The sequence below is a fragment of the Zingiber officinale genome, chromosome 10B (assembly GCF_018446385.1).
Source record: "Zingiber officinale cultivar Zhangliang chromosome 10B, Zo_v1.1, whole genome shotgun sequence".
Lineage (NCBI taxonomy): Eukaryota > Viridiplantae > Streptophyta > Magnoliopsida > Zingiberales > Zingiberaceae > Zingiber > Zingiber officinale.
In genome coordinates this window covers 66,123,510-66,195,598 of record NC_056005.1, presented here as the reverse complement: position 1 = coordinate 66,195,598, position 72,089 = coordinate 66,123,510, and the positions used below count along the sequence as shown (strand labels likewise).

The following is a 72,089-nucleotide window of genomic DNA, read 5'->3' as shown; positions in this document are numbered from 1 at the left end:
AATTAAAGAAATAAATATTAAATATATGTGCTTGTTATTATATTAGGATTAAGAGCACATACTTCCATAATAACTGAGGTCTTTGTTTCTTTATAAAGTCAGTATAAAATAAACGACCTCTAATGGTCCTACTCAATACACTCTAAGTGTACTAGTGTAATTATATAGTTAAGATAAACTAATACCTAATTACACTACGACCTTCAAATGGTTTGTTCCTTTCCATCTTGGTCGTGAGCTACTGTTTATAATTTATAAGGTACTGATAACATGATCCTCTGTGTGTGACACCACACACCATGTTATCTACAATATAAATTAATTGAACAACTACATTTATCACAAATGTAGACATTTGACCAATGTGATTCTTATTTCTAGATAAATGTTTATACCAAAAGCTAGGCTTTTAGTATACACTCTAACACTTTTATGTAACTGCTCCCCTATCATAGTATACTGAGCAGCTCTCTTCTTAAATATCCTTGCTTGTTCTGCATCACTTGGAAGAATACCCTGTTGTAAGTACAATATGATTTGCGCCCTCCAGTCACCTCGTATTTCTACGTGAGCTTATCTTTCAATACAAGATATTAACAGAGTCTGTTCTACTGGTCGATCCAAATTCCATGGTGTTATAGTTGAGGCCAATTTAGCTAACTCATCCGCTACCTGATTTTCAGACCGAGGAACTTTTTGTATATTCACTTCTTGAAACTGAGACTTCAACTTATCAAATGCCTCAGCATATAACCTGAGCCTATCATTATTAATTTCAAAGTTACCTGATAACTGTTGGGCTGCTAATTGAGAATCAGAATAGATGAGAACCCGAGTTGCTCCTATATGCCGAGCGGCCTGTTGGTGGCTCTATAATTCAACCTGACATAAAGTTGCAGTCTATCTTCCCTTGGATATATAAAAAGTACACTGATTCCGCTATCCTGTCTGGTTGAGGAGCCATCCATATAAACTTTCCAAGTATTTTCTTCCTCGGGGCCTTGAACTTCTATAATGAAATCTGCTGGGGCTTGTGCCTTGATAGCCGAGAGGGGCTGATACTGTATATCATATTCACTAAGTTCGATTGTCCATTTGATCAGACGACCTGAGGCCTCCGGGTTGAGTAGTACCCGTCCGAGAGTACTGTTGGTCAATACAACAATTACATGTGCTAAAAAATATGGGCGCAACCTCCGGGCAGTCAACACTAATGCATAAGCCAATTTTTCGAGTGTAGTATATCTACACTCAGCTCCTTGTAATAAATGGCTGGAAAAATATACATGTTGTTGTTCTTTCCCTTCTTGCCTAACTAATACAGAGCCCACAGCGTTCTCATTAGCTGACAGATACACCCAGAGAGTCTCTCCTAATATAGGCTTAGCTAATACAGGGAGGGTAGACAAGTAATCTTTTAATTCCTGGAAGGCTTTATCACATTCCTCGTTCCATTGAAATTTGTTTGCCTTTTGGAGTATTTTAAAGAAATGAAAGCTACGATCGGTCGACCTAGAAATAAACCTAGACAAGGCTGTAATCCTTCCGGTAAGTCTTTGAGCTTCCCTCATATTGCGCGGCGGCTCCATGTTCTAAAGTGCCTTGACTTTGCTCGGATTGGCCTCTATTCCTCGCTCAGACACCATATACCCCAGGAATTTTCCCCCTTTTGCTCCGAATAGACATTTGCCCGGGTTTAGCTTGAGTCCATATTGCCTCAATGTCTCGCAAGTCTCCTCTACATCCCTGCACAAATCAATAGCTTGAAGAGACTTAATTAAGATATCATCGACATATACTTCTATATTTCTTCCAATCTGCCTCTGGAAGACCTTATTCATAAGCCTTTGATAAGTCGCTCCTGCATTTTTTACTCCGAAGGGCATAACATTATAACAATAAGTACCTTCAGATGTTATAAAACTGACATTTTCTTGATCCTCCTTAGCTAGGGGGACCTGATGATAGCCCTGATAAGCATCCAGCATAGAGATGTATTCACGCCCAGCGGTAGAATCTACCAATTGATCGATCTGGGGTAGTGGATAATAATCTTTCAAGCAAGCTTTGTTGAGATCCCGGAAATCAATACATACCCGCCATTTGTTTCCTGGCTTAGAGACTAAGACCACATTAGCTAGTCAGCTAGGAAACTGTACCTCCCTGATGTAGTCAGCTTCTGTGAGTTTAGTTACTTCTTCCTTGATGATTTGGTTCTGCTCTGCACTAAAATTTCTTTTCCTTTGCATGGTTGGCCGGGCATCTGGAAAGACATGCAGAGAATGCTCCATTATTGTAGGGGAAACGCCCGTGACCTCTTTGGGTGTCCAGGCAAAGACATCATTATTCTTCTTCAAGCACTACACTAGCTCGGCTTTCAGCATAGGATCAAGATCAGTCGCGATATAAGTAGTAGCTTCAGGTCGATCAGTCTAAATATAGACTTCTTCCTTTTCTTCATAAACCAGAACAGGCGACTTTTCCTGAATGACATTGACTTTCATTCTTTGAATTTTTTGAGCAGCATTAGTTTTAGTCCGAACGATCTCTGCATAACATTTATGGGCTATCTTCTGATCACCTCTTACTTCCCCGACCTGGTCATCAACAGGAAATTTAACTTTTTGACAGAAAGTAGAAACGACCGCCCTAAACTTGTTTAGGGTCGGTCAACCCAGTATCACATTATAAGAGGACGGGACATCCACCACCATAAAATAAGATCTTCTTGTTCTCATTAGGGGCTCCTCCCCTAGAGATATGACCAACTTTATTTGACCGAGGGGTTGTACTTCATTACCCGTGAATCCATATAAAGGAGTTACGATCTGTTGAAGTTTGCTCGGGTCGATCTGTAATTGATCAAAAGCCTTCTTAAAGATAATATTGACAGAACTACCAGTGTCTATAAAGGTACGAGAAATAGTATAATTGGCTATCACAGCCTTGATTATTAATGCATCATCATGGGGTATTTCTACCCCCTCAAGATATCTAGGTCCAAAACTTATCTCGGGACCAGCTGCTCGTTCCATGCTGCACCCCACAGCATAAATCTCAAGTCTCCGTGCATGTGCTTTTCTAGCCCTATTAGAATCTCCATCAGTGGGCCCGCCCATGATCATACTGATATTGCCCCAGGCGGCATTACTCCTATTTTCTTTTTGTCGGGCTGTCATGGCTTCAGACGGAGTCTTCTTTGACACCTGACTTGTACCGGCCGGGGTAGGTAATGCATCCTGCCGAGGCTCAACCGGGCGATATTCCAATTTGAGTAGACTTTGCTGCCTAGGGTACTGCTGCCGATAATAGTTTTGTCTTTGGTAGCGATCCCTGTTTGCTCTTTTGTTTCTCAAAACAAAACAGTCTTCAGTATGATGACTGCTAGTTTTGTGATAAGTGCACGATCTTCTAGGTGCCTCTAGCTGTATCTCCACATGTTGCACTGCTTGCGGACGATATTCTGGATGACGATGAGGTGGATGAATTACCCGCGGCCCCCTTGGTGGAGGAACAGGAGCGGGAGCTTTCTCCTTAACCAGAGTAGGAGAAGAAGTAGTGCCCTCCTTTCTGCGGGCATCTTGAGCTTCTTCAACATTAATAAATTCAGTGACACGTTCAATTAAAGAATCAAAATTAGCAGGAGGGTTTCTCACCAGATCTTTAAAGAAATCATTATCATTTAAACCTTGAGAGAAAGCGCTTACTAAGATTTCAGTAGTAGCGTTGGGTACATCGATAGCTACCTGATTGAATCTTTTGATGTAGGCTCTGATGGACTCTTTGGATGCTTGTTTAATTGAAACTAGACTCCAAGGAGTCTTATGATACCTCTTGTTACTGGAAAAATGGTGTAGAAAAACCTTCTTGAAATCCTTAAATTTTCGGATAGATTTTTCTGGCAATCTCTTGAACCAACGTTGTGCAGCTCCTCCGAGTGTAGTAAGGAACATCCGACATTTCACCCCATCAGAGAATTGTTGTAATAATGCTACATTCTCAAATTTCAATAGATGATCCTCTAGATCTGTAGTCCCAGTGTATTCGCCGATCTACAAATTTTGATACTGCTTGGGAAGCGGATCATCTGACACGGTTTGAGAGAATGGAGAAATGACTTTTTCCAACGAGCTATCACTAGTTATCATTTTAACTTTATGCTTTTCTCTATTTGGCGCTTCGCCAGAAGATTCTTGAAATACAGGCCTCCGTCCTCCCTGCTCGATAGGAGTACGAAGAAAGGCTCGCGGACACCTTGCCGGAGAAACCGTGGCTGGAGGAAAATATACATGCTCTTCCTCTTCCGGCTCCTTTCCTTTTCGGTGCTCAATAGTTGAAATTGCTAGATTATGAGCTACCTGCAGAGTGGCTCCAGTATGGGCTTGTTGTTGCTGCTGTTGTTGTTGCAGAGCCTTCTGCACATGAGTGTTGATGAGGAAATCTAGATCCTCATGGCTAATGGTGAGTAGATTTGATTTTCCAGCCTCTTCCATCTTGTAGTCTCATATTCAAGTAAAGTTTCCCACAGACGGTTCCAAATTTGATCCTGTCTGAGAAGCTTGACAAAACGGAAAGCTGGGAGAAGAAACCTACTGCTGGCGAAGAATAATACCTATAGAACACCGATCCGAGAAACCCAAAGCGGATCTAAGAGAATGAAGTCCCGAAATGTCCTTCTAGTGTGAAGCTCCAATGGAGAGAAAGAAATCCGACTGAAGAAAACCCAGATCCGGAGCTTCCAAGGCTTCCTGCTCACAAGAGACCAACCAACACTATCGTAAGTGACCTGAGACCGAGGTGGGAATCCCTGGCTAGGCCCTCCGACGCTTAAGTCAGTGATCTCTCTTTCTGTGGGAAAAAAGAAAGAAGAAGATGAACAGTAGTTGAAAATTAGGGTTATGAATGTGAGCAGTGATGTGAACTTACCTTGCCAACGGAGAGGATTCCCTCTTTTATACCACTTCATATAACATCCGTAGTCATGAAGTGGACCCCGATTTGTTAGAGTTTGTTATGAGATGACATAAGCTATGTACTTGTGGTAAATAGCTTTTAAGGAATCTTTATTGTACCTCAGATGTACCTTCTTTGTCGTCTAGTACCTGTAAAAAAGTCTAGAAACACATTTCCCGCCAAATGGATAAACTTGTTATACAATCAGCCATAGATATCTATATTAAATTAAGCATGAACCTCCTTGTTCGTCCTATCTTTATTATGTTGTAGACAACTTGGTATTATACTATATTTCATATTGATTGAATATTAAACCCGGACCTTGTTCAGTCGGTTTATTTAACTAATCATTCAATAATATACTACTAACTCTATAAAGCCTTAGATCTTTTCATTCTCAGGCGATCATGCATACTTAACTAATTCTAGATATGCTATCTTAAATAGTCCTAGTTTTTTGTTTTAAACATGGAAACCCGGCCGGTATTGATTTATCCTTCCTAAGATGTATCTCAGCCAATGTTGGCCTACTCTCCTTAAGGTGTCCCTCGCTTGGTATTAGCTTACTATCCTCAAGGCATATACCGGTCGATATTAACCTGTCTTCCCCTAAGGTATATCTCGGCCAATGTTGGCCTACTCTCCTTGAGGTATTTCTCGCTTGGTATTAGCTCACTGTCCTTGAGGCATATACCGGTCGATATTAACCTGTCTTCCCCTAAAGTATATCTCGGCCGATGTTGGCTTACTTTTCTTGAGGTATTTCTCGCTCGGTATTAGCTTATTGTCCTCAAGGCATATACCGGTCGATATTAACCTGTCTTCCCCTAAGTTATATCTCGGCCGATGTTGGCCTACTTTCCTTAAGGTGTTTCTCGATCGGTATCAACTTACTGTCCTCAAGGCATATACTGGTCGATATTAACCTATCTTCTTAACTCTGCTATCTCCTTTTACTTTTTCACCAGGGACCCACAAAACCTAACCCATATCAGTTGAAAATTAGATTTTTTCAAAAAAAAACTAAAAAACTTTCCTATTTTTTGAAAAATTTACCCTTAGATTTCTTTTGGTACCCCATTTTTTATATGATCAAAGGGGGAGAAGGGAAGATTAAGTCTAGAGGGAGGTAGTTTTAACTTTCTTAATTTTTACACTTTAATTGTAAATTTATTTCTTTTACTTTATGTTAGTTTATCCTAACTTAACTTGGGTTGCTCACATCAAAGAGGGGGAGATTGTTGGTACCCTAGGGTTATTTTGATGTGATCAAATAAGTTAGGTTAGGTCATGTTGTGTTTAATCATGTGTCTAAGTGTGTAGGAACTTAGAAGCACAGAATATCAAGCAAAAGACACAGCTAGCGAGAAGGATGGAATGGGAGAGAGTCGATGAGCTCGGTGCGTCTGAGGGACGAGGTGCTGTGGAAGAGTACGTGGGTGAATTAGAAGGAGGTGCGCAGCGTTTTCGAGGGATGAGAAGCCAGGAGCGGAAGCTTACTCGAGAAGGCCGGAAGTTGGGTTCGGGTGAGTCCTATTCCGAATGGCTGAGATCACCCAAGCAAGAGGAACCAGAGTGGAAGGCCCAGACCGAGGTGAGCAAAACTGGAGCAGAAGGCCCAGACTAAAAAAGTCAACTTGGTTGACTTTCCTAGTCCGAGTGCTCAACACCCTTCCGGGTGCCCGGAATCGAAGTTTATCCGAATCGTATTTAACCATGATCCATTGTGAAGGGGATAAAATTTTATCCCCCTCTAGGACCCTGGAACCCTTCCAGGCACCCCGAACAAAGCTATATAAGCAGTCTTGCTCCTAAAGCTTTACAACAATGTGAAAAACAAAGAAACAACACTTGTGCACTTTAGTTTTATCTAGCTTCTCTTCTATGCGTTCATTGCTGTAAGAGGATTCTCCGCTTGAAGGAGATTCTTAGCGTGATTCAACTTCCTTAGATTAACAACCTCCCTAGTTGTAACCAAGTAAATCTGTGAGCCTCATCTTTTCATCTCTTATTTTTTTATGCAAGTGTTCATTTTATTTAAGTTATAAGTCTGAGGAAGGTATTTTTTTTTTTCTTGATTTGTGCAGGGGCTATTCACTCCCCCTCTAACTGGCCACTAAGGGTCCTAACAATTACCTTTTACCAGACCAGTCCTCTAAACTGTCTGGACTTTTGCTTAGCATCCGAGATGTCAGGATTTTATGCTGGAAGTCCACTCCACATCCCATCCAGTCTTCCACCTAGTGTCCGCGACCCTCAAGATTTTCACCTAGAGTCCTCGACTCTAGGATTTTGCTCAAAGTCCTTAACCCGCCAAGACTTCACCTAGTCCCCTGAACCAGGATTTCAATGCCTAACCGTAGCTACAACTTTGTACTTACCTAACCGTATTAGGACTTTCCTCCTGCCTAGCCTTAACTAGGACTTTCCTGCATACTCAGTTCAACTTATTAGATAACAAGACAGCTTAACTTTGAATCCTTTTCCATAATCAAAACTTAGGTTTGATCGTCTGGTGCTTTCTGCACCAACATGTTACACCAATTCGATCAATTCAAGGAAATTAAAGTGAAAAATTTATCTAAAGAGGCAACAGTGTCAGTTCAGATTGATTTGAAAAAAAATGAAAAATTAAAGCGAAAAAAGGTAAATAACCCCCTTGCTTGACTAGAGGTTGCACCAATTTAGAGCTAACCGGGCTCTGAAACCACTTGTTAAATCGTTATGCACGTGAGAAGGAGGGGTGAATCACGTGGTTTTAAAAAACTTATCTTTTTAATTTTACAAAATAAGTACGCAGCATAAAACTAAACACAAAAACAAAACAAGCAAGAACTTGATCGGTTACTTGGTTCAAAGCCTTCGCCAACTCCTACTCCAAGACCCATGATCCTGCAGATTGTATCATTGGGCAATTTATTATAATCCTCTCCTGAAACCACCGGAAGAGGGAAATGAGTACAATAGAAAAGATAGGATAAGTGTAACAGCTACCCTTTCCTTTTAAACAATAATTAAGTACACAAAGAAAAGTTTGCTACCCAACACTTGTAGATGATCAGATCAGGCTCAGTGTTGGATGGCTCCTCAGTAGTAGTCAAACATAGCAGTGTCATAGCAGAGTAGCAACATGAAAGTTGGAGCGATCGAAGTGTCAAACGGATGTGCAAAGGTTTATAGAAGAGTTGTGTTCATTACACTATTCGAAGCTTTCTTTTATATAGTGTTGAAGACGCCTTTCATAACACTGGAGGCACCTTCCATAGGCAAAGTTTTATCTCGAGAAAATAGTGTCTTATCATCGCTGAGGTCTTTTGCATTATTTGACCAAAGGTGCCTTCCAAGCTCTCGAAGGCGCCTTCTATCTCCTAGCTCAAGGTGCCTTCCTTCACAGGAAGTCACCTCAGGTATTGCTCACTCGAGATATTTTATGCTCCTTTCTCCCTACAAAATATATTAGTCTAACAAAACAAAGTATACCCTGCAAGATAAAGTTAGCATAATAAAAATAAGTAGTTTAGTAACTAGATCATGTCTCTCTGAGACTAAAATCTAGTTAGCGTCTCAATTTAGGTTTCTAAAATGGACATAAATTGGACCTGCACCTAAAGTCCCAAATTTGGACTCATCTTCACTAGAACACTCTCCTCCAGTGACTTACCTTACTTACCTTGTAGAATCACTTGACTCTACCTCGGTCCACTAGGTTTTCCAGCTAGTTGTCAGGTCCACAGATCCAACTGGACTTCGACCAGCTGTCAGGTCCTGTGGATCCAACCGAACTTTCTGCCAGATATCGGGTCTCTCCTTAACCTATCTTAACTTCTACACCAGCTATCAAGTCCTCTAGACCTAACTGAACTTCAGTCTGGTGTCATACTAGTCAAGTCCTGTACACTTGGTAAAAAGGTTAGATCATAACACATCTAACTTTAATCCACTTATCATTCATCAAAACTCAGATTTGATCATTTGTGCCAACTACACCAACGCAAACTAGTTAGAACATTGAATAACTTGAGTCAGTAGCTGCTATCTTGTAGTAGTCAGCTACATACAAAGATTGGGCATTTCTTTAAAGATTATTTTCTAGATGTATGTTTACATTAAAACATTTTAAAAACTTATACATTACATGCTTGGACTTGTAGGAAAATATAAATTTAAGGGGGTGCATTAACATCATTTTTAAATTTATTTCATGACCAAGTTTTTTTAAATAAAAATTTCAAAAACTCATATTGTTAAAATTTCTCATTTTTCAAAACTTATGGATTTTCAAAAATATATTTCAAAAATTCTTTTTACAAACCATTTCAAATATTATGTACTAAAAATTTTTCTAAAGCTATATTTTTTTATTCAAAAATTTCTTCTTAATTTTTTTATCTTATTTTTTTTTTAAAAAAAGACTAAATTTAAAATTTTAGTTCACTATTTTCCATAGAAATTTTTTTAGAAATTTATGCTTTCTTAAAAATTTGTTCAACTTATATGATTATCCATATAAATTTTCAAGTTGTTCCTTAAAACACAATAATCTTAATGAAAAGTATTTACACTACCTCTTTTGGTTCAGTGTTTTCCTAGAAAATTTTTAAAATCTTAGATTCTAACTTATTTTTGACAAATTTTGGTTACAAAACATTTCAGAGTCTTTTCATTCAAACCTTAGTTGCCCTTAAAATTTTCAAACTTGTTGTTGATTCCCCTATTTTTTTTATATGTGTCAAAGGGGGAGAGATATTGTGGTATAAATTCAAGAGAAGTTATTAAACTCAAGGGGAGATTTAAAGAACAATGCTTATTTACTTATCTTTGCATATTTTAAACTTAACTATGAATCCTGGTTGTCAAACATCAAAAAGAAGAAGATTAATGATGTAGAATCCACCAAAATCGAACTTGAATTTTGATGTTATCACAGGTTCAAGTTAAGTCTTGCTATAATCTAATGATTTGACTCAAGCTGCTTACTCAACCAGGAAAGTCCTAGTCATGGCTAGGCAGGGAAGTCTTAGTAGATCATGGAAGTCATGCAAGAAGTCCAGGTGGGTCAAGGACCTGACACTTGGCAGTTATATTTGATAGGTTTGGAGAACCTAATATCGAGAGGAAGTTCTGGTGAGCCAATTCCATGTTGAGCCAGGTTCTAAATAGGTCTAGAGGACCTGATATTTGGCAAGTAGATTGAGATGAGCAACCGGAGTAGAGTGACGGGGAGGTCGTGTCCCAAGAAGGGACAACCCCTAGGTTGTTGAGGTTGTTGATCTAACTGGAGAAATAGGGAGGTTTTTAAATTTAGATCAAGATAGGTTTTACTATCTATTCTTACTCATGCATTATTATACTGAGTTAACTCTATTTTGCATGAGTATTTTTATACTTGTGGAACTAATTTTATTGTGCAGAAACCAATGGGATCTATCGACCTAACCTAGCTAACTAAGCACATTGTTCTAATCGAGAAAAACACATTTAGTATTTAAGGTGGATCAATCAATCGAACCCAAGGATTGGTCGATCGAACCTAAATAGGAAGGCACAGGCGATCAGATCAGATCTTTGAGAAAAAGAAAACAAGAGGATCGGTCAACCAATCAACTTTTTGGTCGATCGATCATTAAATTCTCATTATTATTCGAAGAGTGGATCTCAGTAAAGAAGGAAGGGAGTGTGTTCCATCGACCGATATGATGATTAGTCCATCGAAAGGATTAGTCGATTGAATGATTTTTTAGTCGACCGAACCTAGCATATAAAAGGACCTTGAGATCTGAACTGACAATACAACTTTATCAGTGCAATCCTTTGTTACACTCTGCTCATGGTTCTACTATTCTGCATCTTAACTTCATGTGCATGCTGCTATGCAGAGAGGTGCCAATGAGCTTCATCATCTATTCTATGTTGGTGTACTTAATATTTTTGCTTGCATACTTTACAAGAAGGTAATAGTGTGTTACTATCATTCTTTTCATTGTATGAATTAATTTTTTCCGAAGGTTTCAGAAAGAAGGATTATAGTGAATTGTCCAATGGTGCGATCAAGGATTGTGGGTCTTGGAGTAGAAGCCGATATAGGCTCCGAACTAAGTAACCAAATAAATCACTTACATTGCTTTTATTTTTTTTATTCTGCTGCTTACTTTGATAAAAGATAAAAGATTTTTAACAAATAATATTCACTCCCCTCTATCATTTCTTTTCAATCCTTCAAATACAACGATAAGGGAGCAACGACATCAAAGGAAGGAAGAAGAATGAGAAACCAAATGCATGGAGAAAATAGCCAAACTAACCTAAATGATTCATGAAACAGTTCAACCACCAAACTCTCACCCCCCCCCCCCAAAGGACCATTCTCTTTATTCATATCCACCATGTCTGCAACTTGTAGGCTGTCAGAAGGCTATCTTGCACTACGAGCCAAAATCGATCATTTGACTAACTTGTTTAATCAATCATTTAGTGTGCTCTTCATCCTTAGCAACTCATGAACAACTTACACATGAAATGACCGCTCATTGCTTAACGAGGCAACAACTGCCTCATGGCTGGTGAGGTGGCGGCTACCTCTTGAGTACCCGATGCTTGCGGCCTCCTTGTCGTCGGCCTCCTTATCGATGGCCCCCTTATCGGTGATAGAAGAAGATTGTTGTGGAGAGAAAAGGAGAAGTTGTGGAGAGGGGATGTTTAGGTTAACAAAAAAATAAAGCTAGGGGGTGGTTGGGTGCGATCTGGCTTAAAAAAAGAAATCTTTTAATAGCGTGTTTTTGTGCGCTATTAAAAATTTATTAAAAAATATATATTTTTAACATTGTACAAAAGTGTGCTGTTAATATATAATTTTAACAGCGTTCATTGTGTGTTGTCAAAAGTATATTTGACAACATATTATTTTTGCACACTGTTATTTGTAAAAATATAATACTATCTGCAGCATACTTAATTAGTCACACTGTAAAAATTATTATTAATGGCGCACCCTAATCGTGCATCGTTGATGATGCACTACTGAAAGTCATATTTGTTATAGTGAGGGTTTCAATGTTTGATAGTGTACCTAAGTCTGGTCACTTTAACCAATGGTTGATCCAAGCATGACTTGATATTTGGAAGAGAGAAGTCTAGTTAGGACTAGATGACTAGTAAGTGAAAGTCTTAACCAGAGGCTAGGTAAGTAAGAATTCTACTAAGTGACTATTCTTAACTAGAGTACTAAGTGACTATTCTTAACTAGAGGTTAGGCAAAGGAAATTCCTAGTTAAGCTAGGTAAAAAAAGTTATGGCGGAGAGGATTGGGTAAGAAGTCCTGAATGAGTGGATTGGATAAAGAAGTCCTGGTCGAGTGGATTAAGTAAAAGTCTTGGCAAATCAAGGACATCGAGTAGGAAGTCCTGGGGTCGAGGACACCAGGCGGGAAGTTAAGATAGGTCGAGGACCATAGATCTAGTAGAAAGTCCTGAGGGTCTAGATCAAGCTGAGCAAAAGTTCAAGAAGATCTGGAGAACTGAAGGCTTGGCAAGGTAAATCATAAGGAGTAGACCTTAGGTGGTAAAGTCTTGGAGGAGTTAACTCTAAGCAAAAGATAAACCTAGTACATTAAGTAGACTTATAGGATTAAGGGTTAGGTTGCTTGTTTATATGCTTGTATTGTAGGAACCTAGAGCTGGAAGCAATATTGGGAAGCAAACATACTAAAAACAAGCAAGTAAGTAGCTTGGACAGACTCCAGGTGCCTGGATCAGATCTAGGCTCTTGAAAGTCCAAGTACGTGGATTTGTTCCAGGTGCATGGACAGTCCAAGAGCCCCTATTGGTTCCAGGAGCCTGGATGGTCTTGATTCAGTCCAAGATTATCGACTCATGATGTGGTACAATATCCAGGAGCCCAAAAAGGTTCCAGGTGTCAAACCAGGATGTGAATGAAGTCAAATAACACTGTGGTTGTTTTAGATCTGAAAAGACTGAGCTAGGGGCACCTAGAAGACTTTCAAGTGCCCAGAATGGGTCTTTATAAGGACTTGCAAGCATGAGCTTCATATCATCTATTCTACTACTGATCATACTTCATGTGCTCAAAAGGAAAGCTATGACATGAAGCTTTCGACCAAGAAAGCTATAAGAAGGGCACACTGCAATCAGGATTTCCGGACTGACTTAACAAAGTGTTTGTTTGTGCTTTTTATTATTACAACTTGTACTTATTTTATCATACTTGTGCTTGTGCTTGATAAACTATAAGACGAATTTCTCTACCCCTGGAAAGCTTCTGGAAAGGAGATCACTAGTGGACTCATGCTTGAGTGTGTAGACCTTGGATGTACTGACCCTAAGGGATTAGGAACTAAGTAAATCTTGTGAGTATTATTTCCTTTAAGTATTTTATTATATTCCACTATAAATAACAACTTTAATAAAAAGAATGAATGAAAAAATGAAATCGAGCAAACTAATGGGTCGAGATTCACCCACTCTCTCGACAACACTGATCCTACAGCTGTAACTGATATATCACATAGTTATAATAGCTAGGGTATCATAGTTGTTACAGAGTTATAGCAGCTACAGTTTCATAGCTACTGCAACATGAAAAAAAACTTAAGTTTATAAATATACGAAGCCTCTAAAAAGGATTTAAATGATATTTTTTTAGTCTAAAACGTGACTATTACGGGTTGTACTCTATAACTAATTATAAATCTCTAAATGAGTTTCAATTTGATACATTATGTGTCATATGGTTCAATCTAAGTTAAAAGTTATAATCTTTCAAATTTAGAATTTAACATTCATGTTATGCATCTACAAAACCGTAGCTGCTATAACTATGTAGTAGTTATACAATCATAGCTACTACAACTACATGACAGCTTAATTGTAGCAGCTACGATTTATAGTCATAGCAGGTACAAAACTATAATAGCTACATCGTGAATGTTAAACTTTAAACTTTGAGAGACCAAAATTTTGATTCGAGTTGAACCACGAGATGTACAATATATCAAATCGAAGCTCATTCAGATATCTACAAATAATTATAAAGTGGAACTCATAATGGCATGGTTTTAAGCTCAAAATATATTGTTTAAGTCTTTTTCTAAGGCTTCAAACATTTTTAATCTTAAAAATTTTGGCAACTACGAAACCGTAGGTGCTACAACTGTGTGACATTTTAGTTGTAGCAGCTATGAAGCTATGAGTTTGTAGTTGTTATAACACGTTGATTTAAATAAAAAAAATAAAAGCATAATAATTATGTGAATAAGCTGCTATTGTGTAATGTAGGGTAGTTAGATAATTTTACATAAAAGTAGGGCAGACTTTTGATAAAAGATCAAGATAAGACATCCCTTTGATGATTTAATTAAAAAGACATCCTTTTGACTTTTTTCCTATATTATTTTGATATATCATGGATTATTTAAAATTTAAAAATACTATATTTTTATATTTAAATTAAATTTTTAAAAAAATTATAATAAAATTTATATAAATTACTAAATAAGTATATTTTTATGAATTTTCTTTTAAAAACCAATTACTAGTTTTTTTAACGATATAGTAAAAATTAAACGAGCATTTATTTTTTAAATCATCAAGTGGGTATTTCTTTTGTATTTTCAAAGAGCGTCTATTTTATGTGATTAAAAAAATGTCTATTTAATGACATAGATAAAATGGGATATTGTTAGACTTGATCACGGTTCAAAATTGACAATTCAACGATTTGAAATTGTTGATTCGACGATTTTTTACAGGTCGACTCTTAACCTTAACCGTCCAAAATTGTTACAGCTCATGATTCGGAACCGTCAGTTCACGGTTCAGTTCACGGTTCGCCACGGTTCAAGATTATTATATTAAAAAAATTAAAAATTAAAAATTATTTTAAAAAAGAGCTTGCACTTAAGTTGTCTACGTATCTCCTTAGGGTATAGGGGAATAAAAACCTAAGTAGTTCTTTCACATTTTTACCCTTTTACATTGTCACTCACTTCCATTTCTCGTTCTTGTTGTATTCATTCCTTTATTATCAAAATCTTCAACTTCGTCATCTGAAAGTTTCATTCCTTGGATTCTTTTCTCGGCTCTGGTCCAATCGTCTTGTAATGCTTGGGCTTCCAAGAAGTTGAGAGACAAAGTTGATCGTCGTTCATCTAATATGTGTTGGAGAAATCTAGGTGCCCTAGGTTTGATGTTTGAGCAAAGGTTTAAGTTAGGTTTATTATTGTATTTGATATGCATTGTGAGTGTATAGGATACAGGTACAACAAGAAGAGTCCAAGTATGATCTTGACAAAGGAGGAAAGTCCAAGGGTAAGTCTTGGCGGTGTAAGTCCAAGCATGTAGTCTTGGCAACGTAAGTCCAAGTGTGACTTGGAAATGGATAAAGTCTCAGAGGCGCGACCTCTTGACAAAGGAAGACCCCACAATAAGGACAAGGCTGAAGGAAGCTCCAAAAAGTAAGGCATGAAGGATGGGGAGGCATCCAAGGGACGCGAGGCTGATGGAGGAGGCTAGAAGGCTAGGTGTAGGTTATACGGGCAAGGACGAGTGCATGAGAGATTGTACTCAGGGTAAAATTCTATATTTAGGGTTTTACTGCAGCAATTACTGTAGCAGTACTGTAGTAGTACTGTAGCAGTTGACTGATGTTTTCAACAGTCGACTGCTAGCGAACAGAATGCCTCTGTTCGCTCAACTCATATGGAGCAGTCAACTGATACTTTTACCAGTCGACTGATATCGAACCATTGGTCTGTAACGGTCGAATTCCACTTAATACCAGCCGACTACTAAAACCACCAATCGACTTGTGGCCGGAAACACAGCTAGGTGTTTCCTCCCAAGCTCTATTTAATAGGGCTCGGGGTGCTTGGCCAAGATTGATGAAAACAGAGGTGGTTAACCCCTATTAGAGTATCCAAGGTCTTTTTGAGTGATCAAGAGCTTGTGCAAGTTTGTGACGAGATTTCTCCACTCACAAGGAGCTATTCAAGCTAGCCGGAGGTTTTCTGGGGAGTCATCCACCGACAAATTGGGATCATCCACCTTATGGACAGCCGTGGAGTAGGAGCTTCATCTTCGAACCATGTTAAATAATGTGTTAGGTTTGCCTTCTTTTGTTAGTGTTTGTCTTGTATTTCCACTATGCACACTAACCATTGTAGGAAATGACATTTTGGGTGAGACGCTATTCACCCCCCCCTCTCACAACATCAAGATCCCAACAAGTGGTATCATAGCTAGGTCGTTCTTCCATGGACTAATCGTCGAGAGAGCAAAGCACTAGAGGAAGATGGAGTCAGAAGTTCCGCTTAGATGGGATATCTGGATCCCACATCCATATGACCGAGAAGACTTCGGGTATTGGAGGTCTCGCTTGGAGACTTGGTTCCAAATGGATTGGGACCATTAGATGGCATTGGAGGATTCATTCGAAGCTCTGATGGACAAGAAGGGAAACCGCCTCTGTCCTTGGTATTGGACCAAGGAGCAAAGGGAGCAATAAGAGACGGATAAGGAGGTAACGAAAATTCTATTGAATTTATTGCCCCCTAATGTTTTGGTGAGTGTAAGTAAATTCAAGAATGCACTGACCTGTGGAAAAAAGGTAATTGCATTTCATAAAAATCCTATAAAACTCCAAGTAGTGGAGGAGTCCAAGGAGAATGACTCATTGGTTCAAGAGTAGAATGACTAATTGGTTGTTGGCACATGCTCAACATCCGAGGAGGAGAAGGAAGATAAGGAGGTATCATCTACATCTTCAAGGAAGAAGAAGTGGAACCGCCCACATCATCAAGTGAAGAGGAAGAAGAGCGATCTAAGGAAGAGGAGATCTTGGAAGCTCAACCCTCCACCTTAACTACCAAGAAGAGCACAAAGGACCACATCAAATGCTTTGAGTGTGGTAAGATGGGGCACTACAAGAGTAGGTGTCCTTCGCTCAAGAAGGTAAAGGAGGTAAACCCTAAACTTACTAAAGTTAATTTAGAAACTAATGTGAGTTATAGGAAGAAGAAGGAGAAGAAGCACATTAGGTGCTTTATATGTAGTGAGTGGGGTCACTACTACACAAAGTGCCCAAGGAGAGGAGAGCTCAAGATATTTGCATACTTGAAGAAATGGGAAAAGAAGAGGAGCTCAAGTTAAGGAGGTGCTTTAAAGGTAAAAGAAAAGGTAATCCTTATTTTAAAGTTTAATCCAAACTCTAATTCTTATATGCTTGTTAGAAATAATGTAGATTATTTACCCAAACATAATCATGGATTTAGGTACAATGATAGGAATAGGGTTAATGTAGGTGATAACCCTAGGAGACATATTCATGATAAATCTAGTAAGGGTAGACCTAATAAGACCCAAACCATTTTGCTTAAGGAAAGGAAAGTGGGTGAAAACCTAAGCATAAATCCTAAGGAGGGGAGACATATGCCTAGGAAGGTGGGTAGGTCTAGGGATGCCCAAGGCGGACATGTTGATTCAAGGGTTAGAACCCTAGAATTAGAAAATCAAGCCTTGAAGGTAAGGCTTGAAGAAATGGAGAAAATCTTAGATAGGTTCATTATTGGACCTAGAGGACTTGACATGCGTTTGAGTGGTCAAAGATCCAAATGTTTAAATTGGGTCTCTCCCATGACAAGTGGAGATCAAGTGCTAGGGTGACACATGACATTGGTAAGGGAGGTGTGACAAAGGACAAGGAAGAGTCATCTAAGGCCAATAAGAAGGAATATGCTAGGGTGACATATAATTATGACAAGGATGAGGTGTCCAAGGTGAAGGACAAGAAGAAATTAACCAAAGACAAGGTGTCTAAGGTATGTCTAAGGTTAAGAAAGTTAAGTTTATAGGCCGAGTGTCACCTATGGTACACCATGTAGATGTAGCCATAGTGGATGAGTCACCAAGGGAGGTGACTAAGGTTAGGAAGAGCCTCTGGGACCCATGGTAGATGAGTTATCAAATGTTCAAAGTGGTTAGGAGACAGACTTAAGTCTCTAACCTAGTGAGTTGGCATAACTGGGGTGTGTTTCATGCATTGATATGTGAATTGGGTTCATATTGCATGAAAAATTAGTTTTTGATTTATATATGTCATATAAACTAATGCTAGGGATGCATTATGGTTTAGTATGGGCAGATACATCAAGAGGAAGCCAAAACTAGGACTTTAGGTCAATGTTCAATTGAACCATTTAGCTAGTTTTAAATTTTATGTCAATCTTGAGATATGTGATATATATATTTATATATATATATTTCCCAGGTAGACATGGATAAAATAGACATCTCCATAAAATTTAGAATTTTTTGGAGGTCTGTGGAATTTTTGATGTATTTTTGAAAGTGGGTCAGAAAGGCTTATTTTTGCCAAAATAGAGTACTAGTTGATTGGTACAGTTACCAGTCGACTGCTAATAGTAATTTTGAGCACAAAATATCTCTGTAAGGTCATTTTAATGATGGTAGTCGACTGGGACTTATGGTAGTTGACTGATACAGTCTGAAAAAAATTTTCAGTATTAGAAAATGACCAAAAGAGTGGTGAACATGATGTTTATAGTCATTAGAGGTCAAAGAGTCCAATAATTGGGATATTGTTGGAGCTCTTTTTGATGTATGGAAAAGGAGGAGAAGTTTATGTTTAAGTGGGAAACCTACACACCTTTGCAAGAAATTCTTGCTGAAGGAGGAGCTTAGGTGAAAGGGGAGTGATTGCTCATTTATTGGCAGAGGGGGAGAAGTTTACCTTTGTAGGCAATCCTAGCTCAAAAGGGGAGCTTAGGTAAAGGGGGAGCCTAGGGTTAGATTTCATGACATATGCATGAGTAGATATGCATGTTGATTTGCATTGTTATTGCATTTATGTTTCCCTAACTTAAATGAGTTATCAAACATCAAAAAGGGGAAGATTGTTAGAGCAATCTAGGTACCCTAGGTTTTGATATTTGGGTAAAGATTTAAGTTAGGTTTATTGATATATTTGATATGCATTATGAGTGTGCAGGATATAGGTATAACAAGGAGAGTCCAAGTGTGATCTTGGCAAAGGAGGAAAGTCCAAGGGTGAGTCTTGGCGGTGTAAGTCCAAGCATGTAGTCTTGGCAACGTAAGTCCAAGTGTGACTTGGCAATGGATGAAGTCTCGGAGGCGCGGCCTCTTGGCAGAGGAAGGCCCGACAATAGGGACAAGGCCGAAGGAAACTCTAGAAGGTAAGGTGTGAAGGATGGGGAAGCATCCGAGGGACACGAGGTTAATGGAGGAAGCTAGAAGACTAGGTCTAGGTTGTGCGGGCAAGGACGAGTGCATGAGAGAATGTACTTAGGATAAAATTCTATGTTTAGGGTTTTACTGCAACAATTATTATAGTAGTACTATAGCAGTTACTATAGCAGTCGATTGGTGTTTTCATCAGTCGACTGCTAGCGAATAGAATGTCTCTGTTTGCTCAACCCATGTAGAGCAGTCGACTGATACTTTTACTAGTCGACTGGTATCAAGTAGTTGGTCTGTAACAGTCAAATGTCACTTAGTACCAGTCGACTAGTGGCGGGAAATACTGCTAGGTGTTTCCTCCTGAGCTTTATTTAATAGAGCTCGAGGTGTTTGGCCAAGGTTGAAGAAAATAGAGGTGGTTAACCCCCATTAGAGTCTCTGAGGTCTTCTTGAGTGATCAAGAGCTTGTGCAAGGTTGTAGCGAGATTTCTCTACTCACAAGGAGCTACTTGAGCCAGCCGGAGGTTTTCCGGGAAGTCATCCACCAACATATCAGGATCGTCCACCTTACTAACAATCGTGGAGTAGGAGCTTCATCTCCGAACCACGTTAAACTGTTGGGAACCGTTGGTGGCCGGCTATCGGAGGGTTGAATAGCCCTGCATGATATAAAAATAAATACCCTTCTCATACTTTTAAAAGAACACTTGCGTAAATTAAATAAAAAAAACTAAAAAAGACGAGGCTCACGGATTTGACTTGGTTACAACTGGGAAGGTTGTTAATCCAAGGAATAGATCGCACTAAGTATCTTCTTCAGGCGGAGAAGCCTCTTATAGCAGTGAAAGTACAGAAATGAGAAGCTTAAACAAAAAGAAAAGCTCACAAGTGTTGTAATGCTAATTGCTTGTTTTTCAAAAGCTTCTGGACCAAGATTGTATTTATAGCCTTGGTTGGGGCGCCTGGAAGGGTTCTAGGCGCCTAGAGGGGAATAAAGTTTCATCCCCTTCGCAACGAAACACGATCAAATGTGATCCGATCAAAATCATATTCCGGGCGCCCGGACCTCAAAGTCAACCCCGTTGAATTTTTCGATTCGGACCTTCTGCCCCAATTCAGCTCGCCTCGGTCCGGGTCTTCCACTCCGGTTCCGCTCACTTGGGTGATTTCGGTTAACTGAAATAAGGTTCACCTGAACCCAATTTCGGCCTTCTCGAGCAGGCTTCTGCTCCGACTTCTCGTCCCTCGAAATCGTCACGTGCTTTCTTCTCGTCCGCCAGCGTACTCATCCGTAGCTCTTCGTCCCTCGGACGCACCGAGCCCGTCGGCTCTCTCCCGTGCCGACCTTCTCGCTGGCTGCGTCTCTTTCTCCTCGAGCAATCTTCCGCTCTGGCTTCTCGTCTCTTGAAAACACTGCACGTTCCCTTTTCGTCCGCTGGTGTACTCTTCCGCAGCACCTCATCCCTCAGACGCACCGAGCCCATCGACTCTCTCTCCCATGTCATCCTTCTCGCTAGCTACATCTTTCGCTCGACTTCCTATGCTCCTAAGTTCCTGTACACTTAGACACAGGATCAAAACACCACAGGACCTAACTTAACTTGTCTGATCAAATCAAAACAACCTGGGGTTCAAACAATCTCTCCCTTTTTGATGTGATCACCCCAAGTTAAGATAGAGTAAACCAACATAAATCAAGAGTAATAAATTTTACATGAAAGTGCAAAATTTTGATCTACCTCCCCCTAGACGTAATATTTTCCTTCTCCCCTTTTGATCACATAAAAAATGAGGTATCACAACAAGTCTAAGGGTAATAACTTTTGAAAACTTTGAAAAATTTGAAGATTATTTTTTATATCAGCAAAAAGAACTTGCAATAATTTTAGAAACTTTAAATTTTGAAAAATTTCTAAGTAAAATTCAGGTAGAAAGAAAATTTCTAAGTTAAAGACTTTACAAAAGAAATTTCTAAGTTTAGAGAACTTTGCAAAAAAAATTTGAGTAATTTTAAAAAAAAAACATTTGAAAAGACTTTTTTTTAAAGTATTATCTAATTTTAATTTAATGCTTTATCAGTTAGTTAATTAAATATTTTATTTCAATATTTGACTTCCAGGCTATAGCGAGGTACTAGGCCTTCTTAGTTATTGGATCATCAACCACTTCTAGACAAAGCCTTACAAGAAAATTAAACGTTTAATTTTCTCACTGAAAGCGCTAAGTTTAAATTCAAGTTCAAGTAAAACAAGACTTTGAAACCCAATATAGGTTTCAGCCAATTAGATTAATTAGAAGTTTCTTCGGGATATATTTCTTTGAAATATTTTTTAATTTGTCCCTTATGGTATCTAAGATACCAATTTAATCCATAAAATTTTCTAATATGTTGACTATTTGAGCATGCTTGATTTTTTAAAATATCTATTTGTATTTTCAAATTATCACTTTTTAATTTTAATTTATCATTTTCTAATTCTAGTCTTTTAAAATCATCTACCAGATAAGATTTATCTAGAATTAATTTCAACTCTTTATTTTCTTTTTCTAGCATGCAACAGTCTTTAGTTAATAACTTTACAAATTTGAACATTTTGTCAGGTGGTAGAGACCGTACCTGACTTACCTTGTCGTCTTCTGATGCTCCTCCTGTTGTGCTGCTTTCTTACGAAGACTCTTCCCCTTCATCGATGCTCATTTGGGATGAGCTTTCTGTGTCCTCGGGAAGGAATTCGGCTATAAAGGTTGTCCCGACAATTTCTTCGATCTCGGATTCTTTTGACAACGACTCGGTGTCCATCGAGGAGTCGAATTCGGCTTCAAACGGTTCTTCGTGGAGCTTCAAGAACTTTTCCCAAAGTTTTTTTGCACTTTGGTAGTTGCCGATTTTGTCGAGATCCTCCACCGGTAGTACACTTATGAGATAATATTCAGCCTTACCGTTTGACATGAAATCGTCACGCTACTTTTTGGTCCAGAGGCATTTTTCAATTTCTTCTCCGTTCGCATTCTTTGGTGCTTCATAACTATATTTCATTATTAGTAAAATACTGAAATATGTTTTAAGAAATACCTCCATCTGTCACTTTCAAAACGTGAACTCCCTCTCAAATATTGGTGGATAAATGTTAGCTCTGGTCATCTCGTTACTTCAGTCGACGGCTAGTCCTTCTGAGGCGCCCTAGCTCTTATACCACTTGTTGGGAATCGTTGGTGGACGATTATCGGAGGTTTGAATAGCCCTGCATAATATAAAAATAAATACCCTTCTCGGACTTTTAAAAGAACACTTACGTAAATTAAATAAAGAAAGAAACTAAAAAAGACGAGGCTCACGGATTTGACTTGGTTACAACCGGGGAGGTTGTTAATCCAAGGAATAGATCGTACTAAGTATCTCCTTTAGGCGGAGAAGCCTCTTACAGCAGTGAAAGCACAGAAATGAGAAACTTAAACTAAAAGAAGAGCTCACAAGTGTTGTAATGCTAATTGCTTGTTTTTCAAAAGCTTCTGGACCAAGGCTGTATTTATAGCCTTGGTTGGGGCGCCTGGAAGGGTTCCAGGCACCTGGAGGGGGATAAAGTTTTATCCCCTTCGCAATGGATCATGGTCAAACGTGATTCAGTCAAAATCATATTCCGGGCGCCCGGAATGGATTCGGGCGCCCGAACCTCAAAGTCAACCTCGTTGAATTTTTCGGTCTGGGCCTTCTGCTCTAGTTTAGCTCGCCTCGGTCCGGGTCTTCCGCTCTGGCTCCGCTCACTTGGGTGATTTCAATCAACCGAAATAAGGCTCACCCGAACCCAATTTCGGCCTTCTCGAGCAGGCTTTCGCTCCGGCTTCTCATCCCTCGGAATCGTCGCGTGCTTCCTTCTTGTCCGCCAGCGTACTCATCCACAACTCTTCGTCCCTCGGGTGTATCGAGCTAGTCAACTCTCTCCCGTGCCAACCTTCTCGTTGGTTGCGTCTCTTGCTCCTCGAGCAATCTTCCGCTCTGGCTTCTCGTCCCTCGGAAACACCGTACACTCCCTTCTCGTCCTCCGTGTACTTTTCCGCAGCACCTCGTCCCTCAAACGCACCGAGCCCATCGACACTCTCTCCTGCGTCGTCCTTCTCACTAATTGCGTCTTCCGCTCGACTTCCTATGCTCTAAGTTCTTGCACACTTAGACACTCAAAACACCACAGAACCTAACTTAACTTGTTTGATCACATCAAAACAACCTGGGGTTTCAACATAAACAACGTGTTAGGTTTGCCTTCTTTTGTTAGTGTTTGTCTTGTATTTCCACTGTGCACACTAACCATTGTAGGAAGTGACGTTTTGAGTGAGACGTTATTCACCCCCCCTCTCTAGCGGCGTCAAGGTCCAAACAATATGTTGTCGCTGGCACTGAACATTTGCTCCACAGCAACAATTGACACTGGATAAGCTAAAATTTTTTTAGTGATCACGGAGAGGACGGGATCTTCATGAACATTTCGTTTGTTCTTTTAATAAAAGTTATGCTTTTGTAAGTTTTAAATTACTAGTAGTAGTTTGTTGTATTTTAAAAATATTAATCCGTATTCCATATTTTGCATAATATTAATTATAAATATAATATAAATAAATTCTAATATTATATATAATATTAACTAAATCAAGAGAAGAAGAATTTTTAATTAGAATTAAAATGTCATAATATAAAGTTAACATTTATTGTAAAACGTCCAATTTAAATCTTGGATCTAAAGCAAATATAATTAAATAAATTTTAGGGATAAAATAAAAATATTTTTTCCATTTAATTTTCATAGCTAAGATACAAGAAGATAATGATTCATTATTAATATGTTCATTTAAAACTAATATTATATTAGAAAAATTTTCTAAAACTAATTGAACAATGGAATAATAAACACCAAAAAATTGTTCAGTTGCATCATTAAATACTTTTAAAATTTTAAAAATACTACTATAAATATTCCATTATTGTAAAAATAAATATATATTAGTATTAGTATTTTGTGCAAAAAAAAATGAACATAATAATTTTTTATATTGAAATGAATCTTGTAATAATTGGTAGGTTGAATTCCAATGTGTAGGTACATCACATGAAAATTTTTTAGGTCTCATTTCATTAGTTTTATAAAACCTACCATATTGTTTCATTATAGATGGATGAGACCATAAATAAGAAATTGCAATTCTAATTGATTCAATATAATTTTCTAAAAATTTTAATCCATCTTGAATACATAAATTTAAAACATGACATACACAACGAATATGAAAAAATAAACACTAATAATATATTAACAAACAAATTTTAGATCATCTATACATGCGGTATTAGAACTAGCATTATCTAATGATATTGAAAATATTTTATGAATTAATCCATATTCTTCTAAAATTAAACATAATAATTGTGTGATGTTATGAACATTATGTGATTCATAAAAAATTCTATAAGCTAATAATCTTTTTTTAAAAGTTCCAAGAGTTATCAATCCAATGGCAAGTCACACCCATATACGAATGTGTTTGCCAATGAACACTCCAATTATTGAAACATAAAGAAACTTTATTATCTAAATTACTAAATTCATCAATTAAATTTTTTTTCTTGTTTTACTAATTTTTTAATTATATGAGTAAATGTAGTCCTACGAACACGTTTAACACATAGATTAAAAGATTTTTTACAAAAATCTTCAAATATACATTTAGATCCAAAACAAAAAAAAATTGTTCTACGGAAACAACTTTAGCTAATGATTCTCTTAATTTATTATCCTAATATAAAAATAAACCGGAATCAGTGCTACCGCTAGTTGAAGAAAATTTTGATAATTGTGTTTGAGAACGGTCGAATTCATATTCCGTCAGATGCTTCGTTTTTACATGTTGTTTCAACGACCCATAGTTGCCACCGGCTTGGAATTTATAGGAAGCATTGCAGTGCTTACATTTTACATGTATTTCTCCCGACGGAAGAGTAACTTTTTCAAAATGTTTAGTGAAAATAGAAGACTTTAGAGGAGGAATTTCCTGAACCTTAGAAGTAATTGTATCGGTACTTCCTTATGTTTCGGGTGTTAGATTCGATAGGTGCTCGATCTCATCATCGGTTGATTGAATATTGGGGTTCTCCTTCTGTGGTATTTCCTTTCACTTTCGAACTCAAGATGATGCACCTATACGACCTCCTTCCAGTTTAATTAAAAATTGGAAACAAAAGTGCGTAGAAATGAAGACAAAAATGAAATTGAGATTAAGAATAGAGAAGATATGTGTGAGAATAATAAAATGAACTCTCTATTTATAGAGTTTGAATAGTAACAAACACAAAATCATAGTTATTTATCAAAAAAAAAATGATCAAATAATCGTAACCGTTGAAAAAAAATATTCAAAAAAGCCTCCCACCCCTCCCTCAATGGCTAAGAAATCGACGATTCCAACGGCTAGGAACCGTCGATTAACAGGGAAAAAAATCTATTGAATCGACGGGTCGAACTGATGATTAACTAGCGGTTCGCCGATTTTACATTTAATGAACCTGAACTAGGTCAATGAGCAATCTATTGACCAAGTTACCGACCCGGGCTAAACCCAGCCCGGGGTCGGGTCGGGTCTTAGATGCTGTGTCCAAACATAAATGAATTATTTTACAATATTATGTAATAATTTGAGCTAGTGTTGAACAGGGGACGTGAGATTCGCATCGAACGGTTATATTCTCATTAATGGTCACGTTTCCCGGAAAAGTACGAGACGGAGGACCCAGTTCACAGTTGAGGATTATCTGTTCTTAACGTGTACGAAATTTGGTCCGTCAGTGGGTCTCAATACCATCACAACAATTTCGCGACGACAATTTCGTGAACAGTGTCCAAAATTAACAGGCGATCACACTTGTTACTGACAAAGGGAAAAGCGCCTTCTCCGGTGTAGAGTGGCCAGGTGTTAAAGGCCTCGTCGGAGGAACGCTCTCTTATAAATACAGCTTGCCTAAGCCTAACCTCCGCCTCCTCCTTCGCTTCTGCAAACTGGCACAAACCTCCCTTGCGCTCCGCCCTTGAGGAAGCCTAATCCTTGCGCTCGCTTCCATTCCCTACGCGTTCCTCCGCTTCTTGCTGTGTTCTTCAATTCGCTTCCTCGATCCGCAGTGCGGATGGCCTTATCCCAGATCGCTTCACGATTCAGTTTCGCAGCCAATTGCGATCTATTTCGGACAAAGTATTCCGGGCTTCCAGTTGGTATGGGAGGAAGACGTGCTCTTTTTAGCCATCCGGTGAGCTTGAGCTTGAGGGTTTCTTCTGATTCGAGGAGGATGGAGTCTTTGGTGAGCAATGCCAGTGTCGTGGGCGCTGCCGAGGTGGGGACCGTGGTCATCGAGGGGCCGGGGTTGGCTCCCTCTCATGTACTCGCTGGCGGCCCTTTGCCGCTTGGTGCCACGGCTTGCGATGGAGGTGTCAATTTTGCTATTTACTCTAGCTGCGCCACGGCGGCAGTATTGTGCCTTTTCACGATCTCCGATCTGAAGACTGTAAGCTCTGTCTCTATGTTTTGGGTCCGATCTGATTGATTTGTTATGCAATTGCCATATGCAGTTTATTTTCTCCTCTGCATTTGCAGAACAGAGTAACGGAGGAGGTTGTCCTTGACCCTTTGGTAAATAAGACTGGGGATGTTTGGCATGTTTTTCTTCAAGGGGAATTTGAAAACATGTTGTATGGCTACAAGTTTGATGGGAAGCGTTCTCCTGAAAAAGGCCATTACTTTGATTTTTCCCGGATTCTGTTGGATCCTTATGCTAAGGTTTGTTTTACCATAAAACTCTAGTTATATGCTTTTAGAATTAGGCGCTTTTTGTACTTTTCCTATGGATTGATGTTCTGCTCATCTTATATTCGCTGATATGTCTCAGTGTAACTTCCTGATTTATTTAGGCAGTGATAAGCAGAGAAGAATATGGAATCCCAGGACCTGGAGGTGATTGTTGGCCCCAGATGGCAGGCATGATACCAGTTTTGAAGAATGAAGTATGCATAAATGTAAACTAATAAAGTTTCGTTTCAAACATTACAACATAGGCAAATTGATGTCTCCAGCATAATGTAACTTCTGGATGAAGCCTCTCCATTGAGGTTCAGGTTTCATAGCAAAAACAATGTAAAATTTTTCATGAAGAATGAAGGCTTCCTTTGGTAGCATGTTCACAAGATTGCTCCACTGAGATCTAGGAGGTTGTACACTTCAATAAACCCTCTTCTAAGAACGAGAGGTTCCTCTCTCTTTGCCTCATCTTGGTTGGAGCCTTTGTCACTCTAGCCAGTTCTTGTTCTAGTCAAAGTGATGGCTGCCAAAGCAGAAAACCACTAAGATACTTGTCTCTTTGTTTAATTTATTGATTCTTCTTAGTAGGAGGTAGGCCATATTAATCTTGTTCTTTATCATGAGCTAATCTTTACAACAAACTAGAAATTCCAACCCTCTGAGGCATGCAAATGAAACAATATTTTACCATAGACAATTGTGACAAGATTCATCATATTCAGAACGTGATCTACAATATACTAAAATCTATATTCGAATTTCCAATTTAACCTTTAACCTGGATTAGAAGATGGAAAACATGGACAAATCTAGATTATTATGGATAGGATTCATGAGAGAAGCATTGGGTTTATGGTCATATGAAGAGCAATTTATAATTTCATATGAAGCTGCTAGATGTATTAATTTTGCATCTTATGGACTGGAGAATAACAAAGTATGATGGTGTTTTACCAGGTAACTTTATGTGTCAGGTGAACTTTCACAAGTCTTCTAGCTAGCTTTATCAGCTTGGATTATAAAATTTAACTAATACACTTATTTGATCAAATTAATTGCTTTTAACTTGAAGTTGTCTTGGGACTCAAAATATGTTTACTATAATATTGAGCTTCGTTTGATATTTCTTTCTTTCTTTCTTTCTTTCTTTAGTTTGATTGGGAGGGAGATATGCCTCTTCAGTACCCTCAAAAGGATCTTATAATATACGAAATGCATCTACGTGGCTTTACAATGCATGACTCTAGTGAGATAGATTCTCGTGGGACATACTTAGGTGCAATAAGGAAGCTGGATTATTTGAAGGTACAGATATATTCTATGGGTTTAAAATTTTACATAATGCTGGTTTGTACTTTTCTTTTCCATTTCAAGTTTTAAGTGCCAGTTTCTTGTGTAATAGTTTTTGGGACAAGAGAGATTATATACACATATCAGGTTATAGTTCAGATGGTTTCTAGTTCACATCAAGTTGGAAGCAAAATTCTCTGCTATTAGTTATGGCATTGTGAGGTATTCTTACCATTACAATTAAGTAGCAATTTCAAACAAGAATCTGGACTTAAGCAGATAGAAATCTTTTTTGCTTTGGTAAAGACAAATTTTTCATCACATATTGGTATTAATAAGTACAAAGAGCATGGTTTTCACCTTTTGAACATTTTGTGTTTTAGTTTCTATATTTTGTGCTTTAGTTTCTATCTTGGGACTATCCATAGCATTGTTTCTATGATACCTTGAAGATAAATTGTTTTTACCTGAAACTGTATAATAGACCTAGTAGTCAACGATAAGATGTAAAGACAACATATTATTGCATGTTCTGAAAGATTAGAACATAAATATGTAGTTTCAGATGCGCATAACAAGCATCAATTTGTTATTATCTCCTGTATTTGTACCATAATTAGCCTCAAAGTTTATTTTTATTTGCAATTTCCCCCAAGTGGCAATGCTTTCAAGGTTTTGCTTATATTTTAACAAATCCTGATTAGTTTACTTCCATATTTTGTAAGATTCTTGTCAAGTTTGTGGGCATCTTGAAAATATTGAAATTTGGCAATAGTGGAATTTTAGGGGTTTTAAAAAAAAATTTTCTCAATCCACTGTATGTCTGGAAGAAATTTTTTCACAATCTGTACACTGATACAGTTATAAATAATGAGGCTTATTTGTGATAAAGTGTGATATTTTTATATAGCACTTGAGATCTAAAATCTAGTATGTTTAAACATCTACAAGATTAGAAAGATTTCTTTGGTTGTTATCATAGCAATAGATTCAATTACCCTTTGCATTTTTGCTAATTATTTTAATACTATTAATATCTACCAAATAATTTCACTCCAATATTCATCAATAAATCTCTAGGATTGTCTTGAATAATTAAATTGAACTTTTAATATTTAAATAGAGAGGGGAAGTTTTGTTGAAACTTTCGTTGTTGATCCAACTATCTCCAATTGGACAACGAGCATTTTCTAAATAATAGTTCAATCTGATAGGGTTGCCAGTATGACTACATATGCCACCTAGTAATTAGTCGATGCACCCCTTTGGGATTAGTTAACACGCCTGTTTGGATTGAGTTGTCAATGACTTACTATTGCCCGTTGTTGAGAGACCCTTTTGGGATATTGACATTCCTTTTTGAGTGAGTGGTAATGTCAAGGTAAGGGTTGACCTTTTCTAATTTAGATAAAATTGTCCCACCTAGGTGGTGCTTACGTTTTATTAGTAATTATGGCTTTTGACTTTAAATAGGAGCACTTTAAATTCTAAGTCTGAACTTTTGATGTATGGGAATTCTCAGAGAGGAGAGGAGTGAAGAGAACTCAAGAAGAGTATGCTACTTGAGATTTGAGTGAGTTGAGAGTGAAGTTTGGGGTTTATTTTATAGGCATAAAAGATTACTTCACAAGGGTGAAGTGGTATTATTAATGGGATGTGACTTTTGTAGTTTGCCCCTTTATTGTTGGTCTACCTAGTGTGTTTGAGATTATGCCATCCAGATGTGCCCGCATGCATGATATTGCTTTCGTGTCTATTCTGACAAGGTTATTTTGTATTCGCTTGTTGTTTACTAAACTAGAATCTTAGTGGAAAACATTAGAAGGGAAAGATTTTAAGCTTAGTAGATCAATATTAGACATAATGAGATAATTGTTAAGATAGGAGATGATAAGTTGCTCGGAACCGAGAGCTTTAGATATTTAGGATCATTTTTACAAAATAATAGAGAGATTGAGAGAGATGTCTTATATAGAATATAAGCAGGATGATTGAAATAGAAGAGAGCGTCGGGTGTTTTATATGACCGTAAATTATCTCTAAAACTTTAAAAATATTCTACAAAACCGCAGTTAGACCTGCTATGTTATATGGAGCTGAATGTTAGGCTATGACTCGAGCACATGAGTAGAAGATGACAGTTATAGAAATGAGGATGTTAAGGTGGATGTGTGGACATATGAGAATGGATAAAATAAGAAATGAGAGCATTAGAGAGAAAGTCAAAGTTGCATCTATTTAGGAAAAACTCCGAGAGATACATTTAAGATGGTACAATCATGTACTTAGATGATCCATAAATGCTCCAGTTAGGCGATGTGAAACTATGACAAACACGCATATCAAACGAGGAAGAGGAAGACCAAAAATGACTTGGTTATCAATAATAAAATAAGATAAAATTTATTTAAGTATAAATGATGATATAGGAGATAGAGCTCAATGGTGTAAAATGATTCATATAGCCGACCTCACTTAGCGGGATAAGGTTTGGTTGTTGTTGTTATTGTTATTGTTTATTATTGGATATTCTTGCACCACAACGAACGTGGTAGCTATTAATGGGATGTGACTATGCCATCCAGACATGCATGCATGCTGAATATTGGTTTTGTGTCTATTCTGAGAAGTGTATTTTGTGTTCGCTTGTTGTTCATTATTGGATACTCTTGCACCATGCAATGAGTGTGGTAGCTATTTGGTCATTTGACTACAAACATTTTTTTTTCCTTTTACTTATTTAATTGAAATTAAACTAATTCCCAATCAAATTTATCCCATAATAATTTGGTCTCATTTGTAACTCTATTTTGGGATTTGAGAAATCCTAATTTCCTAACTGATTTTAACTATGAATCCTCTAAACACCTCTTATCAACAAGAGTTAATATTTTCATGCATATTGTGAAACATCCTAGAACCTTTTTCATGCCTTTCATCAAACATGTAGTACACATATTTAAGCGATTCGAATTAAACAACTCAACTCTAAAGATTATGCATTATGAACTGATCTAACATGATACCAAAATACATTTGTGTTTAAATATCATAATAGTAAATAATTCTTCAAGAGAGCAGAAAGTGCAACCAATTAGTGAAAGAGACTTAAATCGACTATCAATCACATAATTTTACACCAACATTAGGACCCAACATCCTAACGCATGTAGAAAATTAGATAAATAAAAGAGGCCCACTACCAGGTACAAGAAAGCTCATCTGTCAAGTCCTTCTACCTCCTCATTACTTGCACTATATGGATTTAGTGAGTCTAAAGACACAACAAATTCAACCATTTATAAAATTAACATCCGTTCACATTTAAAAGAAATATTCTTTTCTTTTTTTATAATTTACCATATAAGAAATGGAAAACAATGACATTAGTTTCATGAATTTCCTCCTCATAAATTACAAGAATTCAGTTCATCAGATGTAGTTACTTTATACTTCAACTTCCGATCATTTGGCCGAACTTTTATCCTAGTACTAGGTTGCCAAGGTTCATTGGACCCGTCTTAAGTCGGATTCCTAAACCCTTATACTTCAGTAAGGTTCACCGGACCCTTCTTAAGCCAGATTTTCAAACCTCTTTTGTTTTGGTAAAATTCATCGGACTCTTCTTAGGCCGGATTCCTCTACCCGTCATATTATCACATACAGATCACATCATGGTTTAAAGTGTCGTGCCTAGACTGTCGAAACGGGCGAAACGTCTCGTTCCACCCGGCGACCGGCATCGACACAACTCGACACCAGACCCGCGACAGTTGCGACGTGTTGCGCAGCCCATGGCCGCAGGGAGGGGTCGCTTGACCCCACAATATCAACGGAGGGGTCACATAATCATTTCGCTCCAACCGCGAAGGCGTCGCGCGACCTTGCGGCCGCTGCAGAGAGTCGCACGACCACTGCGGTCGCACCGGAGGAGGCACACGATCCCCGCAGCCATGGTTGAGGGGTCGCACAGTCCCGCCGCAGTGATAAAGTCATGTTAGCTCGCGAGTGGTGTCAGATTTTTAATTTTTTTTAATTAAACTTAGGTTAATTATTTTAATCAACTCCTAACTAAGATGAAGATAATCTAAAGAGGTTTATAAACCCTAATACAATTATCTAATTAATTTTATATTTCATTTATTTTAATTTAAAAATTATAATAAAATTTTTATTTATTTATTTATTTATCTATTTTCATATCTTTTCCTTTTTTAAGATTATTTTTTAGCTTGTTTATTTTTTAAATATCTATGTTAAATCTTTTATTTTTTAATTAATATATTTTATATTTAAAAAATACCGAAACTATATCGACATGGTATGATACGGTACTGAAACCGTATCGTTCCAGGCCAAGACCGAAATCTCGGCACGAGTCGAAATTTTAAACCTTGGATCACATTATTAAAAACAGAGCATTACTACTTTTCATGCCTAGGAAGACATTGCTAAATAAATAAAATGATTTGCTTGCATGCTAAAACAAACCGTTAGCTATCCTACAAACAGTCAACTTGTGTGCATCAACATTCTACTAGCAATTATGATAATAGAGTTTGACGTGTTAATAGATGTGAGGTAAATAAAAATAAAAATGCGAAAAAAAGGATCCTGCCCCCGTGCCCTCCCATCCATCCTTCTCCGGTCACTATACCTCACCTCGCAACCCCCCTTTCTGGCCCCCTTCTTTCTTCACTCGAACAACCCTGAAAGAAAAATCCAAATCCCTATCGTCGATCCTTCTTCCTTCACCCAAACAACCCCTACAAGACAGTAGCAACTTCGAGTCCCTCTAGCATCCAGATTTTTCAACCAAAATCGATAAAACTTCGTCAAATCTTAACAACCAATTCCAAAATTAAATGTAACACATATCAAAATACCATACTATGATCCATATGGTGCAGTAAATGCAAAAACAACGAAAGGGAACCTTGCCTTGGTGTTTTTCTTACGGAAGATAACTAGCGAGACATAGGAAAAACACGACCTTAAGTGTTCCGACGAGGTTCTTCTTCTATCTTCTCCAAAGATGCTAGGGTTCAGATAGGGGGTGTGGGGAGGGCGACGACTTCAAGGATTAGGGGAGAGGGACAAAATATAAGACGTGTATTTAAAAGGGTAAGCTGGGTTGAGTTCGTCAAATCTTAACAACCAATTCCAAAATTAAATGTAACACATATCAAAATACCATACTATGATCCATATGGTGCAGTAAATGCAAAAACAACGAAAGGGAACCTTGCCTTGGTGTTTTTCTTACGGAAGATAACTAGCGAGACATAGGAAAAACACGACCTTAAGTGTTCCGATGAGGTTCTTCTTCTATCTTCTCCAAAGATGCTAGGGTTCAGATAGGGGGTGTGGGGAGGGCGACGACTTCAAGGATTAGGGGAGAGGGACAAAATATAAGACGTGTATTTAAAAGGGTAAGCTGGGTTGAGTTGCTAGCAAATCGAGCTGGGTTCGTTAACCTATCTTCTCCAAAGATGCTAGGGTTCAGATAGGGGGTGTGGGGAGGGCGACGACTTCAAGGATTAGGGGAGAGGGACAAAATATAAGACGTGTATTTAAAAGGGTAAGCTGGGTTGAGTTGCTAGCAAATCGAGCTGGGTTCGTTAACCTATTAACATATTAATTACTTAAATTCATAACTTTTGATTTATTTAAGTGAACCGTTTTTTTTTAAACACTACATATTGAGTTAGTGCATTCATGCATTTATGTTCACGATTCATCTTTTGGTCAAGTCATATCTACCCTTATTACTCGAATAGTTTTGAACATTAATTTTCATTCAAAATTGCCTTATGATAATCTACTTGTTGGTTTATGATAATCCACTTGTGAAATAATTTGTTAATATCCTTATCCGATTAATGGGTAATGAAAACCAATTTCCAACAAAGAGTCATGATGTTTTCCAACTTGTTTTGGTTAGCTGATCTCTGAAATCATGCAGGAACTAGGAATCAACTGTATAGAACTAATGCCATGCCAGGAATTCAATGAGCTGGAGTATTTCAGCCACAATTCTGTTCTTGGTGAGAACAAGTATGTCAATTGACAAATGTTAGTATGTGAATTTATGATTTCTACTATATGCATCTAACTTGACAACGTTTTTCATTTCCCTGCTCTGATGCAGGTTACTTTTTGTCTGATAATATATTACTAACTTGATCAAAATTGCCTTCTAAACAGGACTATAGAGCAATAATGATACTCTGTTATTAATCTCCATATCTGGTTTAATAAGATTGTTTCTCACACAATGAATCTTAGATCAGATTTATACCAATTTTCTTAATTAGCAAACCCTTAACTTAGCTGATTTCTTGCTGTTGAACTTGAGTTGTTCTATTCTTGCATTTTTTTTCTTCTAAACAGCCTATTTAGCATATTATTGGCTTCAATTCTATAAATATATATATATATAACAACTTGGACTTGATCTTATCTCCTATCATTTTATCATGGAAAATGATTCTTGTTGAAATTGATTTTCCTCTTGGTGTTCTCAGGTTGAATTTCTGGGGTTACTCTACAATAAATTACTTTTCACCTATGATAAGATACTCATCAGTTGGTGCAAGTAACTGTGGCCTTGATGCAATAAATGAATTCAAGACTTTTGTTAGGGAAGCTCATAAGCGAGGAATTGAGGTAACCAGGAGTTTGCACCCATTTTTTTTAGTCCTGCTAGTTCCAATGTTCATACCTTATGGAACTTATTTTAGGTACTGTTGGATGTGGTTTTCAATCATACAGCAGAAGGGAATGAGAATGGTCCTATATTTTCATTCAGGGGCATTGACAACAGCACATATTATATGCTTGCTCCAAAGGTTAACTTTCCTTTTAGTGTGCAATCCTTCCTGTCAGAACTTGTAGAACATGCTCAAGGAATTCTTTCTTTTATTTACACATTCGCTGTGCTCAAGGACAGGATTCTGATTAATTCATCAGTTACATATGATCTTGTTTAATTCCTCCTTTTTTTGGACAGGGTGAGTTTTACAACTATTCAGGTTGTGGCAATACCTTCAACTGTAATCATCCAGTGGTTCGTCAATTTATAATCGATTGTTTAAGGTAGACTTTTTGGTTTATTTTGTGTCTAACTTTGGACCTTTTATTATGTATTGAGCTTTCTTTTAATAGCCTTCATAAAACATGAACTAGGCTAAAATCTTATGGGAAAGTTCATATAAAGTTGTCATTTTTGGTGCATTTCCTTAGCATTCTCCAGGAAGTTTCTTAATGTAATTTTCTTTCAATAGCATTTTCTGCACGGCACAGTTGATGGCCTTTTTATTTTTGAAAAAAAAATCCAACACTATACAGTTTTATTTTCTATATTATTTGCTGAGGGATGTAATTCCAGTCCATTATTCATATGATGATATCTAACTGAAATAGGTTTGGATAAGAACGTAGGTTTTTTCTTTAAACACTGTTATTGATATAGAACATCCTTTAGTGTCGGAAACCACTCTTGTAATCTCGTGGTCTTGTGTATAGAACAATAGGTTTGGATAAGAAAACTGATCTTAATTTGATGATACCTTATTGAAAGACATTGGATCATTCAGTTGCTCTACTAGTCAAAATTTTGTATAAAAGCTGATTAAATTCTAACCCATGTAAATTTGGAGTTTGTAAGTTCTCTTATTTCTTGTTGATTTCTCATAAAAAAGAAAAGAGATGACATTATGTGTTCCACCTTCTCCTGCAACCTGAAATTCAGATTTTCTGTTGTAGATATTGGGCTACAGAAATGCATATTGATGGATTTCGGTTTGATCTTGCATCAATTATGACCAGAGGTTGCAGGTTTGCTTCTTCACTCTGCTTTTCCATTTTACATATCTTCTCATGTATTCAAACTTTTTTTGAAGCCTATGTGATCCAGTAAATGTTTTTGGAAAACCAATAGAAGGGGATATGCTGACAACTGGAGCTCCCCTTAATAGTCCTTCACTCATTGAAATGATCAGCAATGATCCAATTCTTTCCAAAGTCAAGGTAACCAGTGAATTTTCTTGTAGAAAAACATTAAATTTAAGTGTTATTGTAGTCAGATGATGTAAAAGTGCCAGCATGTTCAAATTTAATGGGCCATCAGCCTGCAAAATTACTTCATCATTTGAAAGATTCAAAAGGACTATATTTTTTATTATTGTTCTTGCACTTTATGTTTTAGATTGGTAGTCATTCTTTTCTAGCTAATTGTAACTTCCTGTTGTGTGTTGTCTTACTGTTTTTCTCTCCATTTGTCTTTCAAATAGTTAATTGCCGAAGCATGGGATGCTGGTGGTCTTTATCAAGTTGGTAGTTTTCCACATTTTGGTATTTGGTCCGAGTGGAATGGGAAGGTTCGAACTTTATCACATGCTTCACTAGAGTGTCTAAATTTATGATTCTTTTTTCAAACTTGGTGCAATATTGTAACAGGATCATATTTTTTACTAATGGACAATTTAAATCATGATGGGAACTAATTGCTAGAGTAAATACTTGACAATGTGTAAAAATTGGTAGGCTAGTTTTCGAAGAAGTAATGCTATGCTAATGAAGTGTTTCATTAAATAAATGGTTTAATATTTCTTTATTACATCTGTTCAAGTATAAAATGTATCATTTTAAAAGGTGATTGCCTAGGTGGCTTTGGTAAGGTAGCACTTTTCCTAGTTGCTAGGTAATCCATAATTAGTGTCTCTTTTAAAAAGCAACTTGGGTAAATTGACTCAACGACTCAAATTGTCTAGGTGACCTCGGCAATTTGGATCAGGCTTAAAGATTTGCCTAGGCAACCTTGGTGGCCTAAGTGGTTTGACTAGGTTGTCAAAGCAATTCTACGGAAAAAAATAGATATTTTTTTTAAGTTATTGGTTCGTTTGATATTAGAAAATAACCCTAATTTTCCTTATTAGCCTAATGATACCCCTTATTCGTCCAAGCATTCCACCCCACAACTTTTGCCGCCTCACAATTTTCACTAGATGTCTATTGTTTGCATCTTTGCGATAATTTTTTCCCTTCTCTTCCATAAGTGTGTTCTCCCTCCTCTCTTATATCTTTTTCTCTCTCTTTTTTTAATTTAATATCAACATTGATTTTTTATTGCAATGAAATATAAAATATTTTATTTTAGTGCTTATTATCAATTAAAACATTTTTTTATTGTAAGTTTGCATTAATTGATTAGGGAATATAATTGTTGTCCATATAAATCCATATTAATTATTTTTAATTTACTATACTTCTCTTTAATATTTTCATATTATTTTAATGTTGGCTAGTCCTTTCCTTGACACTAGGCATTGTTCTAATAGTTCCTCTTGGACTACTTTAATACCTTGATAAAATCCTAACAATGGAACAGGTTTAATGCTTTACTAGATTGTTGTATAGTGGTACTGACATGTGCCAAAATGGAATAGTTTTGTCAATTTGGTAGATGGGGAGGGGAAAAAGGAGGATGCAAGGGAAGTAGACAAGAAATAAATAAAATTATAGTTCTCGTCCACCAACCTCTATTCATGATTTCTCATAGAAGCTATTTTAGGTTCTTGATGCTGATGTATTGGAGAGGGGGTTGGGTGAATAGGTCGTGGATTTGCAAATGAAAATTTACCTTCTCTTGCACTTACAAAAGGATAAATAAAACTTCTTAGTATTCGTTAGTGTTTGTGGGTGTTTGAATATACACACTGCTAAAATAGAATTAAAGAATGAGCGATGCTAAGAGAGGATTATGTGGTTCGGACCTTAAAATCTACTCCATAATCTTTCGATCCATTAGGTGGATTATGCTTTGCAATCCCTTTATAAAACTCCTTTACTCAAGGTGGAGAAAACCTTACAAGTATATAGTTAGTAGAAGTCTACCAATTGTACTTGGTCTCTTTTTTTTTTTTGTTAGTGTCAAATTTGTGCATACTTCCTGAGATAATACACATCCAACGCTTATATAGAGGCCTTAAATCCCACATCAATCGACTAAAATCCCATGTTAGTTGATTGGAATTTGAAAATTATTTGTTGCCAACGATCGACATTTCAATTGACTCAAACCTTATTCAATTGATTCAAGCCTAACAACGAGCATTCTCACCCCAAGCAGAATGTTTGCAGTCGATTAGGTCATTCCTTAATGGAGTTTGAGGATCCTCATTTTACTCATCTTAGCTCAAAGCTCCATGATTGAGATTTGATTGAACACTACAAATAGAAGCTTTTTATTCCTTAGTTAAAGTATGTTTGCAAGCCAAACTAGATAGCCCATACTGATTTTACCCACCAATTTAGCCTTCACGCATAATCTTTCATAGTTTACTATCTTCGAGGTATTATTTGTCACATTTTTACATTTCCTAAGAGTCTATCTCCTATCAAGGCCTCAGTCATTTGGATGCTTCAAGCTCTTAACCTTACTCCATCCTTCTCTAGGTCACCTATTTAGTCAACCTCTTATGTTATCCTAGAGTTTCTCTTACTTTAGGTTCTTAGTTCTTTGGGTGCATCAAGCTTGCTTTACTCTATATGTTATCCTTTGTTGGGTCACTTACAGAGCTTTCCTTTTTCCATGCTCTCAAAATTGTAGAAATATCACTTCCTCCATGTTGCTTGTCCTAGAGCCCACCTTACTAGTATTTTCCCTCGAATGTCTCATATTCTTTGTCAATCACCTTTAAGCCATCAAGTCAAACCAAATTAACTTGGTTGCACTAAGTCAACTATCATAACTGGATCACGTCAAGTTTCATGTGCAACTTATCAGGTCCTAACAAACTCAATGGATACTTATCAGTGGCACAAATATACCTAACTCAGCAGCACAAATGCACCTAACTTAAACTATTACTTGGGGCATGATTGCACCGATAGATAACTCATCCATTTTCTCATGTTAGAAGTTTCTCTATTCTTGTTTACCTCTCATAGCCTATGATTGTATGAAATGAGGCGTCTGATTTCATGGGGTTTTGCTTATATTTAAGCTAAAGCTACCAATTCTTTTTTAAATGAATAAATGCCATGCCCCGGAGGAGTCCCTGTCCGAAGAAATTTCGGCAACATCTCCCCTGTACAGCGGACAATCTGAAACTTTTCTACATGCACTATATACCTTAGCCACATGCGGCTGGAATAATAACAAAAAAATAAAACAATCACCACGCAGTTTAATAGTAGACAAACATAGCAGTAATAAGATGACTCGAAAACAACTCTACTCAGCTACACTCGTAAAGCTCAAAACATATTCCTACTCCACTACACTCGTAAAGCTCAAAACCGGCAATAAAACCAACTTACCTCTTCTGCCATCTAGGCAGGCATGTAGTAAAAGATATCGAATAAAAATCCATCAACAAGGACAAATCCATACAATATCCAGGTGTCAAACGAAACTAAGTGTAAACATGGTCAAATAAGAAGCAAAACAAAACCAAAAGATCCATAAGTCTTCGGGGTCTTCAGGGGACCAGCAACTAGAACTCTCTCCTGACAGCATCATCCTGAAATATAACAACAATGGAGGCGGGGTGAGTCCAACACTCAGCAGGTACAATTGATATGCAAAGTAAGGAAATAACACTTAGCACTAATCATGCGTACAGTCTCCTGATAGAATAAAGGTAAATGCAAACCGAAGTAAAACAGGAGAAACGACTAACCAGACTGTATCGTGACAAACAACCGAGTGGTATAGAAACTGATGTACGGCCAAACATAGGTATCCAAACAATACGCAGATATAAACGTAGCAAACACAAACACATTCAATAAAATATCATGCATGACGCCAATGTCACGGTCACCCCGACGCCACCCAACTCACAACAAAGGGAGTGGGATGGGTACAGACGACCAGCACAAGACTCGCATCACTACTCCCGACGAGTGACCGAGTCGGGATGACGCCGACATACATACTCCACCCCAAATCATAAATGGGGAGCGAACGCTCTTATCTCCTAAGACACTACGGGAGGGATCCTCGACGTTGCACCACGTCCACAATACCCAAGAGGACCAACAGAAGCAACAATGGAGCACAACCGACGTGTACTACACGCCTACACGCATACCCAACACAACAGAAAGTAGCACAAGAAAACCGAGACTGGATGTGCTCGACAATAATGGAGCAATCATCACACGACAAATCATGCAAATGGTGCGTGACCCTAAGTACGGTAATATACTAAACCACCATGGACATATAATGACCAAGTATAGAATAAATCATATCAAAGTACACCGATCAAATAAGGAATCAATCACTACCCCTATGAGCATGTGTAATCAGGTACATAACGACACGAAATGCAAAACAAACAATCAATCAAGCAGGTAACAGGTAATCGGGTAGTGATTAACCGAAACAAATGAGGAACATAATTAATGCACTTGTTAATCTCACTACTAAGCATATCAAAGACAATAAGTCAAAAGTACCCGCCTCCGATAAAATGATCCAAATCTGACTCCGAGATACTCGTCTCGCGTCAAAGTCCTGTGATAAATCGTACAATTTAGCTAATTTTCATTAAAAACAAAAATAGCTAAACTAAATCCTAATCCGATTAGGAAGCTAGAGTATCAATTCCATTTAAATCTAAGTCTATACTTAAATCAATTCTAGTGGCAATTCAGTCTTCAACTTACCACCAGATAATCCAACCATAAATAAACAACTAACCACAATATTCAATTTAATCCTTGATCTATAACTAAACACAGTTAATCCACTAAACTCCCAATTCATCTTAATTCAATGATTTCACCTAAATTAGCACCTCTTGTTAACACTAACGAACATCCAGATTCACATAACCCATCAACATATGATCCATTATATAACTACCACACATAGCTAATTTCCTACAACATACCTTGAAGTCACAACCCTGTTGATTGCTGGAACAGGAGTGCTACTAGTTGGAATTTCTGCCGTAACCAAGAAAACCACAGCAAGTCCTCCCTGCTGGAACTCACGGTGTCGTTCACCTAGGAAGCAACCAATAACAAAACCTTATACCGTGACTAGATCTGAAACAAGGAAGAACATGAACTGAGATCTGCCACAACCCTAATTCCGTAGCTAGGTATGACCCTTACCTTCAAGATTCGGCTAGGGCAAAGAAAATATAGATTGGCACTAGGGCTGAGAAGCGGCACGAAGTGGCAGCGTCGGCTGTGGCGAAAACAGGGGTGCTAGGGTAGAGGCGACAGCGCTGCTCCGGTCCAGTGAGGGCAACCGTTTCGGCAGGGCTCAGTGGCGGCCGGCGGATCGTGTGCGACGGCGAAGAGTGGTTGTCGAAGGTGCGGCAGTGAGGATGGGGTGAGCGTCGCCGGCGCTTGGGGAAAAAGGAGGAGCGACACTCGGCAGGAGGCTAGGGCGCGCGGTGACCAGCACAGATGAGGCGGCCGGCGCTCGGGAGAAGAAAAGCAAAGGGCTTCGGGTGTGCGGCGCAATGTGGCTAGGGCAGAGGATCGGGAGAATAGAGAGGAATAAAAGGATCGAGTGCGGAATAAAGAAGGAACGAGGGAGAAGAAACGAAGAACTGCCTCGAGCAGTTAGGGCACGGGTAGAAGAAGGCGCGCGGGAGAGAAAGAAACAGAGAGAAGAGTTCGGCGAAAACAAAGAAAGAGAAAAGGAAAAGAAATAAATAAATTTAACTTTTCCTTACATAAATGGGTAGCCAAAACAGGCTTTCCCGGAACCCAAATTTTATCCCCGTTTATTTGTCCATACGAGCTCCGAAAAATTCCCGAAAAATTTCCAAAAATTCCGGAAAATTTCCTTATTAATATTCGCCTATTTCCGGTATTTTACATTCTCCCCCACTAATAAAAATTTGGTCCCCAAATTTTGTTATCTACCATCAGCAAGTACTAATAACAGGTAAAGAGTATAAATGCTGAACGGTAAACTAAATCACATACCTCAAGGGAAAAGATGGGGATATCGAGTCTTGATAGTATCCTCGAGCTCTCCGTGTAGCCTCGTCCGAACGATGCGCCATCCGACTTTAACCACCGATAGTCTTGTTTGAACCGACGCCTCCTTTGTCCAAAACTGCACTTAAAATCTCCTCATCAGACGCCAGTCGACTGAACCGGATATCCGCCAAAGACACGTGTCGGGTCATGTATGATCTCCTCAAAGATCGATACGTGAATACATCAACCGCAGTTGACGCAGTAATGCCAACAGAGCTATAGTCCGATCCTCTCCAAGATCTCGAAGGGCCAATGTACCGCGGAGCTAACTTACCTCTGAGGCTAAATCTCTTCATGGTGAAACTCGCAGAAATACATGGTCGCCAACAGAGAACTCTAGTGATCCGCCTCCGATCAACATAACTCTTCCGACGGTCCTCTAACATCCTCCGTCCGATAATACGGACCAACTCTGATCTCATGCTGATGGGCCTCTCCAACCTCATCCTAGAGGACGGGTGTCCGATAGTCTACCATACAACGCCTCAAACGCCATCCGGCCGAATACGGAAGTCATTTAAGCAAACTCTACTAACGTGCATGGTCCTCCTAATCGAATCCACACTCTAAGTGATCCCTCTAAAGTCTCGAATGGTCCGCTCGATCGCCCATCCGTCCGACGGAAAGTCAGATCAAACGGAGCCAGTGCCCAAGGCCCGCCGCAAACTCGCTGTAAAACGAGACGTGAACCATGGATTTCTATCCGAATGATACTCAATGAACACCATATAGTCTAACGATCTCCATACAGATCCGCTAATCGATCCAGAATCACCCTCCTGATCTCTAAGAGTGCGCGGATTTGGTTAATCGATCAATTATCCAAATCGGCCACGACTCGCCGTCCCTCAAACCCACCACAAAGTCCATGGTAATGTGATCCCACTCCACCTGTGAATAGGAACACTCAAATCCTGCAATCCCTAGTGTCAGGACCTTAATGGCCAGGTGAATATTTAAAACACTAAACACAAATTTCTTCAAGAACTTTGTTAAGCAAAGGAATTAGAAAACTAAAACAAGAAAGCACAGACACTAACTCGTAGATTTACGAGGTTCGGGGATAACTGCCCCTACTCCTCTGGGTCCGAAGGTGGACTAATCCTCTCGATCTTTCTAGATCACACCCCTAAGCTATCCGCTAAAGGATTCTCCTCTCCTGGAGTAACCTCTCCACAAAGTCTTTAACAACAGAAGAAATTAAGCACAAGACTTACAGAAGGGCTCAAGTGAAATGATCAAAGGAAGCCCCACAATCACGAAGAACAAGCACATCGCTCAATCTTCCGTAGTTTTCTCCATGCAAGAAAAGCACAATTATTACGAGAGCCTCCTCCACCTTCATACGCCGTCCTAGAACTCTCGCCAAACCCGCAAAGAAACCTCAAATCTCGCAAATCCAACGTCACGACCGCCAATCACGCTTCTTCCTCGTCGATTGTCCTCCCCACCAACGGCATCCTCGCTTCCACCGTACCATTGAAGCCAACCTATCAAGTCAAGTCGATTTCACCAAACGGCGCCACAGAGATCGAACGAGACGCTGCTACCAAACTGGTTTGTCTCAACAGACACGCAAAAGCTTTTCGCCTTCTACTAATGATCCTTAATTAATTCACCCAACATCAAGTAATCAGAATCTGTAACTCGAGAAAGCTTACAGCAGATGGTTAGAAACGAATAGGTAAAAGCAATCGCAAATCGAATAAGAGAAAGCGCACGAAAACAAGTTATACTGGATCGGCCGCCTCCGATCCACGCCTATTTATCGTCATCGATCGCTCGCGACCGATCGTGTTCGATCGGGTCCCAAGACCGATCCACCCTTCACGACCGCCATCGAAACCGACCGCGCGGACCGATCAGACTCACCGATCGGTCCAGAGACCGATCAAGATCCACCCCCTATCGAGGATCATCTCGATTGTCCCCTGACGACAAGATCCACCTCAACAGCATCGAGTTATCTCGACGGTCCCTGATCGACAAGATACACCTCAAGTTAAGTCGAAGTCGACGTCTCGCATCGACAGTAACCGGATCGGCCTACGCACCATCATCAGCCGCGTTAAGTTACGACGATGGCCTGCACCGATCCAAAGCCGTGAGTCTCGAGTCAAGCTTCCAAGTCACCACCGACGGCCCGCAGAGCGCGCAACGAACCCTCTCCGACCATGCCTACATGCCATTCAATCTGACTTCACCTACCGGATTTCACTGTGAATTTCACCGCTCGCTCCACTCACCAGATTCTTCCCAACCCCATCCCCAAGATTTTTCCCGCCGGCTTCACCAGATTTCCAACCGCCTAACATCCCGCTAGACCACCGCCTCGACTTCACTCACCAGATTTCCCGCGCCAAGCTCCTGACTTTTCCTAATCAGTCAATCAAAGTTAACCAATTTAAGATAACCTCGAAACTGAAAGTTCAATTAATCGATTCAAATACATCAAACTCATTGTCCATCATAAACAACATCCGTGTCGACATCAACAACCTTATCTCGACAACACAATTTAAGTTTAAAAAACTCATATCCATAATTTCAGGGAAATTAAGATCTCCCCCTAAGATGGATATAACTCAGTTACCTTCTCCTCTTTTTTTTTTATATTGATTCAAAGAGGTCAAATCGTCTCTAAACTTAATTATTCTCTCCCCCTTTGTCAAACACCGAAAAGGTGTAAAATAATGAATAAGACTGACAAGCACCTCCCCCTTTTAACCAATAACGCCTCAATCTTAATCCACATAAAAAAATACGGTATATGAAAAACAATGGCATATGAAACATCATAAGTGTATCATGAATAGTGAAGCATCATAAATAGCATGAATATAAGAAACATAGCTAACATCCAGTTCAGATAAATGTATCAAAGACATAGTATCAACAAAACAATCAAAACATAGAGAATGTCAGCCAACATCCTCATCAAGAGGATCATCCGCAGCATCAGCTGGAAGAGTGGAATCCTGAAGAGGCATGCTGCTGCCTGAGGGTAGCTCGCCCGCGGAGTGCTGAGGAGGTGGATGGCCGGCCATCCATCCTAGAAATGCCTGATGTGTCGCCAACTGCTGTCTCTGTAGAGTATCGAAGCGCTGATCAATCTGGAGGCGCAGGCCATCGAACTCTGCAGCCACCATCTCCTCGTGCAGCTGCAGCAGGAGGACGAGCAACCTGTCGTGGGAGTGGTAACTCACCCAGTGCCCTCCCATCCATCCACCTAATGGTCCCATCCTGACTGAGGATGCCAGATTTGGAAAACGCACGCTTCCCAAGTCGACAATCCTGGCGAACCATCTTCACCAACCTCCCCTTAGAGACATCTATACCCAAAGTCTCGAGCCAATCAGTAATGACATGCCCATAAGGCATATAGACATTGTCGCCGCTTGGCGTGCTATGGAATACGATGGATGCATAGATATTGGACATGATATCAAAATCTAGACGCCGACGTAACCCGTAAAGCATCAGACAGTGATACGGGCGAATCTCTGCCAACGATTTAGTGGTGATCGGTAGAAGACATTGTGTGACCACTTTAAAAAGGATATAGTCAGGAGGAGAAAGGCTAAGGGCTGGAAATGTGGGAAAGTCGTCATCCAACTCATTTAATCCATCCTGTCTGGGGTGTCCAAAGAAGTACTCATGGATCGAGTCAGAAGAGACATTAAGAGGATGAGGTACGGGTTCAGGCAAAACAGGATAGATGGAGAACACCGTCCCCGAACACAAACGACAACCTAAATACTCAAAGAAGGCAATTATGTTGAGATCAACGTTTTGCTTAGCCACTCTTGTTCTATAACTACCATCAGGAGTCTGATGAAGGTTGTTATAGAATTCAGATACTAGATCAAAGTTGATGTCCCTTTCTAGAAAAACCAAAGAATCGAGCTTGTAGTAGGCAATGGTTTCTAAAATAGAGGGACAAGATTCCTGCATGAACTTCTTATCAACAGATCGACAAGGGAGTAATTTGAAAGTCCTCTCCTTAAATGATTTTTCAAATTGTTGGTTGGGGAATCTCCCCGAACTAGCCGGTTGAGGTCGGGAGGTAGCAGGAGCTTTGGACTTGGATTTGGATTTCTCGGTTGGTTCCTTAGAGGTACCCTCACCACTAGTGGGTTTCTTCCTAACCATTTGGACAATGGGAAACAAAAAGAGAGCACCGGCCATGGGCAAACCACCAAACACAAACCACAGTCACCGTAAGAAACATGATAACGTGAACTGCCAAAGACAATAAGAGAGATTAGAGATCGAGAGATTACCCGGTGCCATTTCGACCTTCTGCTTAAGACGAAGGGTCGAGAATACGGAGGAAGAAAAGGGCGCTGGGCCGGTGGCTAGGGTCATGGAGAAAGAAGAAGATCGAAGAGAGGAGGTCGAGGATTTAACGAGGGGTAAGTAATCGATCGACGCGTCCGATCGATCGATTTTAACGCACAAAGGGTCCGATCGGTCCTCGACCGATCAGAAACCCTCCGATCGGTGCTCGATCGATCGTGGGCCTTCCCGCGAACCATAGAGAGCCGATCGTCCTCGACCGATTAGAGATCGAACAGAGGTCAAGAGGTCGAGATTTCGATCGGTCCTCGACCGATCGATGTGAATCGTCGCGAGATCCTCCCGATCGTCCTCGACCGAACATTTGTGATTGTCGCGTTGCCAATTCTCCCGATCGGTCCCCCGGACCGATCAGCTGAGCCAAAGGAGGACCCCGATCGGACGCTGACCGATCAGAGTTCTCGATCGGCGTCGAGACCGATCAGTGTCTGATAATTCAGATTTCTGATATCTGAATTCGAGCAACTGATTTCGCAGTCGTTTCTCTCGAGAATTCTGAAAATTCAGAACTTCTCAAATTCAGAACACAGAACTTAAACATCTACGAGCAAGAACATTTCCTAATTGCAAGCTCTGAAAGTCCTAACATTCTAGGTTTTTTTTTTATTAAGTTACAAGTTAGTTTCAGACATTTCAGAGTTTCAAAACCTGAAATATCCAACCCTGTCATGTTTAGTTTCAAATTTGTCAAAATATATCCTAAATTACTATTCTTACATTATCAACTCATCTTATCATTAAAGATACCAATCCAAAGTATCAATCAACACATCAATCATGATTAGATAATTTCTAGACAAAAGTCCAACCAAGATTCCTTGGTTGGAATATATGAGTAAGATCTAGGAGTCAAATACACATGAATTATGTAATGACCTTCCCCATACTCAATTTATGTCTCTTCAACCTACTTATTCAAGGGATGCATAGTACATTTTGAATAAATTGGTTGTTCCTAGCATCTCACCCCATTTCTAGCAAACAAAAACAATTTGTTAAACCTTATCGTTTGTGTGAGATGTCCCCAAATTGCCCAAATCAGTTTCCCAATTACTCTTGTCATTTTAATAGTCCTTATTGATCATGGTGAAGTTCTAATGACCTAAGGAGCCAAACACATTCCCAACTCCCTCCTTAAACGACTAAATTCATTCTCCCAAGGGGTTTGTGAAGATATCGGCTAGGTTCGACTGACTCAACATACGTGAGCACAATGTCTCCCCTAGCTACGTGATCTCTATGTGACGACGCACTTCAACGTGTTTGGTCCTCGAACGACGGATTGGATTTTTAGTTAGGTCGATTGTGCTAATGTTGTCACAAAGCACTCGGACACCCTTATAAGAGAGTCCATAATCCTCTAGTGTATCATCCATAACAACCGTGATACACTCCTCCCACGGCAATATATTCAAATTTCACGGAGAGAGCAACACAATGTCGCTCCGACTCGACCAACTAACTAAACACGAACCTAAAAATCGCAACCTCCATCAGATTTCTTCCGATCCAATTGGCACTCAAAGATAATCTGAGCTCTGTATAACCTATCAAGTCAAATGATTCAAGACGAGGGTACCAAAGACCACTCTAATCAGGCCTTTAAGGTATCTCGTAATCTCTTAACCGCAATTAAGAGATTCCTCGCACGATGACATCTTACAGCGACACGCCCACAAAGAAAGAGTACGTCCTCGACTAGTCGTGAGATATAGAAGACCACCGATCATGCTTCTATATCACGTTAGATCAACCGATTTTCCACTCTCATCATTGTCAAGACGAGTGCTCGTCGCCATAGGAGTGGATACTTCCTTAGAATCACTCATTTTGAATTTCTTAAGCATCTCTTGAGTGTATTTCGCTTGATGGACATAAATGCCATCTCTAGTTTGTTTGATTTCTAGTCCAAGGAAGAATGCCAATTCTCCCACAAGACTCATTTCAAACTCACTTTCCATGTGAGTGATAAATTCATTTAAATAGCCCTTGTTATTCGAGCCACAAATTACGTCATCGACATATACTTGGGCTACAAAAATATTTTCACCATCTCGACGAAGAAATAGTGTTGGGTCTATTCGACCCCTTACAAAACCCTTTTCTAGTAAATAAGTCGACAACCTTTCGTACCAAGCTCGAGGTGCTTGTTTTAGCCCATAAAGAGCTTTCGAGCTTCAACACGTGGTTCGAGCTTCGTAATTCACAAACCCCTGGTTGTTCAACGAGACTTCTTCTTTAACGAAACCATTTAAAGGCCGATTTAACGTCCATTCGACAGAGCTCAAACCCCATGCAGCAAAAGCCAGCATCGAACGAACGGACTCCAATCGCGCCACGGGAGCATAGGTCTCATCATAATCGAGGCCTTCAACTCGACTATAGCCCCTGGCTACTAGTCTTGCCTTGTTTCTTACCACCTCTCGTTTAACTTATTTTCAAGACCCATTTAGTTCCAATAACGGTGGTCTTCAGTTCAGGAACCAAGTCCCACACTGCTTCTTTCAAATCGACCTAACTCATCTCGCATATAGCTACACCCAATCAGATCATGCAATGCCTCATCAACTAGTTTAGGTTCGATTTCGAGATCAAAGCAACCTCATTCGAATTTTCAAGAACGATCTAGTCCTAACCCTTGGATGTCTCCCACAACTGGTCTCATGGACGACTAGAGACCATCCTAGATTGCTCGAGTCATGTGCCTCATGAGTGGTCTCACCCCACGTGCAAGAGATCGATCGAGCCCTTTCGCTTTCGCTCATCATCTTCGTAGTCAACTTCGACCTCCAATGTTTGATCATTCAAACTTAGATTTCAAGTTCGAATCAATTTCTCCTACATCCCTCGATCGATCATTCGATTTAGGATTTCTTCAAATGCTACGCCCGAGGACTCTTCAATCAATTTAGTCCTCTCATCAGAGATTCGACAGGCTTTGCTGGTAAGAGAGCACCCACCAAAGATCCCTCGATCACCCTTAGCCGAAAACTTCCCAAGACGGTCCTCGGTATTTAAAATAAACACCTTACAACCAAACACCCTAAGATGTTTAATCAGAGGTGGTTTCCCAAACCAAAGTTCATGGGAGTCTTCCTAAAACCCATGATCGATTCGGTTTATACATAGAAGTCGTATTCATGGCCACCCCACAAGTAACCCCAGAGTGAGTACTCATCGAGCATGCTTCAGGCACTTGAAGACTCCTTGCTCTTTCTCCACAACCCCATTTTCTGGGGTCCTCGAGTCGAGAACTCATGCCTATACCCTTTTTCGACAAAATTCTAAAACCCTATGGTTTCAAATTCACCACCACGATCACTTCTAATGGTTTTAATTGTTGTTGATTTTTCATTTTCGTTCTTCTACAAAAGGAAATAAAAATATCTATAGTTCGTCCTTATGCTTCAAAAAGAAAGTCCATGTGTATCTAGTAAAATCATCAACGATTACCAAGCAATATCTACTTCCATTCAACGATATTACACCATCGCAACAACAGTCCATGGCAATAAATCTAAGGCAAGAGATGACTTACAATGCTTTTACCTTTACGAACACCTTTGTTTGCTACCCATTCGACACGCATCACATAGTTTGTTCTTTCGTACTGATGCCGGTAAGCCTCGCATAGTCCTCGTCACAACTTCCTGATGTTCTTCATATCGACACGTACAACCTTCTACGCCAAAGCCAAGACTCTTCTTCTTTATGAAACACTTAATCAAAGCATTAGTAGCACTTTTAAACGATACTTGATAAATATTATCAACCCTCGCGCCTACTAGTATCGTGTCAAGTACGCCAACGTGTTTAACCAAACATCGATTGAATGAAATTCAATCAGGTAACCCGAATCACACAATCGACCGACACTTAGGAGATTAAAAGTCATCCCCTTGACTAGAAGAACATTCTTGATGTGGAGACATTCGGATATATGAATGTCTCCAACCCCTATAACCTTAAGACTACCATTATTGCCAAAAGACACATTACCTTTATTTTTATTTTGTATGGTAGAGAATAGTGACTTGTCCCCTGTCATGTGCTTGGAGCATCCACTATCAACAAACCAAGTTGATAGATGCTCCCCCTCGACCAATGCCTACAAGACACGAAAGACGGATGTTTTAGGTACCCAAATTCTGGGACCTAATGCATCTACAATGAGAGACTTAGGCACCCATGCCTTAGTCACCTTCTTCGTAGTCTCATGAACCCTAGAAACATGTGTTCTATGAAATTGGGTTCTCGACACTAAAGAAATAAAGCTAGACTCCTTAGGTTGGTATCCTAATCCAAATTGTTGTAAACCGCCCTTTGGGCATTTAGAATCATGTCTAAGGTCTTAGAGCTGGTTGAGAATTTCTCAAGCATTTTCTTGAGCTTCTCAATTTCACCCTTCAAGGTTTTGTTTTCATCCTCTAGGGCCTCTTGATAAAGGTCATCGACCTCATCTTCCCTAAGGGCCCTTAATTTCTCTATTTCATCTTTTAGCAGTTTAGTTTCTGTTTTTGATTTTTTAAGGGAAGTAGACAAATGTGCAATTGTTTTATAACACTTTTCTAAATGGGGAGATGTTACCTCTTCATCATCCGAAGATGATGAAGTCGCGGCTGAAGAGCTTGAGTCCTCACTCTCGGACTCGGACTCCTCTCTTGCCATGAGGGCTAACTGCCATGTACTCTTCTCCCTCTTCTCCTCCTCAGATGAACTCAAGAAGACTCATCCCACGTAGCTTTTGTAGCCTCTCTTCTCGACTCTTTCCTCCTTCTTTTGGCCTGCTCCTCCTTCCTTTAATTTCTGACACCGTCCGATAGTGTCCTCACGCACTCATACATAGTAACATTAGTTTTGTCAATATTTTGCTCACTAGGTTTACCTTCCTTCAGATCTCCTTTCTTCTCATGATTCTTCTCCACGGTCGATTATCTCGATGTGATGACATCACCTGACCATCGGACCTTCAGCTTGAAGAAGGACAAACAATTTCTTCTCCTTTTTCTTTTCCTCTTCCTCCTCCGCTTCTTCCTCTTTCTTTCGCAATACCTTTTCGCTTTGTTAATTGTAACTCATTTTCACAAAAAATTCATCTAACTTAACAACGGAAAGATCTCGATACCAGAGGCATCCACCATGACGCACCACAAGGCATTCTTGGAAAAGCTTTTAGAGCATACCCACGAGGTCACGCTTTTACTGCTCATCCACCGAACGGAGACCATCGATGATCTCCTCGAACCTTCCATGTATCTCACTTACGCTTTTCCTTCGACAAGGTTCTCAGAGTCTGGTTTAGGAACAACCTCTTGGCGATCCGAGAGTCTCGAGTCCTCTCGAGCTCTCACGAGCTTGTTCCATAGATCCTTCAAGATTGGTGAAAGGACCAACCTCGACAAGTCGATCCGGCTATCCCACATCGCAGTGACAACCGGCATCGGGCTCTCTCATGAAGCTTCGCGGCCGACCATCTCGATGAGTCAAGTTCCTTACCTTCTGCCCCTTCGAGGTGAGAATCCTTCGATGAGAACGGAGATATCGTCTCGAGGTAATACTCCACGCGACTCTTCCAATATCGAAATCTGCTCCATCAAGAACGTGGTCCGGGCTCAATCCTTCACGGCCATCTGGCCATTCTCCTCGAATGTTAGTCCGATAAGAGCACCAGTGCTATACCACTGACCTTAAGGGGTGAATGAAAATTTTTCAAAAACACTAAACACAAATTTCTTCAAGAACTTAAGACAAATGAATTAGAAAACTAAAACAAGAAAGCACAAAGACACTAACTCGTAGATTTACGAGGTTCGGGGATAACTTGCCCCTACTCCTCGGCGTGTCCGTAAGGTGGACTAATCCTCTCGATCTTTCGATCACACCCTGAAGTTATCCGGCTAAAGGATTCTCCTTCTCTGGAGTAACCTCTCAAAGTCTTTAACAGCAGTAAGAAATTAAGCACAAGACTTACAGTAGTGGCTCAAGTGAAATGATCAAAGGAAGCTCACAGCCACAATCAGCGAAGAACAAGCACACTGCTTCAATCTTCCAGAGAGTTTTTCTCCACAGTTGTTTTTCACAGCAAGAGCACAAAAAGCATTATTACGAGAGCCTCTCCTCTCCACCTTCATATGCCTCTCTGCTCTGTAACGGATCTCTGCCAAACCTGCAGCAAATCCCTGCAACCGTCCACGACGTCGCCAATCACGCTTCTTCCTTGTCTGATTGTCTCAGCTCCCACCAATGGCATCCTCGTTTCCACTGGTACCTCTGAGCTTGAACCTATCAGCACAAGTCAAGCTGATTTCGACCAAACGGCTGCCAGCAGATCGCAAACGAGACGTTGCTACCAAAACTGGTTTGTCCGCAGCGAGACACAGCAAAAGCTTTTTCGTCGCCTTCTACTAATGATCCTCAATTTGAATTCACCCAACATCAAGTAATCTGTAACCTGTAACTTCGAAAAAGCTTACAGCAGATGGTTAGAAACGAAATAGGTAAAAGCAATTGCGAATCAGAAACAATAAGAGAAAGCGCATGCAAAACAAGTCATACTGTGGATCGGTCAGCAGACCGATCCACGCTTCTATTTATCGTCACTGATCGGTCTGGTGACCGATCAGGTGCTTGTCTGATCGGTCCCAAGACCGATCCACCCCTTCACGCGAATCTGCCACCGAAGCCTGATCGGTCTGGGGACCGATCAGGACTCAGCTGGATCGGTCCGTAAGACCGATCAGTATCCACTCAGCGCTACTGAGGATCATCTGATCGGTCCCCGGACCGATCAAGATCCACTGCAGGTGCATCGAGAGTTATCTCGATCGTCCCCGACCGACAAGATACACCATGCCATCGAAGGCTACTCGATCGGTCCCCTGACCGATCAAGATACACTGGGCAGACAGTGTCGAGTCGCCCTGATCGGTCCGCAGATCGATCAGTAACGGATCGGCCATGCTGCACCGATCACCGTGCCATCGTTAGCACTCGATCGGTCCTGCCGATCCAAAGCCGCGAGTCTCGAGTCAAGCTTCCAAGCTCACGCCTCACCGACGGTCCGCAGAGCGGCTACCAACCCTCTCCGACCATACATGCCAAGCTTCCACACTTGGACTTCCCAATTGCCTGATTTCACTCACCAGGACTTTCCAATTGCCTGGCTTCACTCACCAGGACTTTCCAACTGCCTAACATCCCATTTAGGACTTTCCCACTGCCTGGCTTCACTCACCAGGACTTTCCAACTGCCTAACATCCCAGTTAGGACTTTCCCACTGCCTGGCTTCACTCACCAGGACTTTCCCGTGTCAAGCTCCTCGCTTGGACTTTTCCCAATCAGGTCAATCAGGTTAACCAAGTCAACCTTGATTAGTAATTAATCTGAGTTAATTTAATATCTGATTCAAACTTAAATCAGTGTCAACATCAAAACAACATCCAGGTCAGACTGTATCAACATCTAGTGCTCAGCCTTCACCTGCTGACAAACAAGACATCTAGCTACGAAATCCGCGATGTCTTTCTTCATGCCGTTCCACCAGTAGGAACGCCTCAAGTCTCGATACATACGGGTCCCGCCTGGATGGATCGTAAATCGAGAACGGTGTGCCTCCTGGAGTAGCTCCTGTAAGATCGGATGAGACTGTGGTACGCATAATCTGCCTCGGAAATATATAATACCCTCCTCGCGTAAACCTGTCACGCCCAAAGCTATCTCGACTACTAACGAATCGCAACGCCGATCACCACCAGGCTCCTTGGATCCTCGCCCGATCGACGATCGAGCAACCATGGTAACTGTAATACCCGCCTGCGTCCCTACCTCAAGATCTAACCCGAGAAACCTCAATCAAGTCCGCGATCAAGTCCGGCAAGCCAAAGTCGCCCGACTTCCCCGCCACAGTATCGAACCACATTAGCTTTCCCGTGGTAGCTAATGGTGCAATCGTAGTCCTTCAGAACTCCATCCATCTCCTCCGTCGGAGATTAAGCTCCTTCGAGTGAAAATATATTCGAGACTCTTACGATCGCGAGAATCTCAAATGATATCAGATAAACGACGCCGCCAAAGCTTCAGAGCAAAGATGATGGCAGCTAACTCCAAGTCATAGGTAGTTCTTCTCATGCCCTTCACCACCGAGAAGCATAAGAGACTACTCCGTACATCGTAATCCAAACCCGTAGAGAAGCCGCTTGCAGGTAGTACAACTCTTCCGTAAGGTAAAACCAAAACCGAGCCGACACTAATCTTCGCTCAGCCCTTGAAAATCGGGTCTCGCAATCCTGACCACGCTAACTTCACGCCTTTCCCCGTAAGCATGCCGGCATCGCAATACACGCGAGAAACCCTCGACAAAACGCCGGTAATATTCGACCAATCCCGTAAAATCATGATCTCCGAATTGATTTTACCCGCCCCAACCGGTGACAACCTCGATCTTCGAGGATCAATCAAACACCTCGCTAAACCACGTGTCCCATAAACCGATCGAGGATAGCCGAACGACACTTATCAACTTCGACAAATATGCCGTCAAGAGTCTCCAAACCGCAAAGACGCTGTACGCCCTCCTAACGCGAGTACCAATACGTCATCAATAAAACGATAACAAACCGATCCAGATACTCCAAAAGATACGGTTCATCAATACATAAACATCGCTGAGCATCAGGAAGCCCAAACGGCATTACCAAAAACTCATAACGACCGCATGGAAAGTCGTCTTCTCAATATCCGAGTCTCTAACTCTCACCGATGATATCCAGATCGCAGATCAATCTTAGAATACATCACGCATCGAAGAATGATCAAACAACTCGATCCGTGGTAACGGATACTTATTTCTACGGTCGTGATTCACCCGTCAGAGTCAATTCATAACCCTCACGCCGCCCTTTTTTCGACAACAATACCGGAGAACCCCACGGAGAAACACTAGGCGAATGAATCCCCTCGCTCAAAGCTCCCGAGTCGAACCTTCACTGCTCAACTCTTTCGTGCCATACGACACGGAGCTTGCGCGAGGTCCCCTAATCACCATAATAACTCCACTTGCCTTCCGGGAGGCAAACCGCACCGAAATACATCCGGGTACTCCTGACTCACAGAACGCTTGAGAGTCGAACTCACCGCCCTCAGATTAATCATAGATAACGAAACCCCGATACCGCGACAGAATCCCGAGCCCGAATCACGAACGATCGATATGCCATCATCTCGACGCTGAAATCCCACGAGGGTTGGTTCGGAGGCCGGAAAGCGACCACCCTCGTCTGGCAATCAACGGTAGATGATATACACATACCAATCCATGCCAAGAATGATATCAAACTCGACCATCTCCAATACTAGAAGATCTACCGTAAGTATCATGTTGCCAAAGTCTAACGGCAACCTCTCGACCTCCGGTGACGCCTAAAGTATCACCGACTAGAGAGACACAACTGGGTTCCCTGGTAATCTACCAATCTCCCATAAAGGTACGGATACGAAGAACGCGAGCTACCAAGATCAATCAATATATCGAAAACGATAAATGGAAATCATACCGCGGAAAACGGATCCGCGGCTCACGCATCCTCCCGTAATCGCACGAACACGCCCGGGTCGAGGAGGTGGTAATGGCCGCCGCCGTCGGCGTAAGCTCGCCACCGAGGCGTCCCGATAATGCGCTGTGAAGACCGAGAAGGCGGCGATCGATATCAAGGCGCGGCGGACCGAGTCTGCATCGCCCTAAAGGCCGAGGTCGATCTCGATACTACCTCGGCTTGATAACAAGTGCCCGGAACAGATCTCGGGTGCATGGAAGCACTTGAGTACTCCCGCCCACGACGCCAAATGCCGCAGTGAAGCCGCCGCGATCACGATGCGAGGGCCGGAATCTCCGCCTCCTCGCCGAGACTCGATCGACTCGCGGCTGCCCTCCTCGAGCAAGAATTCGAGCAGAGATGCGAGCCTTCACCGCACTCGACTGGTCAGGCGCTGCAACAGAATAAAGCAAACCGATCGCCCATAGCAGGGTGACGCGATCTCACCCACATCCAAACACCGAACGTCAACGGGTTGTTTCCTTGGCTCAGAGACCGGAAACGCCTCAAGAAGATCGCCTCGATTTCGAGGCCTACGAGATACCCTGGCACCGACCGACCTCACGCTACCGCTCACGCGGTAGCCGAGGTCCTGGATCTCGCCCGTTCGACTCACTACCGCTTCCTTTTCCTATCCGGAAAAACTCTCACGAACCGACTCAATAACGAGGGCTCGCCCAACATCTCCGCATAAGACGCGATACCAAGACCGATAAGTCTTAGTTGCAAATGTCCATCCACGAATCAATGATACGATACGCTCACACACCCAACCTCGACAAAATGATCTATCAAACTCAATCATACTCATCACCGTTATCGTGAGATATATATAATCGAACTTACAGCCATAATATCTGAAAAGCCCTTGAGAAAGGAGACCTGGCATGAATCATAAACTAGTGATATTGGTCTCAATGTAAGCTCCAAGTCACTGGCTTCTAATTGAGGAGCCATGAAATTGTATACTGCTTTCCACCAGTTAAACCTAGCTAAGTTGTCCAAATCATCCACACGGATCACTCCTCCAAGAGTGTGAATCGACTCTTCATCGACTCGCCAACACGAATTTCGCTCAGCCGCACAATATCGTGGAGGTGCGCTGAACTGTCGGATCAAGGAACCATCGAGCCGGTGCTTGTGGTACTGCTGACATAACCGAGGAGGTACTCCGGCCTGGTACGGAGATACCGATGTATCACCCGACGGTGAACATAGTGGTCAATCGAGGTACAGAGGTACCGGGACGTGCGGAGCGCTTAGATCCCGACGCAGCGGCCTGGTACATCAGATGCATCGGGGCACATGTGTGCGCTCGATACACGGGTCCAGTGGCGTGGTGCCGCACGCCGTAGTCGCGCCAGAGAGCAAGGTGTGCCTGCACGCAACGGTATTCACGGTACCAGTGAATACTAGGATCGATACCGCTTGCAGACCAAGTAGAACCTCTAAAGGAGCTATCGGGTCCGAGCCCGACGCTATTCATCTCGAGTCTGCCCTCGATCGATGTGCTCATCAACAAGACATTTCGCATATTCAGAGATCCCATGTCCCTCGTGACGCGGTCGCCCAAATGACACGCCTCGCAAAGAATACGCCAGATCGCCTCATATCTCGTTAAATTATATTACGATATTACTACCAAGATAACCAATTACCAAAATAACATCATACCTAATCGTTGCCGAGATGTTCCGTCGTGGTCCAGTCTCCCCAATCGACTGAATTCCGTACAAGAAAATCACCGGAAATCCATAATAAAATCCGAAACGAAAGTCCAAAACATATACGTAATGGAAAATCCGTGCAACCAAAATAACTACCTAGTTTGACTCGCAAACTTGGGCTAGCACAATATATCCAGAATATTAAAAGCAAGTATCACACCCTGCTCTGATACCAATAAATTGGTATCAGATAAATCTCGAAAATCCAACACACGGAAACCAAAAAAAAATATATCGCCAAACTTTGGCGCTCTGATACCATATCAATTGGTATCAGGTTATACCAACTATCGAAAATACGAAAACAACTATCGTAAAACCTGGCTCTGATACCAAATAAATTGTCACGCCCCGGAGGAGTCCTTGTCCGAAGAAATTTCGGCAGCATCTCCCCTGTACGGCGGACAATCTGAAACTTTTCTACATGCACTATATACCTCAGCCACATGCGGCTGGAATAATAACAAAAAAATAAAACAATCACCACGCAGTTTAATAGTAGACAAACATAGCAGTAATAAGATGACTCGAAAACAACCCTACTCAGCTATACTCGTAAAGCTCAAAACATATTCCTACTCCACTACACTCGTAAAGCTCAAAACCGGCAATAAAACCAACTTACCTCTTCTGCCATCTAGGCAGGCATGTAGTAAAACATATCGAATAAAAATCCATCAACAAGGACAAATCCATACAATATCCAGGTATCAAACGAAACTAAGTGTAAACATGGTCAAATAAGAAGCAAAACAAAACCAAAAGATCCATAAGTCTTCGGGGTCTTCAGGGGACCAGCAACTAGAACTCTCTCCTGACAGCATCATCCTGAAATATAACAACCATGGAGGCGGGGTGAGTCCAACACTCAGCAAGTACAATTAATATGCAAAGTAAGGAAATAACACTTAGCACTAATCATGCGTACAGTCTCCTGATAGAATAAAGGTAAATGCAAACCGAAGTAAAACAGGAGAGAAACTGTACTAACCAGGACCTGGGTATCAGGACAAACAGTCCGAGTGGTATAGAAATCCTGTATGCATGTCAAACATAGGTATCCAAACAATATGCAGCATATAAATGCAGCAAACACAAACACAATCAATAAACGATCACGATACGATACCAATGTCACGGTCACCCCGACGCTACCACCCAACTCACAACAAAAGTGGGATCTGGGTGGGCATGACGACTGCAAGACTCGGATCACTACTCCCGACGAGCGACCGAGGGATGGATCTCATGAGTACATACATACCCTACCCCAAATCATAAACGGGGAGCGAATGCCTTATCTCCGCACACTATGACGGGAGGGATCTCGACGTATACCACGTCACCACAATACCCACGAGGACCAACAGAGACCTAATGGAAGACAACCGACGCACGCTATGCACACGCTACCCACGTGAAGGCCAACAACGGAGCATCGAACAGATGAATCACCGTGATGTGCTCGACAATAATGGAGCAATCTATCACACAGCATGAAATCATGCAAATGGTGCATGACCCTAAGCATGGTAATATACTAAACCAGTCTATGGACATATAATGATGTGCACCATAGTAAATAAATCATATCAAAGTACACTGATCAAATAAGGAATCAAACCTAGGTCCTGAACATGGTGAAACATGGTTATATCACTACCCCTATGAGCATGTGTAATCAGGTACATAACGACACGAAATGCAAAACAAACAATCAATCAAGCAGGTAACAGGTAATCGGGTAGTGATTAACCGAAACAAATGAGGAACATAATTAATGCACTTGTTAATTTCACTACTAAGCATATCAAAGATAATAAGTCAAAAGTACCCGCCTCCGATAAAATGATCCAAATCTGACTCCGAGATACTCGTCTCGCGTAAAGTCCTGTGATAAATCGTACAATTTAGCTAATTTTCATTAAAAACAAAAATAGCTAAACTAAATCCTAATCCGATTAGGAAGCTAGAGTATCAATTCCATTTAAATCTAAGTCTATACTTAAATCAATTCTAGTGGCAATTCAGTCTTCAACTTACCACCAGATAATCCAACCATAAATAAACAACTAACCACAATATTCAATTTAATCCTTGATCTATAACTAAACACAGTTAATCCACTAAACTCCCAATTCATCTTAATTCAATGATTTCACCTAAATTAGCACCTCTTGTTAACACTAACGAACATCCAGATTCACATAACCCATCAACACATGATCCATTATATAACTACCACACGTAGCTAATTTCCTATAACATTCTTTGAAGTCACAACCCTGTTGATTGCTGGAACAGGAGTGCTACTAGTTGGAATTTCTGCCGTAACCAAGAAAACCACAGCAAGTCCTCCCTGCTGGAACTCACGGTGTCGTTCACATAGGAAGCAACCAATAACAAAACCTTATACCGTGACTAGATCCGAAACAAGGAAGAACATGAACTGAGATCTGCCACAACCCTAATTCCGCAGCTAGGTATGGCCCTTACCTTCAAGAATTGGCTAGGGCAAAGAAAATATAGATTGGCACTAGGGCTGAGAAGCGGCACCAAGTGGCAGCGTCGGCTGTGGCGAAAACAGGGGTGCTAGGGTAGAGGCGACAGCGCTGCTCCGGTCCAGTGAGGGCAACGGCTTCGGCAGGGCTCAGTGGCGGCCGGCGGATCGTGTGCGACGGCGAAGAGTGGTTGTCGAAGGTGCGGCAGTGAGGATGGGGTGAGCGTCGCCGGCGCTTGGGGAAAAAGGAGGAGCGGCACTCGGCAGGAGGCTAGGGCGCGCGGTGACCAGCACAGATGAGGTGGTCGGCGCTCGGGAGAAGAAAAGCAAAGGGCTTCGTGTGTGCGGCGCAATGTGGCTAGGGCAGAGGATCGGGAGAATAGAGAGGAATAAAAGGATCGAGTGCGGAATAAAGAAGGAACGAGGGAGAAGAAATGAAGAATTGCCTCGAGCAGTTAGGGCACGGGTAGAAGAAGGCGCGCGGGAGAGAAAGAAACAGAGAGAAGAGTTCGGCGAAAACAAAGAAAAAGAAAAGGAAAAGAAATAAATAAATTTAACTTTTCCTCACATAAATGGGTAGCCAAAATAGGCTTTCCCGGAACCCAAATTTTATCCCCGTTTACTTGTCCATACGAGCTCCGAAAAATTCCCGAAAAATTTCAAAAAATTCCGGAAAATTCCCTTATTAATATTCGCCTATTTCCGGTATTTTACAATAAAAAAGCATAATCTTTTGTAAATCTCATTACTATTCTAAGTAGGTTAAACTAGTACACAAGGTTGTTAAGATTGATATCCTACCTAGAAATAGGAAGTTCATCGACGATTATAATCTTAGGATAGAAGCATAAGATAGGATGATCCTACAATTTAATAAGAATATTTTAGAACTATATTTGATATTTATAATTTATCATATTTATTGTCTTTCAATAAATAATATTAATATGAATATCTAAAATATTATCATTCTACTTAAAAAAAATAAACATAAAATATATGAAAAGATTATACAATTGTTAGTGCTTCATCTTTATATAAGTAGCAACTTTTATAAAATGATGATGATCTTATATTGTTGAAACCTTCTCAAATGGTACAACAAGAATCAAGTCTTATCTTACTAGGTGGGGTCGGATGATATAACAAGAAAAAATTATTTGTTATAATAAATCTCAATCCTTCTAAATATATTTTGTTCGGACCAACATCCTATACGAGTAGGCATACTGATCGTGAAATCCTAGCCCAATTCACGTCCCAAGTAGGATCTGGATAGTTCTGGCCGGATTGAATCAGAAAATTGTCAGATCCTAGGTCTGCATTGCAATTTTAACTGCTATGAGTACAGGCATTAGCATTTGCTAAATGCTGCACATTTTATTTTCTGTGGACTAGAGTTGAATTCCTAGGGGTGCTTGAATTCTAACTTTGGTGTAGTTCACACATGAATTTTTATAACATCCAAACATTTTAAGCAATTTTCAGCATTACTAAATATTCAAAGTATGCTGCAAGCTACGGAAAATGAGATGCTGACCCTAGAATAATTACATATGATGAACTTTTTATCAAACATGTGACTGCATAGACATTTTGACTCTTAGTGATGGCTTAAATTTCATGTAAATAACTTTTTATTGAATATTTGACTGCATAGGCATTTTGAATGTTAAACATTGTCTAAAACCTGTGTCATTTTGCATGATACAAGAAAGAAGTATAGTTTTGAGCCCACACCAAATGCTCTACAGAGTTAAAATGGCAACACCTTATAGGATGCACCATTTCACATTCTCTGCGATCTTGATAGGGAAGTGTGGAGGAACTAGGAAGGTATGGCAAGGCCTTCCATCATTCATTGGTTAAGAAGGATGAACAAGCAACATATTCAGCAAACAACATCAAAGTGGCTGTGGCAATCCAAACTTCTTTTGCCAATGTTTCTTAGTTCTCTACTTCCTATTTCTTCTTCCTCTTCTTCCCCTTTATTGCACCCACATTTGCATAGTTGACATAATCACCAGTATCTTGTCAACATAGGTTGACACTTCTATACATTCTGATTATGGATCAAAACTAACATTTTAAAACTTGGCGTTAGCATATTGTAGTACGAGAATGGGCTATAATATTGGGAATCTGTTCCTAGGAAGTTATAGAATGGGTATGAGCACATGGTTCTTGTTTGCATGCTTCAATGTTGAATTTTGATGTATTCTTTTTCCAGTGATGGATATTGACATCTATTCTCATGCAATTTATTAGTATCGTGACATAGTCAGGCAATTCATCAAAGGTACAGATGGATTTTCTGGAGCTTTTGCACAATGCCTTTGTGGAAGTCCCGATTTATACCAGGTAATTATATGAATCTTATGTTTATGATCTTCTTTTCTCTAACAGTTATCAATTACAGTTTCTGATTAATATGATCAGATGAACTTCCACCTCTTCCATTCCCGAGTCTCTATTTACTTATGGCAGTAGCTCTTTTATCCTTTTAATTTTATGCAAATTTTTTTTTTATTTGATAGGACACTTGAGTCACAAAAATTTCTTCTTCAAGTAATATTTTTTAAAAAAGTTACATCTTTCACAAGGTTTCTTAAATTTAGCTAGTTTGAATAACAAAATTTTAAGTCCAAACTCATTGTTTGCTGTTGTTTTGAACAGGAAGGGGGTAGAAAACCTTGTAATAGTATCAATTTCATATGTGCACATGATGGATTTACATTGGCTGATCTGGTGACGTATAATAACAAGTATAATATGCCAAATGGTGAAGACAATAGAGATGGGGAGAATCATAACCTTAGCTGGAATTGTGGAGAGGTTAACTAATATGTTTTTATATTTATTTTTATGCTTTGTGTAATTTTATGGAAAATTAATATTTCCTACATCCAGCAATCTTTTTGACTATTGGTTTCTTTTTCCATGTCTTCATATTTTATATGCTGCTGTAACTGTTTTACGTGTGCAAAATTTCTACTCAAGATAAAGAAAAGTTTATAGTTTCCCAGATCTACAATATACTAAAAGATGTATGCAATTGATTGTTCTTCTGTACCAATTAGGCATTTCTACATCAGTTTGAGGTAAATACTACAGGTTGTCAAGTGTGTTTATGGATATCAAGTATATATCACAATTTAATAATTTTGGTAGTGTCAATTGTATCAATATGGTTTACACCATTACCACTTGTGCACTAGTAAATTGCTACATTGTTTGTTGTCTAAGATTTAGTATTAGTAACCACCATCAGTAATTTGCTACATGCTATTAGCTATACTATTCCTTTCAATTCTTTGAAGCAAAATTTAATTTTTAATTTTCTGAAACAAGTTCTATTTTTTGGCAGCCATCAAATATTAAACTTGGAAATGAAATTGTCTTGAAAATGAACTTGGCTCATTTTTAATTAACTGGTTTAGAAGAGAAAATTAAAGTGATTCATGCATAAATATATTGTGTAAATGAATTTGCAAAATTAGATTAGTTGTTTCATTTCCTGAAGTTAATATGTGTTGGGTTCGTCGGGCCGCGAAAATCGCTTTTCCGCGTCGCGGAAACCCCGAGTCACCCAAAGCCGTAGATCCGTGCAAAGATTCGTAAACAAAAACTTTTCGAAAAACTTTTTCTTGTACGAGTTTGTAAAAACTTTAGATCTACACTAGATGAGAGTTATACCTTCGAAGCGAAGCCCTTCGCGTTCCCGCTCGTCCAAGACCGTCAAGCGCCGGTCCTCTAGAAGTATCCACACAGACACGTAGGTGGAGAAAACCTCACACAAAGGTGTGCTAGCACCTTGGTGAGATTCGGCCAAGCAAGGAGAAGAGGGAGAGGGAGAGCTTGAGAGGAAGAAGGAGGAAGATTCACCACACTTGAATGAAAAATGAATTCACATTCATTCACAAAGTGGCCGGCCACTTTCTTCTAGTGTAACTCCCCATTAAATGCAATTAATGTGAAGTTAATAAGAAAATGACTTTGTAACTTCCATGAGGTGGCATCCATGATGATGTGGAATATCATCATTGGTCCACCTAATGCCAACTCACCAATGAGGTGGCAAAAGGTCAAGTCAAAATTGACCTTTGGTCTTCCTTCTCTAGTCAAGTCAAACTTGACTCAATCTCTACCATGGTTGATCTAATCCAACCATTTGATTCAAGCCAATTTAATATAATGAATCTAATTCATTAAATTAAATTGATTTAATAAGTCATAATCTAAATTAGACTCATTAAATACATGAATCAACTTGAGTCGAACTCAAGTTAGCCCAATTAGGATTACTCTTAATCCAATTTGATTCATCAAATGAATCTAATCCTCTTGGTTCATCATATGAACCTAATCTCCATCTAATTGTCCTAAGTGTGTGACCCTATAGGCAATGCCCTAAACTCATTTAGGAGCATAAGTAATGAGCGGTATCTAGCAACACATCATTACTACCCAAGTTACAAGAATGTCGAGATCCGACATCACCTTGTGACTACCAATTGTGACTACTCACAAAATAATGACAAGTGTCCTTCTATCCTAGACATCTAGATTGATCAATATGAGGCATAGACCGTGTCATCCTCTAATCAATCTAAATCTTGAACTCCAAGTAGACTCACTCGATCAAACGAGCTCAACATCTAATGTTGACTCATTTGGGCATGACCATGCACTTAGATACCGATGTCGCTCCCGTCATATGGGAGGATAGATCCCATCTACATCACTCATATCCCTCTACATAATTCGTTATATACCCAAGAATCGCCTTTATAGTCCACCCGCCACGGGTGACGTTTGACGAAACCAAAGTACATAACTCATACTAATAGCCACATGAGAAAGTATATGACACTCATATAACGATCCATGATACTTTCTCATGGCGGGTCATTCAGTATACATTCTCTAATGCATACCCATGTGTCAGCTTGATATCTCTATATCCATGACTTGTGAGATCAAGTCATCGAGCTGACCTACATGCTAGTCTTATTGTATTAACATTGTCCCTGAATGCTAATACTCGACTAGGAATGATTTAGAGTAGTGTTCCCTATATCATCTCACTATCGATTCAACTAATCGATTGATATAGGTATGAACCTTCTACTCAAGGACGCTATTATACTTAGTCTATTTGGCACTAATATAAATAAGTATAATAAACAAACAAATGCCTTTATTAATATACAAGAATATGATATACATGAGTCCATACAATCATCAAATGATTGGCTCTAGGGCTCTAACTAACAATATGTAGACACAAAAACTTGTTTAATTAAAGGGAGTAGTTTTTAATAGTTTTTATACAATTAGTTATGACTTTATAAAATAAAAAATGCCAGTAATAAAATTATATAAATAACTGAAATATTAATTAGAAAATATTATTTTATTTGATGGCATAAGGCGTAATACATCAACTTGTTTAATTGAAGACTGAGAACAATACTTTGAATGTATGACTATACCCTCTTGCTTTTGTACAACTCTTATTGTTCACTACAGTTAAAAATTTTAACCTCGCATTTTGTAGGAGGGTGAGTTTGTAAGTATAAGTGTTAGAAGACTAAGGAAAAGACAAATGCGGAATTTCTTTCTATCCCTTATGGTCTCTCAAGTAAGTATTGGTTTTGGTAAATTTAATTTAATTCAATTGATGTTTTACTGATGGTTCAAGCAATGCAAAAGTGCTTATATACGGTCTATGGTAACCATATCTTTCATTAAATTCTTCTTTCACTTCGGATATGTTACTCAACATTCAAAGTTTTCATCAGCCTTTACATGATTATGTTCGCAAGAAGGTTGACATACCAAGGACAATTCTTGTTTTCCTGCATGAGGGTGAACAATTTGCTTGAGGACATAAGTGTGTCCTTGTCGTAATTGTCACTCTTTCTTCATTTAAATTTTGTTTTATTATTGTGATAAATTATTTGATGGGGATTTTGCATAGAACAAATGCCCGAGCATGAAGATATAAACATAATCCCTCTTTGATTTCCTAAAGCTCACCGTCCAAAGAAGTATCTTTGTTGATAAGACAAGCACCTGGCAAACACTAATACAATATTAACAAGGAATTAAGGCCTAGATTCATCAAAAACACTAAATTCAAGTTAGATTTAACCATTAACCATAGCTACTGGTAGGCTAACTTTTTCCTTGAGTTATTTTACTAAAATCATTCAATAGAGATATGGTTTATCTGCACGGAAGCAGTGGTACCAAAGGTTAAACAAAGTTATATTGATTTAATGTAGTTCTTTTCTGATTTTTTTTTTTGTTGGATGAAATCATATGGTCTTGAGTGATGGTGCGCAGAGGATCTTTCATGAATTTCAGAATGTTCACAAACCATTTTATGTTACTCTAGTAAACTTACCTAGTTTTCAGCCGGGTCTTTCTTTGACAATGCAATGCAGAATCCCCCATTCTGTAAGCCGTGACTGAAATTTCTGTTGCTGCAGGGAACTCCAATGATTTGTATGGGCGACGAGTATGGTCATACAAAAGGAGGCAACAACAACACGTATTGCCACGACAATTACGTAAGCATTCATCATCGTCGACTCAGTTCATATTGATTTCTCATAGCTGATTGCACGAGCTGAACATACTGCAGCTTAACTACTTTCGTTGGGATAGAAAGGAGGAATCCTCAGATTTCTACCGTTTCTGCTGCCTAATGATCAAGTTTCGTCAGTAAGTACATCAACATCATCTACCAACAACCTTATCATTAATATATGCGATGTGCCACCAATTCTGATGCGTTTTCAACCAAATTGCAGTGGATGTGAATCGTTTGGTCTTGATAAATTTCCAACGGCAGAACGACTCCAGTGGCATGGCCACCATCCTGGGATGCCTGATTGGTCTGAAACCAGTAGATTCGTTGCCTTCTCTATGGTACATACCTCATCCTTTTAAGCAATGTATCAAAATATAACCTTTATGATCACTGAATAGCCTAAGACTACCTCCACTCTTGTTTGCTATAATCAGACTGATGAAATGAAGGGAGAGATCTATGTGGCCTTCAACACGAGCCATCTTCCGGTAACAGTTAGTCTACCCATCCGACCAGGCTTCCAGTGGGAACCTCTGGTGGACACAGGTAAGTTCTCGCCATATGACTTCCTCTCAGATGATCTACCAGACAGAGCCATCGCCACCAAACTGTACGCCCACTTCTTGGACTCGAACGTTTATCCAATGCTTAGATATTCCTCTGTAGTGTTGTTACTCCGACCTGATGCTTGACCATGGTTCAACATAGTAGTGGTCCATGAAGGCTGGAGTCATCGTTCATGTAGATAGTCTAGTCTTCCTGCTTGATAAAAAGATTTCGTGGGTGTCATATTCATGTTCTTGTGACAACAAATTAATGCCGACAGAGAAAAAATGCTGCAATTTTGCACAATTATATCCATATTTTAAATGTACGGACAACCTTTTTCTTTTGACAGCAATATATATACGTATAAATATGCATGCCTTTTTTATTTTTCAAAATTATATATATAAAAGTCGCCTATTATATATAAAAAACGACCCCTTTAAAAAACGATAAGCTACTTCATTCATGTGAAAAAACGACCATTTTGTATGTATAAGTTTCTAAAAATAATTAAAAAAAAAAAATACACGCATATCATTAAAATCATTAAAAGTGTTCACTTTTTTTTTAACTCATCAGAGGACTTTATTTCTTCTTATATGTTATTTACCTCTCTCCTAATTAGTAATGTCTATACAATTATAATTTAAATAATGAGTTATAATATTATTTATTATATAAAATTTAAAGAATTTTATTATACACTTTGTAATTTTATTATTTTTATTTTTATAATATGATATTTTTCTCAAAAGTTGGCAAAACATAAATTAAATACATCTTCTCTAATCCAAACGGAAAAAATATTATGTTTATTCATGTGGCAAAAAGACGATTCGTTCGCCTCCAGTGTTTCCGTCAATTCATCTCTAGGTCAATACTGAAGAGGTAAATCATGAATGATTATTAGCCATTAGTACAAATGGTCAAGACATGAAGAAGGTTATGCTCAATTACGTCAAATTTCGATCCTAAAAACTTACGTGGCAACACCTCATTTTTATTCATGATAGGTGATGTGAGAGTCTGGTTACATTTCCCAGTGTAATGTTTAATTTTCTTTTTTCAATTTTCTTCTCGAATTTCTTTAGGCCTTATCATTTGGGATTATCCTAACGTAAAAGTTGCTCGCTTACTACTTTTTATAGCATATTCCATTAACTAACTATCTTCGATAGAAGAATGTCATGTCGCAGTTGCAAACATTTGGCATTCTTTTCATATGGGATAAAGCATCATACTAAATAAAAGGATTTTTTTATCAAAAAAAAATCTAGGATTAAATAAATTAAACATTAAGAGTGCTAAATGTTCTAAATAAATTTGATATTTAGTTGAACAAGAGTTTATTTTTGTTCTAGTTTAATGAATGAGTTTAAACATATATGTTAAACACAAAGGTGGAAGCAAGTGTTAGCCTACGTGGGCTTTAGTCTAAAAACTCATTTTAGGATTTAAGGAAAAACCCTTACATTTATGAATTTCTTGGTACATTTAGCCATTTTAGTCAAGAGATATTTTTTCCAAGTTTAAATTTAAAAAAAATAATTTTGAATAATTATTTCAACAACTTGATTAATTTTAGACTTTATTTAGTTTAATTACTTTATCAAAAAATCTTGAATAGGTACTTTATTTTTACTAGCCATCGCAGATATACATTGTGTGTGTAATATAATACATTAATAAGTGTAAATTATATAAAATGAATATCTACTATTAATTAATCAAACAATATTATTCAATGCTAGTATGATTTATTCTATAAAAATCTTAATCCGTAAACAAAGTAGAAATTAGATTATTAATCATATCTCAAGTTATGTAACGAGAATGTCCTATATCAACTGAAGAACCGATAAGATACATAGATGGATAGATGTAGCTATGATTTTACCCCAAGAATCGATGAGATACAGATAGATTGATGTAGCTTTATTAATATGCAGAAGAGCTGAAACAGATGAATTGATGCGTTGTGATATAAAAAAGATAATAAGGAGAAAACTATAGTAAAACTTGAAAAGGTAGAGGGGAGGAGAGAAGGATGAAGAAACGATGCATATAATAGAAATTATGTTATATGTCTGGGATTTGAGAAGTATAAGAAGTTGAAATTACCAATAAGTCTTGAAGTTATTTTCGATGTGAAAGGAAAAAAGATATTAACGCAACTTATTTTTGGATTTCACCAAATCATTTGAGAGTTGATTATTAAAAGGTCCATATTCTTAATTAAATAGTAAATAAAAATTTTAATATGAAAATAAAGTAGAAATTAAATTATTAATTATATCTCAAGTTATGTAGTGAGAATATCTTATACCACCCAAAGAACTAATGAGATATAGAGATAGATAGATATGACTGTGATTTTTTTCAAAGAATTGATGAGATATAGATGGATTGATACAACTGTACCAATATGCAGAAGAGTTAACGCAAATGGATTAATGCATTGTGATATAAAAATGATAAGAAGGAGAAAGTTGTAGCAAAAATTGGAGAGGAAGAGGGTGTTAGGACCTTTGTGCCCGCTAGAGGAGGGGTGAATAGCATTTCGTCGCGCTTGTCGGTTGCTTCGTCTTGATAATGTGCAGCGGAAATAAACACAAGACACACACAACGCTAACACTACGGATTTATTTGGTATCCACCTCAAGAAGAGGTGACTAATCCAAGGATTTACACGACATGCTCACTCCACTAATGAAAACCTCCTTCTCGGTCGCAGCCGGAGTGGAGAAGCCTCGTACAGTACTCACACACAAACACAAACACAAACACGAACACAAGAAGAAGAAACAAAAATACAATGTAATACACCCTTCTTCTTGCTTACTTGTGCTAGTCGTCGCCTCTTGAACCTTGGAGAAACTCCCCAAGTGCCTTCAAGAACTGCCGTGAGTAGATCAGAGAAAGCTCATGGAGAATCGCTGAAAATCACAGAAAACAGATCGCAAAAATCTACGGAGAAAATGCTCCGCCCAGGCTTTAAACAGTGCTCCCAATCGATCCAATTCATCCCCAATCGATTGCCACGTCAGCACCGCTCCATCTCAGCCGTCCATCACCTATATCCTGCCCAACGGTCGAATCCCAATCGATCGACCGATCGATTGGGAACATCTGAATCGATCGGTGGATCGATCCAGAAGCGTTCTGTGTTCTCGCGATCGCGCGAGATCTCCCCTGCCCAATCGATTGGGCAGCTCCCAATCGATCACTCGATCGATTGGAAAAGCTTCTGTGCTCGCGATTTCACATCCCAATCGATCGACCGATCGATTGGGCCTTCCCACAATCGCAGCACACACCAATCGATCGACTGATCGATTGGACCTTGGTTCAATCGATCGCCCGATCGATTGACCAGCCTGGACTTGACTCAAACTCAAGTCCAAAGCCTCCAACCCAACTCCCGGTCAACCATGACCTGTTGGGTCTCCGTGCCTCGTATTTGGCCACACCCGACCAACCTCGAACTAGCCTTCTAGCCTCCTCCATCAGCCTTGCGTCCCTCGGATATCTCCCATCTTTCACGTCTTGCCTTCAGGAGCTTCCTTCGGCCTCATCCTAGTTGTCAGATTATGCCACCACACTCGACTAACCTCGAACTAGCCTTCTAGCCTCCTCCATCAGCCTTGCGTCCCTCGAATATTTCTCTATCCTTCACGCCTTGCCTTCAAGAGCTTCCTTCGGCCTCATCCTAGTTATCGAGTTCTCCTTGCTAAGTCACACTAGGACTTACAACCTGTGCCAAGATCACACTTGGACTTACAACCTGTGCCAAGATCACACTTGGACTTACAACCTGTGCCAAGATCACACTTGGACTTTCCAATTGCCTAGCTCCTCACCAGAACTTTCTCACTTGCCAAGATCACACTTGGACTTTCCAATTGTCTGGCTCCTCACCAGAACTTTCTCCTTTGCCAAGATCACACTTGGACTTTCCAATTTGCCTAACCTCCAGTTAGGACTTCCACCACTACCTAAATTCTAATTAGGACTTCCATATTCCTAACCTCCAGTTAGGACTTCCATACACCTAACCTCCAATTAGGACTTCCATACGCCTAACCTCCAGTTAGGACTTCCATACGCCTAACCTTCAGTTAGGACTTTACATACGACTAACCTCTAGTTAGGACTTTCCCAGTCAAGTCTCTTGTTAACCTTAACCTACTTGACTTGTATTCTCATCAACCTGATAAACCCTTTGACCATCTCCATAACCGGATGATTGCCCTAGCAATCTCCATATATTGTCAAACATCAAAACTCAAACCCCGACTCAAGCTTGACTCAACTCAAGCTTAGTTAAACTGGTCAACCTTGACCAAGGGAAATTGCCCCAACAATCTCCCCTTTTTGATGTTTGACAATTCCTCTAAGTTAGGCTAAATTCCATAGCCTTAACTTCTTCTTTATCACAA

At 39.6% G+C, this 72,089-nt stretch overlaps 1 protein-coding gene across 2 annotated transcripts; it reads left to right on the top strand.

Annotated features, from left to right (window-relative positions):
• The first annotated feature begins 26,077 nt into the window (after nt 1-26,077).
• LOC122029380 (isoamylase 1, chloroplastic-like) lies at nt 26,078-67,962 on the top strand. 2 transcript variants are annotated; one of them, XM_042588347.1, is made up of 18 exons: nt 26,078-26,724; nt 26,814-26,996; nt 27,128-27,232; nt 28,167-28,319; nt 34,270-34,361; nt 34,832-34,973; nt 35,048-35,155; nt 35,317-35,402; nt 36,072-36,143; nt 36,209-36,335; nt 36,599-36,685; nt 62,769-62,861; nt 63,177-63,335; nt 66,061-66,144; nt 66,998-67,078; nt 67,153-67,232; nt 67,322-67,439; nt 67,536-67,962. In XM_042588347.1, the coding sequence occupies exons 1-18, from the start codon at nt 26,350-26,352 to the stop codon at nt 67,791-67,793; spliced, it is 2,403 nt and encodes an 800-aa protein (XP_042444281.1). In that variant the 5' UTR covers nt 26,078-26,349; the 3' UTR covers nt 67,794-67,962. The 2 variants fall into 2 exon arrangements, with proteins under 2 accessions (XP_042444281.1, XP_042444282.1); XM_042588348.1 differs by having other exon boundaries at nt 26,079-26,724; nt 27,128-27,220.
• The last annotated feature ends 4,127 nt before the right edge of the window (nt 67,963-72,089 follow it).

Excerpts from the sequence above, each read along its gene's own strand:
- LOC122029380 (XM_042588347.1), top strand. The coding sequence starts at position 26,350 with ATGGCCTTATCCCAGATCGCTTCACGATTCAGTTTCGCAGCCAATTGC. Across the intron at positions 26,997-27,127 it reads TGTTGGATCCTTATGCTAAG|GCAGTGATAAGCAGAGAAGA; the intron begins GTTTGTTTTACC and ends TGATTTATTTAG. Across the intron at positions 28,320-34,269 it reads GGAAGCTGGATTATTTGAAG|GAACTAGGAATCAACTGTAT; the intron begins GTACAGATATAT and ends GAAATCATGCAG.